General features: G+C 43.3%; 5 protein-coding genes across 5 annotated transcripts; 1 reads left to right on the top strand and 4 right to left on the bottom strand.

Annotated features, from left to right (window-relative positions):
• Window positions 1-9,074: 9,074 nt before the first annotated feature.
• LOC123417875 (early nodulin-like protein 1) lies at window positions 9,075-10,098 on the bottom strand. Its single transcript, XM_045106930.1, has 2 exons — window positions 9,801-10,098; window positions 9,075-9,670 (listed from the first exon to the last, which is right to left on the bottom strand). The coding sequence occupies exons 1-2, from the start codon at window positions 9,994-9,996 to the stop codon at window positions 9,258-9,260; spliced, it is 609 nt and encodes a 202-aa protein (XP_044962865.1). The 5' UTR covers window positions 9,997-10,098; the 3' UTR covers window positions 9,075-9,257.
• Window positions 10,099-18,255: 8,157 nt separating this feature from the next.
• Window positions 18,256-24,181, top strand: LOC123448875. The gene is made up of 5 exons (XM_045125909.1): window positions 18,256-18,439; window positions 18,527-18,798; window positions 18,920-19,183; window positions 20,437-20,652; window positions 22,351-24,181. The coding sequence occupies exons 1-5, from the start codon at window positions 18,358-18,360 to the stop codon at window positions 23,980-23,982; spliced, it is 2,466 nt and encodes an 821-aa protein (XP_044981844.1). The 5' UTR covers window positions 18,256-18,357; the 3' UTR covers window positions 23,983-24,181.
• Window positions 24,182-24,455: 274 nt separating this feature from the next.
• LOC123448883 (50S ribosomal protein L20-like) lies at window positions 24,456-26,608 on the bottom strand. Its single transcript, XM_045125921.1, has 3 exons — window positions 26,447-26,608; window positions 25,031-25,249; window positions 24,456-24,864 (listed from the first exon to the last, which is right to left on the bottom strand). Exons 2-3 carry the CDS (start codon window positions 25,214-25,216, stop codon window positions 24,682-24,684), a joined length of 369 nt encoding a protein of 122 aa, XP_044981856.1. The 5' UTR covers window positions 25,217-25,249; window positions 26,447-26,608; the 3' UTR covers window positions 24,456-24,681.
• Window positions 26,609-49,617: 23,009 nt separating this feature from the next.
• On the bottom strand, window positions 49,618-54,594 carry LOC123417859 (26S proteasome non-ATPase regulatory subunit 1 homolog A-like). Its single transcript, XM_045106929.1, has 13 exons — window positions 54,452-54,594; window positions 53,804-53,867; window positions 53,609-53,714; window positions 53,402-53,513; window positions 53,151-53,319; window positions 52,860-52,994; window positions 52,567-52,775; window positions 52,342-52,477; window positions 52,012-52,260; window positions 51,705-51,925; window positions 51,362-51,620; window positions 50,397-51,167; window positions 49,618-50,096 (listed from the first exon to the last, which is right to left on the bottom strand). Exons 1-13 carry the CDS (start codon window positions 54,553-54,555, stop codon window positions 49,830-49,832), a joined length of 2,802 nt encoding a protein of 933 aa, XP_044962864.1. The 5' UTR covers window positions 54,556-54,594; the 3' UTR covers window positions 49,618-49,829.
• Window positions 54,595-66,141: 11,547 nt separating this feature from the next.
• Window positions 66,142-68,674, bottom strand: LOC123448865 (malate dehydrogenase, chloroplastic-like). Its single transcript, XM_045125897.1, has 2 exons — window positions 68,433-68,674; window positions 66,142-67,639 (listed from the first exon to the last, which is right to left on the bottom strand). The coding sequence occupies exon 2, from the start codon at window positions 67,631-67,633 to the stop codon at window positions 66,434-66,436; it is 1,200 nt and encodes a 399-aa protein (XP_044981832.1). The 5' UTR covers window positions 67,634-67,639; window positions 68,433-68,674; the 3' UTR covers window positions 66,142-66,433.
• Between the last annotated feature and the right edge of the window lie 2,477 nt (window positions 68,675-71,151).

Here is a 71,151-nt window from a genome sequence, read left to right as displayed (position 1 = left end):
GAACATTTGCGTGACTTGACTATGATATCGTCCATGTATGCCTCCACATTTCGACCGATCTGGTCAAGGAGGCATTTTTGGATCATGCGCATAAAAGTTGCTCCTGCATTCTTCAAACTGAATGGCATAGTGATGTAACAGAAACACCCGAATGGGGTGATGAAGGTTGTTTTTAATTCATCCGGACTATACAGATGGATCTGATGATAGCCCGAATAGGCATCAAGGAAGGATAAACGCTCGCAACCCGCAGTCGAATCAACAATTTGATCAATGCGGGGGAGCGGGAAGTGATCTTTCGGACAGACCTTATTGAGATGCTTGAAATCGATGCACATACGGAGAGACTTGTCCTTCTTAGGCACCATGGCAACATTAGCGAGCCACTCGGAGTGGTATACCTCGCGAATGAAGTTGGCTGCCAAAAGTTTAGCCACCTCCTCTCCGATTGCCTTCCTCTTGTGCGCGGCGGACCGACGCAGGCGTTCTCGGACGGGCCGAGCAGCAGGATCCACATGTAGTCGGTGCTCAGCCAACTCCCTGGGTACACCTGGCATGTCAGCAGGCTTCCATGCAAAAATGTCCAAGTTCTCACGGAGGAATTGGATGAGCTCGGCTTCCTATTTTGGATCAAGGGTGGTGGAGATGTTTGTCGGGGCAGCGGCATCGTCCGTCGGGTGGATGCTGACTTTCTTCGTGTCTCCCGCCGACTGGAATGCGGACTCGGAAGCTGGCTTCTTTGAACGCATCAGGTCAGCGGGGTCGGCGGTCTTCTTGTACTCATCCAGCACGAGAATAACCATCTGCTGATCGGCAATCCTCGACCCCTGCTGCAGACACTCCTCGGCCCGCTGCCGATTGCCTGTGACCGTAATCACACCTTTGGGGCCTGGCATCTTGAGCTTCAAATAGACGTAACATGGACGGGCCATGAAACGCGCATATGCCGGGCGGCCCAGAATCGCATGGTATGCACTCTGGAAGTCCACCACATCGAATGTCAGCTTCTCCTTGCGGAAGTTCTTGTCAGAGCCGAAGACGACATCCAACACGATCTGTCCGAGTGATTTGGCCTTTCTTCCTGGGACGACTCCGTGGAACTGCATACTGCTCTCGCTAAGTTTGGACATCGGAATGCCCATTCCCTTGAGAGTATCGGCGTACATGATGTTCAAGCTGCTGCCGCCGTCCATGAGGACTTTGCGCAGCCTGACTCCTTCCACCACCGGGTCGACGACCAGAGCTTGCCTCCCTGGGGTGGGTACGTGTGCTGGGTGGTCTGACTGATCAAAGGTGATCGCAGTTTGTGACCACTTGAGGAATGTGGGAGTGGATGGGGTTGCCATGTTCACCTCCCTTTTGACCAGCTTCAGTCGACTTTTGCTTTCCACATCAGCAAAAATCATCAGCGTTGCATGGACTTGGGGGAACGGATCCTCCTTGTCCTCATCATCCTGCTTGGTGTCCTTCTCACTCGGCTTCCCTTCGCCGAATCCTTGGATCAGGAGGCGACACTGCCGAGTGGTATGCTTCGGGAATATGACATTGCCTTCTTCATCCATCTTCGTGTGGATTGGACACGGTTGATCCAGGATGGAATTTCCTGACTGCCTCTTCTTGGGTTCGAATCCCCGTCATTAGCCCCCGAATGGATCAGGGTCCGAGTGGTGAAGGTGCCAATGTAAATCTTGTAGCAGCAGACCAAACTTGAACGTGCTTCAGGGCCTTACAGAACTATGCGTCGATTGAAGTATCCATCATTCGCCCTGATAGATTCTGCTAAGTAGTATGTTTGAGTGAACTTGAGAATTGAAGTAGATCCAAGTGACCAACATGATCTTGAGACTCTAACTGATTGTTGGTAGTCGGTTGGAGTCTGTTGAATCTGTTAAACTTGAATGTTGTTGCTGGACCTGACCAAGCAGAATGTTTCTTTTTTGTATTTCTCTTCTAGTGGGGGCACGCTAAGTGCACCCACTGGGTGTAGTCCCCGAGCCTCTGTCGGACTAGATGAGTCTGGCAGAGGGTTTAAGTCATCCAATGCTCGTCATGTTGAATGTTTGTTGTATCTGCATTATATGATTTCTGGATCAAAGTCAAGTCTCCGAGTGTATTTTTTAACTTAGGCGATACGGGGTCGCAGCTAAGTTCCCGAGTGTGGAGCGTGTCTGTACTCGGAGTAGTTTTAACTTAGGCGATACAGAGTCGCAGCTAAGCCCCCGAGTGTGGAGCATGTCCGCACTCGGAGTAGTTTTTAACTTAGGCGATACAGAGTCGCAGCTAAGCCCCCGAGTGTGGAGCGTGTCCATACTCGGAGTTGTTTTAACTTAGGCAATACAGAGTCGCAGCTAAGTTCCCGAGTGTGGAGCCTGTCCGTACTCGGAATAGTTTTTAACTTAGGCGATACGGAGTCGCAGCTAAGCCCCCGAGTGTGGAGCCTGTCCGTACTCGGAATAGTTTTGAACTTAGGTGATACGGAGTCGCAGCTAAGTTCCCGAGTGTGGAGCCTGTCCGTACTCGGAATAGTTTTTAACTTAGGCGATACGGAGTCGCAGCTAAGTTCCCGAGTGTGGAGTGTGTCCGTACTCAGAGTAATTTTAACTTAGGCGACACAGAGTCACAGCTAAATTCCTGAGTGTGGAGCGTATCCGTACTCGTAGTAGTTTTAACTTAGGCGATACGGAGTCGCAGCTAAGTTCCCGAGTGTGGAGCGTGTCCGTACTCGGAGTAATTTTAACTTAGGCGACACGGAGTCACAGCTAAGTTCCCGAGTGTGGAGCGTGTCCGTACTCGTAGTAGTTTTAACTTAGGCGATACAGAGTCGCAGCTAAGTCCCCGAGTGTGGAGCATGTCCGTACTCGGAGTAATTTTAACTCAGGCGACACGGAGTCACAGCTAAGTCCCCGAGTGTGGAGCATGTCCGTACTCGGAGTAATTTTAACTTAGGCGACACGGAGTCACAACTAAGTTCCCGAGTGTGGAGCGTGTCCGTACTCGGAGTAATTTTAACTTAGGCGACACGGAGTCACAACTAAGTTCCCGAGTGTGGAGCGTGTCCGTACTCGTAGTAGTTTTAACTTAGGCGATACGGAGTCGCAGTTAAGTTCCCGAGTGTGGAGTGTGTCCGTACTCGGAGTAATTTTAACTTAGGCGACACGGAGTCACAGCTAAGTTCCCGAGTGTGGAGCGTGTCCGTACTCGTAGTAGTTTTAACTTAGGCGATACGGAGTCGCAGCTAAGTTCCCGAGTGTGGAGCGTGTCCGTACTCGAAGTAGTTTTAACTTAGGCGATACTGAATCGCAGCTAAGCCGAGCGGTGGCACGCGGGGCGTCCGAGTGATGAAGACGTGCCACACGGAATGGCGATGCGTGGGGCATCCGAGTGAGGTAGACGAGTCTCGCCGGGTAGCGATGTGCGGAACTGCCGAGTGATGACGATGCAGAGTGACGGCGCGCGGGACAGCCAAGTGTCCAAGACGTGCCTCATAGCTGAGCAACAGCGGCGCGGGGCTACCGAGTCGAACATGTTGATGAAGTCATGGACATCCGAACGAGTAGTGAAGATGACGTGTCGGCGACCGAGTGCTTGCGGACTGTCCGAGTAGATGTCACATGATGTAGATGTGTGTTTTAACTGAGTGTCTCCATGCCGAAGTTGGCCCAAGTGAAAATTCGCCATGTGAATTGTCCGAGTGAATGTAGAAGTCCCAGTCCATCTGAATCGGTCGCTGAACCAAAGAACCGCTCCATCTGCCCAACAATCGTCGCCGATGGGGGAACGCCATCGTGCTGCTTATTGAAAGAGCCACTGCATGTGGGGGCATGTACAGCATGTCGCAGAGGCTACCGTCGAGCAGTTGGATGGGCAAAAGAGATGTTGTGTGTCTGGAGGGAGAAGTCGTCGAGTGCGTCATGCTCGACAATACACCCCGATGGAAGGAGTAGCAGCCTTCGTTGCTCCGGGGTCCCGGGTCGCCAGCTAGTTTGAAGGACTCCACTTGGTTGATGGAGAAGACGTTACTATGCGTTGATGGAGGAGTTACTCACGTCTGACACACGATCTGGATGCAAGAGATATGAATTAGCGGTAATTAAGCAAGAGTTAAGATAGGTCTTGCATGCTACGGGCATTTCCATTTTCCACGACGCATTCACTGCATGATGTTTATTGCTGCGCCGTGTGTCTTGCTGGACTCAATCTTGTGGCCATCGAACTCGCTGGGGACGAGCCATCGAAGACACCGGAGAACAGCTCGGGAGCTTGGTGTGGACGTTGTCGACGTCGCGGTCGGCCTGCGGCTGCCGGAGCAGCGTGTCGACGGACATGATGGCGCCGTCGTGCATTAACAGCTCGAGGTCGAGCTGCGGACGCCGGAGCAGCATGCTGGCGGACACGACGACACCGGTGGGCTCGACGGATAAATCGAGGGCGTGCTCGGCTGCCGGAGCAGCTCGTCGACGGACGTGACGACGCCGTCGGCCACTAACAGCTCGAGGTCGGGCTGCGATCGCCGGAGAAACATGCCGGCGGACACGACGACACCGGCGGGCTCAACGGATAGCTCGAGGGTGTGCTCGAGGCTGTGAACCTGACTATGGCATTCCGGTCGGGTTGTGGTCGCCGGAGCCGTGTGCGTGGGCTGCAGCCTACCCTCGGCATGTACGCGTCGACGGATATGCACCTTCAACGTCGAGGACGCCGCAACGCAGCTGACCGGATGAAGAGGCCGTCGTGCATGAGGGTTTGACGACAGCGTCGCGACCGGAGACGACCACAGGCGGTCGGCGTCAACGCCGATGCGTGGAAGTGTGGCGTCGGCGCTGCAGAAGAAGTCGGAGATGACGGGCGGACCACGCCGATGCTCTTACATGAGTAAAGATCAACTCATTGTTAGATAATTTAATGTAAAAAGACAAGATGAGAAGGGGAACTCCCTGATACTTAGCATTTTATTCATCCGTAGATTGTGTGATGGCCGGGACTCCCATAGTCTAATATTCGATGAAGATTGTTTGATCTCCGGGAGATCATCCCAGAACAGCTTGGGTTAGTCAAGATTGAAGAAAATACCATTTTCATCATGGCTCGATAGACGCGATGCCCCAAGGTGGGCGCCAACTGTCGTGGGTATAAGTCTGACAGTAGATGTATGGGGTACGAAAGGATGGGCAGAGCCTTAGCTACGGCGAGGATGTATGAGTTCAGGCCCCTCTACGGTGGAGGTAAAAGCCCTACGTCTCAGTGCTCTTGGGAGCTTAGTGTCGAGTGGATTATAGGATTACAGCAAGTGCCAACCCTTGCACCAGTGGGGAAGGGCGGCTTATATAGAGGGCGCTGCCCTTCATAATGGCCCGGTGGACAAGGGTGGAATTGTGGCGAATAAATGCCTACGTTACAGGTAACGTAAGCCTTAAATGCTAATAATGGTGTATGAAAACGTATGACCGTTGCCCTCCTGGGAGGTTACGATGTACGGAGTGGATTCCAGTCGGTACGTTAAATATGCTCCGAGTGTTCGTCGCCCACTGGATGATGCGGGAGTCCTTAGTTCAGTCGGAACTGTCTAAGGGCCTTGTCCTCTATGAAGGGTAGTCCTTGGGTAGGACCTATAGGGCAGGCCTATGACCCTACCCTCGGACTATAACCCCATCAATGGCCTTGATCAAGGACTTTGAGGAGGGGAGACTTGATATATATAAGCTGAATTTTGCCATTATTGTCCTCATCCCCAAAGAAGCTGATGCCAAGGATATGAAAAAATTCAGACCTATTAGTCTTGGCAATTGTGCAGTTAAGATCATTACTAAAGCTATGACTTCTAGATTATCCCCCATTGGGGATAGATTTATTTCCCCTAACCAAACTGCCTTTATCAAAGGGAGATATATTTTGGAGAGTGTGGTGTTGGCTCATGAGATTATACATGAAGTCAAACGATCCAAAACTCAGGGGCTTGTGCTCAAATTAGACTATGAAAAAGGTTATGATAGAGTTAGTTGGGATTTCTTATTTGAAATGTTAGAATCAAGGGGTTTCGGAGCTAAATGGATCTCATGGATTAAGAGTGTACTGATTAAGAGTACCTTTAGTGTGCGTATTAATGATGTAACTGGCCCATATTTTGTGGGAGGAAAAGGGCTTAAGCAAGGAGACCCGCTCTCTCCCATCCTTTTTAATTTAGTAGCTGATGTTTTTACTAAAATGCTGGCTAAAGCAGCTGATCAGAATCTGATTTCTGGGCTTTTGCCGCATGTGATTAAGGGGGGGGGGGTATTACTAGCTTACAATATGCTGATGATACCCTCCTTTTCCTTGAAAATTCTTGTGAGAAAGCAAAATTTTTTAAGTGGATCTTATCTTACTTTGAGAACCTTTCTGGTATGAAAATCAATTTTCATAAGAGTGACCTGCTTACTATTAACATAGGGGAGGAAAAAACAAAGCTCTTTGCCCAGATTTTTAGTTGCAAAGTTGGATCTTTCCCTATTAAATACCTGGGAGTGCCTCTGCATTATAACAAGTTATCTAGGGAGGATCTCCAACCTATCATTGATAGGATCATTAGATGCATCTCTGGATGGTTAGGCAAGCATCTCACATACAAAGGAAAATTGATTCTTCTGTGTGCTTGCATTATCAGCATAACTGCCTACTTAATGGCTGTGATTAAATTCCCAAAATGGGCCATTGAGGCCATTAATACTCAGATGGCTCATTTTTGTTTGGGGGGGGGGGTGTGGGAGACCAGCACATGTATCATCTTGCTAGCTGGGGTTTGATTACTAGGAAGAAAGCTTTTGGGGGGCTTGGGGGTGCCTAACCTTAAAGAGTTTAATATGGCTCTTCTGGCTTCTTGGGGGAAAAGATTTTTTGACAATCAAACCAAGGACTGGAAAGATATTATTTCCTTCAAATATAATACTGATTCTCCTAATATCTTGTGGTCCAAACCTGAAAATGGTTCTTCCTTTTGGAAGGGTGTAACTTGGGCACTTAATGCCTCCAAGACATTCTATAGGTGGAAGATTGGTAATGGTAGAAAAGTTAAATTCTGGACTGATATTTGGGTTTGGGAATGTTCCCTGGTGGTTCAGTTTTGGGACCTATTTCACATTTGCAACCAACCTGATTGTACCATCTCTCAGGTGTGGGATGGAAATGAACTTACAATGTCTTTTAGAAGATGTGTTGATAGTAGAGGACTGGATAGGTGGAATCTACTGATTGAGACTATTAAAAAAATCCCCATTTCCAATTCCCCTGATACTCCCATTTGGATGTTGGAACCAAAAGGAGTGTATTCTGTTAAATCCTTTTATAATGCTATTAACTATGGTGGGGTTGATCACAGGGTTGGGGACAAGCTGTGGAAAGTTCTGTGCCCCCAAAATATCCATGTTTTCCTATGGCTTTGTATGAACAACAAAGTTCTGACCAGAGACAACTTAGCTAAAAGGAGAAATGTGGAAGACCCGTCTTGATTGTTCTGTTCTGAGTTGGAATCAGTTCAACATCTTTTCTTTGATTGTACTGTAGCTAATTGTATTTGGAAGTTATTTGAGGAGGTGTTTCACATTACAATTTCCTGCTTTCATGATATTTATGCCTTGTGGCTGGTGTGCAAAAAGAAACCTATACATAATATGGTTGTGGCTGCCTCCTTATGGAGTATTTGGCGTTTGAGAAATGAATTTTTCTTCTAGGGTCGAACGTGGAAAAGTTTGGACTGCGTGCTCGTGAAGCTAAGGCTCTTCCTACGACAATGGGCTGTTCTCTGCGACGTCACTCAAGAGGAGGTGCTGCGTCAATTCATCTCTGAGCTGGATAAAAAGAGAGGGGAATTGCTGCGTATTGCTTGGTGAAGAACTGTGATAGAAAAACTATGTTTGGAGTTATGTTTTGTCTTAGCTGTAAAAGCTGATGGAGGTTTATGTTTTTTAGGCCTTGTTTTGGGTCTGTTTTTACTTTTCTCGCTGGGTTTGTAAAAGATATTTGCTGGCTGTGTGCTTCATTAATAACATGGAACAGGGGAACCCCTTTCTTTCAAAAAAGCAGAACAACTTTTGTGTAGAAAAAGTTATTGGAATTGGAGCAGGATTTCCCCCCCCCCCCCTTTCATAATGCCCTCGATTTCATTGAGGGGACATCCCTCAACTCTGATGCAAAGCTTCATTTATTTAGAACAACCGTGGGAGATTAAATTTGGAGATTAATTAATGTCAAAAATAATATTTTTGGGGTGATTAAAATTGCTAACTGGATGCAAGCTGAGTGTGTGTGTTCCAGCCTGCCGTCCCTTTTCTCTCCACTCATTTATGCTGCTGCTGCCAGTGTCTTTGCCTCGGTGTGTGGTAGCCAGCGCTCGTATCAGTTGACAGTAGTAGACTACAGGTGCAGCCAAAATAACAGGTGGAGCTACAAGTCTGTAGAGTTGGAGTTGGCAGTGTACCGGACGAACATGCCCATTACTCTTCGTAGTGAAATCTTTTAAAAGACTTATACTCCCTCCGTCCTAAAATATAAGATCTTTTAGAAATTTCACTAGGAGATTACATACGAAACAAAATGAGTGAATCTATATTCTAAAATATGTCTATGTACATCCGTATATACTCCATTCGTTTCAAAATATAAAACCTTTTAGGGATTTCACTAGAAGACTACATACGGAGCAAAATAAGTGAAACTATACTTTAAAATATGTCTATGTACATCCGTATATAGTTTGTAGTGTAATCTCTAAAATGTCTTATATTTAGAAACGGAGGGAGTATTTTATAGTACAATTTCTAAAAGGTCTTATATTTAAGAACGGATGAAGTATTTAGGAACGGAGGGAGTAATATTTTGACCACTTCCCCGGACGTTCGCAAAATAAAGTTGGTCATAAGTTGGCTGTCTATGATCGTAGCACCCCCTCGCATCGCAGTGCATTCGGGGTTAGACTTCGTAATGAGAAATTATTTACACCGCAAAATAAGGATCCGTGTCACCGGAAAGAAACTATCAGATCCGTATCACGAAAAGTCGAAAATAAACAGCACACCCAAGTTAAGAAATCTTGAAACCTCATATCAGATCCAATCAAATCCATTGCCATTTATGCTCGATGATTTTTCGCCGGAAAGAAACTATCTTCTTCTTCTACAGACAGAAGAAGCACATCTGTCTGTCCTCTAATCTTAATAACGTCCAAATGAACTAGAGCCTAATCAAAGAATCCACCCTAAGCTCCTAAAACAACGACAGGAACCTGCTCAGAACCCAACGACGAGCAGAGCTCCGAGGAGAGCGCCGAGGACGACGGAGCCGCCGCCGGACGCCGTCCTCCACGCGGCGCCGGTGGTCGGAGCCGGCGCGGGCGCGTGGGCGGGCGCCTCCACGAGCCCCTCGGAGGAGGACGATGGGGAGTGAGCGGGTGCCGGCGCGGCAGGCGGCACGACCCGGCGTCCGTGGTTCTCGGACATGACGAGGACGATGACGCGCTCGCCCTTCTGGCAATTGCCGGGCGCGCCGCTGATGAAGTGGCGGAAGCGCTCGCCCTTGGGCGGCAGCGGCACGGTGGCGGCGCTGGCCTTGTAGGTGGCGATGGGGCTGGCCGTGTTGCACCGGTCGTAGTCGGCCCGGGTCACCTCCAGCACCGAGTCCGCCGCCGCGTCGAACTTGAACACTGCGTTCGATCGGATCCGAGAGAAGAGAGACCATCGTCGTCATCAGTCATCAGGGTTCAACAGCGAAAACGGATCAAGGAGCAAGATAACGAATCAGGCGATGAAAAAAAGGATCTGCGGTTTCGTTACCGAGGTTGTCGCCGACGTGGAAGCGGGTTTTCTGCGCCCACTCGTTGAGCGCCTCGTGCTGCGCCGGGGGCGGCACCTTCCACGCGCCGTTGGCCCCGCCGCCAACGACGTGGTCCCTCGCCTCGGAGCCGGCCGCGAGGGCGAGGACGAGGACGGCGACGAGGGAGCAGGGGAGGACGAGCGGCCTGGACGCCATCGGAGGAGGCCGGGATGGGTGGATCGACGGCGGTCTGAGGTGGCGAGCTGGAGGGAGGAGGCAGGTGGTGTGGTGATGGTGGGTGTGGGGAGGAAGGGTACGGCGGAGGGGCGGGGCTTATGTAGGCGGCGGGGGTCAAAGTAGCCGTTGGATTCGAACGTTCGGGAGGGCCGCGGCGGGCGGTCAGGTCAGTTCAGTTCAGGTCTAGGCAGCAGCTGCGTTTTGGAGTGTACCGTTGGCCTCCCCCTCGCCTCGTCCCGAGAAAGAGTCGACGGGAAGGAAGGAAGCAAGCAACGGATGCACCCCTGAGCCGGCACGCGCCGTGGGGCCCACGCGCGTTCCGTTCAGGGCCCAAACGCTAGCACCAGCGACCACTCGCTTTTCAAAAATTTGGATAAAAAACTGGCTTTTCAAAAGCCTGTTTTTTTAAATAATTCGTTTTTTATTTGATTCAACAAAATAATGTGTGAATTTGAATTTTCAAAGCCGATTGCATATAGTTTGTGTTGGCGAGCCGGTTAGAGGCCAACCGGTTTCGACGGAGCAGATTAGAAGCCAATCGGTTTTGACGAAGCCGATTGGTCGCTCGGACTCAAGCATGGCCTGTTGTAGGTTTTAGCTAAGCCAATCAGCACGAGTTAGTTTCGTCGTAATCAATTAGTTTCTGTCGGCTTTGGGGAACTCGACAGCTCCATGAACCATGCGTCAATCATATTTTAAACTGTAATTTTAACCCGCTACCCTTTCTCTCTATCTGTTCCCGCCAATCCTTTCCCTCCATTCTCCCCCCCCCCCCCACTCTTTTCCGCCATCTTCTTTCCCTCCATCTTCATTCTATAAGAATGAATGAAGAGGCATAATGTGTGTTTTGAAGAATTAGTTAGTAATCAATTAGTTAATTTTTGTGGTTTTTTTTTAAAATATAAGAATTATTAGAGCGAAGACCTACCAGAGGGGGGCCACCTGTTGGTGCCAAGCCAACAGGGCGTGCCCACCCCCGTGAACGCACCCTGATGGCTTGGGGCCACCTCGTGTCTCCTCCAACCCTAATTCCAGCCCTATAAATTCACAATTACGGAGAGAAAAATAGGAGATAAGTTTTCATCACGTTTTATGAGTTGGAGCTGCCGCCGCCTCCTGTTCTTCCTCGGGAGGGCTGATCTGAAGTTTGTTTGGGGCTCTAGAGAGGGGGATTCGTCGCATCGTCATCATCAACCCTTCTTCATCAACACCATCATGATGCTCACCAACGGGAGTGAGTGATTCCTTTGTAGGCTTGCTGGACGATGGTGGGATTGGATGAGATTGATCATGTAATCGAGTTGTTTTGATTTGACTTGATCCCTAGTATCCACTATGTTCTGAGATTGATGTTGCTATGACTTTGCTATGCTTAATGCTTGTCACTAGGGCCCGAGTATCGTGATTTCAGATCCGAACCTATTATGTTTTCATGAATATGAGAGTGTTTTGGATCCTCCGCCTCCTTCCCCACCTCCATAAGCCGCAGGCCTTCGGCGCGCTCCGCCAGCAGGTGTTGCGACCTCCAGTGCTCGAGGTAGGCTTGCTCCTGCTGCGGTGTCGCGCCCAGCCAGATGGGCGGCACCGTGACGAACTCCTGGACGATGCCGGTCCATTGGTAGACCTCCCGCGGCTCCATGGGCTCGTGCTTCGGCGGAGGTGGCACGACGCATTCGCCGGCGTCCGACAGCGCGATGGCCTCCGCGAGCTGCTGTTGGTACACCGCCTCCTCGTCGGCCCTACGTCGCGCTTCCTCCTCGCTGTCGCGGAGGACAGCTGCGAGCGACGCCTGGTAGGCGGCCTCAGCCTCTTGGTCCTCGTCGCTTACGACGGGAGGGGGCGGCGGAGGGCCTCCTGGCTGCACTTCGCGCACGCCACGATGGCGATGCGCCTCGTGCTCCACTGCGAACCACACCTCCCAGTTAGGGGAGTCGGCCGCGTACGCAGGGTCTCGCCGCTGCTCCGTCGTCAACAGACGCCGACGGCAGCTCACCTCCTCCGCATGCACCCGCGCCGACCGCGGCACGACCAGCACCGGAATCCTCTCGAGATCTAGATGTCAGTCGTGTGGCAGCGTGACATCGGGGTAAGGGAGGGACACACAGTGCTCCTAGTGCCACCGCGCTTGGTGCACCGGGACACTCACGCGCTGGCGAGGCCGGTGGGAAGACGGTGGCGGGGAGATGGCGCGGGGGTAGAGCGGGCCCTTGCCCTTGTTTGGGAAGCCGCCGACCATGGTGTGCTAGGGTTTTGGTCGCCGAGGAGGTGGTTGGATGTGGACGGGCGGGGTTCTGGAAGCAGATGGCGGAACCCACCACGCGCTCGGATTAAAAAAGGCCGGCCGCGGTCGCTGACGCATGTGCCTGAGGATGGCGGCCGCCATAAATAATGTTGACCGCGATGGTTGGGGCGTACATCGAGGGGCCCGCGCGTGTCCGCTTTCTGTCTACGCCGACGCATTTCAGTCCCTAATTTGGGCCGGAAATGGGTCGACGCGGACGCTAAGCGGACGCGTTTTGGCAATGGATCGGCGCGTTGGGCCATCATTTTTGTCCGCACCGACCCAAACGGATGACGGCAGACGAAATGGGTCACCCATTGGAGTTTCTCTAATAGTTACAGTACTTAAAAGATGTGTGACTGAAATATTAAAAAGATTTGTTCAAAAAATATTGAAAAAAATAATATTTCTTTATGGAAAAGATATTTGGGGCTCACCTCTAGACTACCTAATCATCAATATATTCATCGAGTCTGGATGTTTTCATGCCGTTGATGAGAGAAAGAGGAGGAACCGAGGAAAGGATGAAGAGTTGAGAGAATACGACAACAATGCATCCTGTTCGAAATGGGTCTCGAGGAGTGGTAGTGTCCTATTTTGCCCTGAATGCCAGCTAGGGAGAGAGAGAAGCATGTGGTCATGGCTACGCCGATCATGTCCTCCTTCCGTGCATCACCTTCATTCCCGTGGCTACGCCCCTTCGTCATACCATCTCACCCGCAACTCCACATGTCCTAATCCTTATCATGTTCGACCTTTAATGATAGTGTCAAGGGAAGTAACCGTGTTGGCATAGTCGGTGTGCTCCTACTGCTGGCGATAGTACATCAACAAAAAAGTATCAAGCATTGTAAATTCTTTACCATCTAACGGGTCGTTTTATCTTTGAAGTGGTCAAGTAATAAATATGAATTTATGATAAGACGAGAAAGAATATATTAGGTTGAGAAATAAAGTTCAGTATTTCACCATGATAGATAAACTGTATGTAAACCCTGAAATTTATTTCATACATATTGCAACGTATGTTATTTTTTGCTAAAACGTCAACTTTTATTAAAAAATAATAAAATTCCCACGTTTAACCATGTTATAAATGTTTATTAAAATAAATATAAAAACTGATGCACAATGAGACATGAAGTAGGTTATGTTCATTTTTTTGGGTGCATCGCACAGGTATTTGTATTAGTAGAAATAGCAAAAGGGCCCGTGCGTTGCAACGGGAAAAAAAATACCACACGCTTTTAATCTTTTTATAATCATTTTAATTTATTAAAATAATAAGCTAACTAACTAATGTAGTCAGTCCTATCCTATTTTGTTGAAAAATCAACTCGTCCATTACTAATTCCACCATGATGAGAAATTGAACGGGACAAGCAAAACAAAACAAAGAGACTACGTGAATTGATCAATGGACTGTTATCTTATTTCACTCATGGGGTGGAGAATGTGGGATCATATGACAAACTGAAGATGATGTTCCATTCTCTGTCTCTACAACAATATAATATTACATTCAATACATTCATTCATCAGCAAACAAATCCCCACAAAACAAAATTTCTTGCCGGTGCTTGGCACACGGTTGGAGGCATGGGGAGGGGATCTCACCAGATGATGAGTTTCTGCCGGAGGAGGGGATACGATGAGGGGAGCAAGGGTTAGGCGCCTCTATCTGACCATAAGGAGTCGCCGTTGCCGCGCCATAACTTTGGAGTTCCCCGTGTCAGCCATGGAGGCGCCTCCACTTGCAAGTACTTCGCTTCGCCGCGCCTTATTCGCGTGCCGCTGCCGTTCTGCATCGAGCACACGCATCATCCCCAGTCATTGTAATTGTCGCATTGATTTGATCCAGAAGCTGTGCTCGAGCGCCGAAATGGGGGAAACAAGCGGGCAGAGGTACGACCGCGGAGGTGGGTGGGTTGAGATCGACAACAGTGGTGGTTGAGGTCGGTCGCGGCGGCGAGTGGTGTGGCAGCGGCCTGGGCACAGGCCAGGGCAGCAAGCTGGCAGAGGTACGACCGCGGAGGTGGGTGGGTTGAGATCGACAACAGTGGTGGTTGAGGTCGATCGTGGTGGCGAGTGGTGTGGCAGCGGCCTGGGCACAGGCCAGGGTGGACCAGGATCGACGTGATGCGCTCGAGCGCCGCAACAGGGGCAGTGAGTGGGGAGAGGTACGGCCGCGGAGGCGGGTTGGTTGAGATCGACAGCGTCGGCGAGTGGTGTGGCGGCGGCCTGGGCACAGACCAGGGTGGCCCAGGATCGACGGGAGGAGGCGATGCGTACGGGTATAATTTTTGCAGCGAGTCGTTTTTCTTTTTGCGTTGCAGATAAATGATGGAGCGCGGGTTGAATATTGCGGTGGGTTTTCCGAGGTAAGCAATAGCCGTTTTATTATTAGGTGTAGATTAGGTATATATAGGTATAGATAAAAATTAGGCACATGGGAAGGGAGGATCGTGAAGGGTACCACCGGAACGACGTACTAACTCCCTAATTAGGAATTGAGATTTCCATCTTTGATTGGATAAAAACCAATGGGTTGCCGAATTTTTTTGGTTGTAGAAAAAGTAAAAATAAAAATCGGGTCCGTGGGGGAGGGGCGTTCGGTGGGACGGGGGTTCGTGAGGAGTCCTACGGAAACAACCTACAGACTCCTTAATTAGGAGTTGGGATTTCCTCCTCTTTTTTTTTTTTTTTTTGAAGTTGGGATTTCCTCCTTTGATTTGATAAACCAATGGATTGCTGATTTTTCTGGCTGTAAAAAAACTGTAGAAATAAAAATCGGATCCGTGGGGGAGGTGTGTTCGGTGGGAGGCGGGATCGTGAGGAGTCCTACCGAAACAACGTACGGATTCCTAAATTAGGGGTTGAGATTTCCTCCTTTGATTGGATAAAAATCAGTAGGCTGCCGATTTTTTTGGTTGTAAAGAAATATAGAAATAAAAATGAGGCCCGTGGGGAGGGGAGATCGTGAGGAGTCCTATCGGAAGGACGTACCGACTCACTGATTAGAGATGGTAATAATCAATCAATCAATGTAAGACCCTGTATGAAACCACTTAGATTATATAATTCAGTACAATCTACTAACAAAATGGCCTGTGCGTTGCCACGGAAGATAAAAACATAATCTCCAATGATGATGACCACATTATGTTCATATATCATCGCTTGATTTTAAAATTTTGTGCACAAATGCAAGAAAATGTTTCTTCTTTTAAATTTATTCACAAGTTGAAGCAATCTTTACATTGTCAAAAAATATATATCATGGTTGTCAAAAATCTTGGTAACTCAAAGACTTATTCTGAATTTTAATGTTTTTTAAAAAACATACAATAATAATTTGATCCATCCAACAATTAATTCTTCAAAATTCACACAGGTATATTGTCACAAAGACTTAGAAGTATTAATGTTTAACTACATACATTAGATCTTTCGTGAAGAATTTTAAAAATATGGAAACAATTTTAAAATCGAGAACATTTTTTACAATTTACAAACATTTACTAAAATCGTGAATATTTTTTATATTTCGAATGGGTTTAAATATATATTTTTGAATTGGCGACCAGTTCAAGAAAAGACGAACATATTTTTTTTGTTGAAGGATTTTATTTTAAATTCACAAACATTTTTTGAAACGCATGAAGCTTTTTTTGAATAAACAAATATTTTTGTAATTCTAAATTATTTAAATTAGAAATAAACAAAAATGGAACGGAAAATTTTGAATAAAAAAAATAAACTATCAAAACAGGCATTAGCTATTTTTAAAATTTTAGGACATTTTTTTAATGCATTAATATATTTTGAATAAGAAAGCATTTTGTTAAATGTCTTTAATAATTTTTAAACATGGAATTTTATTTGAAATCATGGACTTTTTTTATTGTACAAATATTTTATTGTATATGCGATAATTTTTTACAAAACTCCGAGCAGTTTTTGAAGTCACAAACATTTTATTTTTTAAAATATGTTGATTTATAATTTCCAGTTTATTAAATTTTTAAAGATTATTTGAAGTTCTAAATTATTGAAAATAAAAAAATTAAAACAGAACTGAAAATAAATAAATAAACGGAACTAAAAGCAGGCGCCTGTGCATGGGCCGGCCCATACGGTGTGCTGGATATTCTGCCAGCGTGCAGAGCGTAATATAGGAGGTTTTTACATGGGCCGGCCCAGTTCAAGATTTTTTTGCTTTCTGAAACGTTTTCTATTACTTACCGGTGGCATGGTGGGTAATAAATGCAAAATTTAAGGGTAATCTCCATGACGGACGACCAGAAACCGAATTTGCTTTATTACTAAGGAGAGATTCTATCTTCAAATAAGACAGATTATGATGTAGATTATAAATATTAAATGGACAAATTATTAAAAACTTACAATCTACTCTACCCAGCTAAAATCATCCATTACCCTTGTAAAATTGAAGATAATTACATTTGTACCACCGTCACCCTCCTCTTTGTAAAAAAAACAAAGGGCAGACATGTCATTATGCAATGTAAAATCCGGATTACAGTTTATATAATCTAGGTTCCAAACATGCCCACCTAGATTATTTTTATAAACCAGATTATATAATCTATCTTCATAATCCAGATTATCATAGTCTATTGTGGTTCCAAAAGGGCCTAAACTGCTCTGTAACCCTAATTCGAAGGGCAACACTCTGCGCCGACGCGTCGGCCCAATTGTTGGGCCGGTCGAGCTCCAGCCGTCAGATTTGGTCCCCCGAGCCGTCAGATCCCGTCGTCCCCAACCTCCTATCTTCAATCTCTCGCACGGGAAAGGGGAGAGGCCCGCCTCGCACGGGCCGACGCCCCAGCTCTCGCCGACCGCCTCGCCTCCTCACCGCTGGTCACCCTCACCGTCGGTCGCCGCACTCACCTATGTCGCCTTCGTGCGTTTCTAACCTCCGTTGATGCAACAACGTGCTCTCATGGTTGCAACCCTTGTAAAAAAACAATAAGGTTGCAACAAAACAGAACGACGGATGTAGCAAATTTGTATAATGGTTACAACATTTTTTCCATCATGGTTGTAACTCGTCCATGTCAACGTTTGTAGCAAAAAACAATACGGTTGCAACAAAACAAAATAACGGATGTAGTAAATTTGTATAATGGTTGTAGCATTTTCCCATCATGGTTACAGCTCGCCATGCCAACGCTTGTAGCAAAGAACAAAACGGTTTGTAACAAAACAAAATTACGGATGTAGCAAATTTATATAATGGTTGTAGCATTTTTCATCATGGTTGCAGCTCACCATGCCAACACTTGTAGCAAAATTTCCGTTAACGCTTGAAGTTTTTTTTTTTCATGCCGTTTGAAGCTTTTTGCACACCGCTTGTAGCTGTTTTTTAATAGATGCATACGCATAGATTCGTCCATGGCAGGAGGCAGTCATGGCATCTCCCGTGGCTCGGCCCGAGCACCGGCGATGGTGGTTTTGCAGCAGCGCCAGCGAAGGGTACGAGGGCGTGCGACGGCCTACGGGTGAGGGGGTGGGGGCGACGGTGGCCTGCGCAAAGAGGACGCCAGCGAAGGTACGAGGGCGTGCGGCGACGCCTGCGCGGGGGAGGGGGCGACGGCGGCCTGCGTAGGGGGAACACACGCGACGACGACGCCTGCGCGGGGGGAGGGGACGACGACGGCGTGCGTAGGGGGAACACACGCGACGACGACGCCTGCGCGGGGGGAGGGGACGACGACGGCGTGCGCAGAGGGAACACGCGCGATTCGCTTAGTTCGGACGAACGCGGTGCATCCGACCGAAACGGTTCGACCAACGCACCGTGTATAAATGTTTTTCTAATTCGAAAGAGAGAGAGAAAACACTACTCCTATGTTTTTCCATCTTTGAGTAGGGATCTTGGATTTTACCGTAATCCTATCCAACATTGTTAGAGCATTTATAGTCCAGGACATACGTTTCTCCGGAGCAGGCGCAGCGGCACACACATCCAGGACCGACCGAAGCCTTCCGGTCCAAGGAAAACCCCCCAGAACCCCAGATCACGAGGCCTCGCCATGGAGTTCCACTTCCGCGCCGGCGACGAGCGCTGTCCGTCGACGGGGACCGCGGCCACGTCGGCCAACTCCGAGACCGCTGGTGAGCTCTCCTCCCCGATGCTCTCCTGATCGGTTCTTCGTCTCTCTCTTCCCCGCTGATCATCCTGTTGCCTTGGTGCATGCGAAGCCACGCGTGTGCACGACGGTCCCGTCGGCGGCGACGGCGCGGGGTACCACGGGGAGAGCTCGGCGCCGCCGCCGTCCGATCCGGACGAGCTGCGCCGCCGTGAGGCCAAGGAGATGATAAGGGAGCGGATGCTGCGGGAGGACGCGGAGGCGGCCAAGGCCATGGCGCTCGAGGCCGAGGTCCGCCGTGAGGTCATGGAGGAGCGCGCCAGTTTGCTCGCGGGGCTGGCCGGCGGGTCGGAAACGCTCAAGACGGCGCCGATCTGTCACGAGGTTCGCTGCTCGGATCAGGATTCAACCTTTTGAATCTGGATAATTTCGCCACACGCTCTAGGCCTCCGGCTCCTTCCTTTTTACCCCCTGGCTATTCCAATATATGTGTGTTTTTCTTCAGTCGTCTGTGCAGGCCGGATCGAAACTAGACGCATCTGCGGCCGTGCCAGCCAAGCGGAAAAACCCTGATGCTGTTGTTGCATCCGCTGTTTTTGCGGCCACAAGCAGCAAGAAGCAGAAGCCCGACCTGACATGCACGGTGTGCAACATGACGGCAACCAGTGCTCTTGCCCTGCAAGAGCACCTCAGAGGGAAGAGCCACCTGAAGAAGGCCGCTAAACACCTGCAACCATTACCTGGAACAGGCCACCCAGAGGAGGATGCGGTAATACAACATATATACACATTTGAGTTTTATCTACTCCCTCTGTTCCAAAACAAGTATCGTTGATCTAGTATAAGATTTGTACTAATTTAGTACTAAAACTGCGACGCTTATATTGGGACGAAGGAGTACAACATATATACACATCTCAGTTTTATCTACTCTCAATTCTGTACTGAAGTTACAAAATGCAAAACATATGTTTCACTGCGAATTTGCGATGTCCATATCTAATTGGGGAACTAATTAACTTGGAATCTACGTTCTTTGGGTGCAACAAATTAGATAGAACGATCAAAATTGTATTTGAAAACGAGAATTGAGACCTACTTTTTGAATTGTTAAGCGTTATATATAGATGATGTTAAAAGCATCGTAGTATCTTGCTATTACATAAGTTATATGGATCTCCGAATCAAACTGACCTGAATTGTGTTTTGACTTGTACTAGCCTTGCATCTTTTATTCAAGTATATATGAGTTCGTCTTTGTTTTGAATACATGAACACGTATGCTGTCTGGGCTCGAGTCCATAGCCCAGGCTACTACAATTCTTTTTTGCTGACACCATGCCCTACTGATAATGTCGTTATATTCAGTATTCACTAGTATTTTTGAATTATCTACATTTAACAGCCCAGCTAGCTAGAGTGGCTTGGTTAGGTGTGACTTGTAACACCAGTAAATCACACATTTTGAGGATCATAAATAGGTCTCAACTGCTTCTGGATTTTTAGCTCCTGGGTGTCCACTGGGATCTGGCACATCTGTCGAACAATGAACATACATAGCTTCTCTGCATGTGAGCACAGCTTTTGATTCTTAACAACAGTGGGATGCCTGGCACACCTGTCGAACAATGAACAGTGAAGCTATGACCTACTCGCGTACATAAAGACAAGGCTATTAGCTCGTCAAATCGCCTGATAAAGCACATATTGCCGCTGCAAACACCCTGCAGCTTGACAGACAACCAACCGCACGAATCTCAGGACACGCAGATAAAGGGGCGTCCGGACCCCCCCGGTGCTACCACACCTTTTCGAAAAATTATATATCTGGAGAGATATGTATATATATATCTTGTTACCAAATACCAATAACTTTGTACTAACCTTCTACAAGTTTTCTTTCCTTTCAATAGTAGAAATAGATCCATTGATGGTGTATATATGTTGTTGATAGTTTTTGTCATTTGCGAGAGATAAGATTACTTGTGTCAAAGAATTGACCAGAGTTTGTGTTTGATGCAGTTCAGCTTGAAGGTAGATGGGTCGGCAGCCTTACCGGCCAAGGGGAAAAACCCTGGTGGCGGTGTCACATCGATGGCTTTCGTTGAAAAAAGTTGTGACAACTTGAGTTTGAACTGCACGGTCTGCGGCATCACAGCAACCTGCCAGAAGAACATGCAAGATCACCTCAAAGGAAAAATTCATATGAGGAAGACTGCATTGCATAAGCCGGATGGGGTAAGGAATATGGTTTGGACTTTGCCAACCCTACCCAAGTTCAACAAAACAATTTATGTGTTTTACTGCAGCGTGGTTAACTATAATATTCATAATTTCCTATGAGGCTAGTTGAATCAGTTGTTCTTTCCAACTCATTTATTGACCACAATACTGCCTCCTTACAAATATGTAACACCCCCTCAAATTTTGAGCCTAACTTTGACTACAAATTTGACTACTCCCTTCGTTCCTAAATACAAATCTTTTTAGAGATTTTAGTATGGACTACATATGAATGTATATAGACATATTTTAGAATATAGATTCACTCATTTTGCTTCGTATGTAGTTTATAATAGAATCTCTAAAAAGACTTATGTTTAGGAACTGAGGGAGTAACAAAATATGAGTTGTATGCCACAAAAAATATATCACTGTTTTATTAGCTGAAAGCAGTTTTTGAACGCTATTGTTTTTGTGGCATATAACTGACAGTTTTTAGTCAAATTTATTGTTAAAGTTAGGCTCAAAGTTGGAGAGGGTCTTATATGCTTGAAAGTAGGTATTATTCTGATCCTATAAGTGTAAAGTGCTCGTTCTTTTGCAAACCCAGTAATAATACATGGCCAAAGTGTATCATGATTTCTGGAACATAAAGAGGTATCAAAGGCTATTAAACCATGATTGCTGATAAACAAATTTTACATGTCCTTACAAATGAATTTGGTGCTAGTTTCTAGTCTAGTACGGAGTAAAATGTTTGCATTCTTCCATTATCTTTGAACATTAAGAGGTGCGAGAAGCACGGGAGCTTGCGAGAAGGGATTTTCTAAACCTAGGAACATATGAACCCTATAGCCTTCTATGGCTAAAAAAGTATGGCATAGATTTGATAAAATACGAAATAAATCATACTAATAGAGGATGTATACAAGTATATGCGTCTAAAATTTATAAAACATAAATATGACCTGTAACTTACACCGTTCTTGTTCATTTTATCATTTTTCTATATACATCTCATACAGTCATATTTAAGTTTTAAAGTTTACACGCCCATACTTGTACGCATCCCTAATTGCATGATTTGAGTCATATTTTGCTGAAACTTATACACATATTTTTAGGGCGTATAATGTTGAGATGTACTCCCTCCATTACATAATTCTAGTTGTGGTTTTAGTTCAAAAACATAGATTCGTTGTCAATGCCACTTCAAAAACTTGGTATTTCAGGAAATTCCACTATAAATATTGCAGCCAGGGATGTGCCACTAGTGTCTTTCTAAGTTTTGTGCAGTGCCATCTCAGTCCCTTTCCTGTCAATCTCTCTTTCCCTGACCATGTGATGTTTCGGTTTCGCACTGTCCCTTCGAATGGTTCGAATCGATCAACCTTGGTACGTTTTACCCGCCATTATATTTTCACATCTTGTCATTTTTCAAGACGTGATCGGGAAAAACCAGCCAAGGTTGATTGATTAGAACGGTTTGAAAAGAGAGAGCAAAACATGAAGCATCACATGGTCAGAGAAGGAGAGAGTGACAGAAAAGGGACTGAGATGGCACTAGCACAAAGCTATGCAAAACATTAGGGGCATATGTCTGAAACTTTGAATACATCATTTTTGTTTCGAAATGGGATTTTGCCTCTGCTCTTCAGGTCTCCGTAACCTAAGCGAATGTTCGCTTAGTCGGGTTTGTGTTTTTTCACGCAGGTCTGCTCGAAACCAAATGCATCAGGAGCCTTGCTACCAGCCAAGCGGAAGAGCTCCGATGTTGTCCCTGCCGCATCCACTCTTTCAGCAGAGCCAAGCAGCAAGAATCAGAAGCAAGACTTGACCTGCACCGTGAATCAAATGAAGATGGTGCCCTCGCCTGCGCCCGGAGAAGCGGAGGAAGAGGCAGAGGTGGAAGGCGGCTACACGCCGATGAAGTTCAAGATGGTGACCAACTCCGGGATATCGTGCGAGGTGGTGCAGCTGAACGGGTCCGTCTTCTGCGAGGTGTGCAAGGTGAAGACCCCCGACCGTGTCACCATGATGTGCCACCTCGAGGGAAGCAAGCACATCTCCAAGCAGGCCAAGCAGAAGCAGTGCGAGGCCGTGGAACCACCGGCGGCCGTCGCTGCTGGTGGCTATGGGCCAGGATCAGAAGTGGTGCCCATGGAGACGAATGGCGTTGACGGCAGCAGCCTGCTGTGCGAGCTCTGCAACGTGAAGGTGCCGTCGGAGAGAGTCATGCAGTCTCACCTGTCCGGCAGGAAGCACACCAACAAGGCGAAGGCGGCCGCGGTTGGCGTCGGTGCATATGGCAACGGGTCAGGATCAGAAACTGTGTCCATGGAGGCCAATGGCGTGCGCCGGCTGGACGACGGCTTCCTGCTGTGTGAGCTCTGCAACGTGAAGGCCCCGTCCGAGTGTGTCATGCGGGATCACCTGTCTGGCAGGAAGCACACCAACAAACAGAAGGCCACCGCTGACGCTGGTGCAGGACAGGAGGTGAAGAAGGCTGCTGCTGCCGCCACCAGCTCATCCAAGGAAGCCGCCTCCATCGTCAACTCATCCAAGGGAGCCACCTCCATCGACGTCAACGGCAGCGATGACAACGTTAAGAAACCAGCAGCGGGGGAGATGGAGGTAGTTGTGTCATCGGCAAAGCCTCGAGTGGATGGTGCCGCCCGTGTCTCCTCCGTGGCGCCCATGGAAGTAAATGAACAAGCAGAGGCCGGAGACGGCACTGCCAAAGCTGATGAACAAGAGAAGGCTGATTCCGAGGAAGAGGGAGCCGTCGAGATGGACGGAGGCGCGGCGGTGACAATCGGCAGCTCATCTAAGGAAGCCGCCTCCATCGTCGTCAACGGCAGCGATGACTCCGTGAAGAAACCAGCAACGGGAGAGACGGAGGTAGTTGCGTCATCGGCAACGCCTCAAGTGGATGTCACCGCCCCGGTCTGCGCCCCTGACGCCGGAGACGGCACTGCCAAAGCTGATGAACAAGAGAAAGCCGATGCCGAGGAAGAGGAAGCCGTGGAGATGGACGGAGGCGCGGCCGTGACCGGCGAGGAGTATATCATCCAGGTGCAGGGCAAGCTGTTTGTCACGCTGCGCCAGGCGGACGGCAGCCTCTCGTGCGGGCTGTGCGGCGTGCACGGCTGCGACAAGGGCGGCATGATGGATCACCTCTACACCAGGGACCACTGGCGCAGAGCCCGTCTCGCCGAGGAGAAGAAGCCTGGATGCCCGCCTCTTTGTGGTACTGTGCCAGAGGAGGAGCCGGCATCGAATGAGGTGAAGAAAGACGGCGACGGCGTCCCAGTCACCGGCGGCGAGGCTCATGTCGACAACTGATATCAGCCGCGCGTGACTATGCATGGAATGGCGGTCTGTGCTGAACTTTGTAGTAATTTAGATACATGATGATGTGTGTGTGGACCGTACGATTGTTCGAGTCCTTGTGTGGGTGTGCCAGAGAACTTAAAACTACCTGAGCATTTCCTGCCAGTACAACTTGTTTTATACTTCATTCAGTACAATTTCCTTCCAACTATTTTCTGCCAGTATCTTTTGTAGTAGTATTTACTAACTTGTTATCAAATCAGACATGCTAGCAACCGATGTCTGGAGAAGATCACTCCCAGCCTTACCCATTTACTCATATCTACATATAACATGATAACAGCAGTTTGAACTCAAGAATCATAGCTTCTGGCTGCTGAAAGATCCCCAGGAGAAGCAGTTCAAAGCAGCAGGGTTACAAATCCACAGGCAGTGGGTATTCAAGGATGACATGACTTAATGACTTCAGATAAAAACAAGGAATATTTTCTTCCCAAAATGACCAGATCTTTCTTTATTGACGGTAAACAGAGCGCATTATCCAGAAAAAGAAGCGCACCAAGTACAGTACATGCACCCTCTGTTCAACAGGCCAACAGACCGAATAACATGGACTAAACCGTGATGTGATACATACCCACATCACATGAGCTCATCACAAGGCTTTGGTAGGTTTCAACCAGCAAACTGAATTGTCAAGGGAGGGATTGTCTATAGAATGCTTGCTAGTCCTTCCTTCTTGGCAGCCGGCCTGTTCCCAGGGAACGCAGTGCGGGATACATCAACGAGGGCCTTGAAGCTGTACGGTTCATGCATCGACAGCTCCGAGAGTACCTTCCTGTTGAGTTGGACATTCTCCTTCATCAGTCCATGCATGAAGTTGCCATAGTTCACCTGGACAGTCGATTCAGAATATATATCAAACACATGTGCAGAACTAGAAACCCGACAACTTGTACTTTGTTATCCTAATATATTATGCTTGGTTTCTTCAGGAAAAAAAATCAGAATGCAACAAACTCATTTCCTTGTCAAACCTCGTGTGTAAATAGATACATACCCCATGGAGTCGTGTACCAGCATTGATGCGCTCGATCCAGAGAGATCGCATGTCCCTTTTCTTGTTGCGCCGATCCCTGTAAGAATATTGCAATGCTTTTTCTACACGCTCCCTGGCAATTCTTATGCAGTTTTTAGCCCTTCCTCGGAATCCCTTGGCTAACTTAAAAATCTTCCCCTTGTTCATCTTTGAGCTCTTGGTTTAGACAGTACTTCCACCCTATATTCACAACATCAAAGTAAGAAAATGGAGCAAATTATGAATTACTATGATGAGATAGAAGTTCAGAGTACACGCAAATGTTTCAGACATTTATTCCCCGAGAAGGGAATGCGTATGAATAAAACATACTTAAGGACAGTTATTTTCAGCCTAGACTTCTCCAGGAACAAAGTTTAAGCTTCTCTACCCACAGGAGCTGCAGCACAGAGAAGCCCTGAGAAATCGTGTTGTCGGTTCTTCTGTCCCTTAGCTTATTTTCTGATGAAAAGTCCACAGGCTGTAATTGTGCGATTTTTAACTTATATTGTGCAATTTCTTACTTTGTTTATCATAGATGTTATGAGCATCATAAAATAAATATTATAACAAAAATAAGATGTCATTCGTACTTGAGAACAAGTCAAATAGAAAGAGGTTGTGAAGTTACAAGGTTTTTTTTTTCCAAGAAAAGCAGTCACAATAAAAACTAATCATCAAGGTACGACAATAGAGTGACGAACTGTCAACTGTGCCCGCGGTCCTTTTAGAGTGACTCCACCTATTGTTGAATCACTTACACTCATAATTTCACTTTGTGCGCTCACTGAACTTGCTTATCAAATTTAACATACCCAAGTAAGTTGAAACATCTGGTGGGACGGTTATTTACATGAACTTGTCCGATACAGTATCAGGAAAAACAATATGGGTCATAGGATCCAAAGTTACTTTCCCCGATTTCCCATTCTCATCTATTATGTGACAAAATAAATGTTGAAAGTGGATATTGTTTTGGGGTCAACAGAAAGTGTTCTCTGTTTTTGGAACATATAACCAACGACAGTAATTGTCGCGATAAAAAAAATGCTTACAAACAAATATATGTGCTCATTTGTTTAGTGTCTGCTGTATTCCAACCGGCAGTTTCCACTTAGAATTATACGCCAGATTAAAAACTACGTGGAAAACTATGGCAAACGCAAGCAGCAGCAGGTGTTGCAAATGCATGGTCCGCTTGCGAATTCGAATCCTGCCATCAACAAAGAACCATTCCCAACCAACCCCGCACTAGGCAAGGGGCGTCAAGGGATTCGGACGGTCAAGCACGCGGATTCAGTAGCAGGAGCCGGCCTCGCCGCGCGCGGTGGAATCAATCACACACACCTCGCACGCGCGAGCGGGAGATTGTACATGTGTGTGCAAGCACATACGTACCTAGAATCAGGGAAGAAGAGCTGGTGCGGAGACGGGTCGCGGCGGAGCGGCTCGGGGAAGAGGGAGGCGACGGAGACCGGCGGCGGGCGGCGGAGTGGGAGCTCGGGCGCGTGAGAGGAGAAACCTAGAGCTGCGTTTTCTGTGGATCGGCGAGCACGGGTGTGGGCCGAATCGTTTTCTTGGGTGCCAATCCTACAAGACGTCAATACCACCCACGCGGCTCAACAGGGCCGGCCCGTTTAGCCGCCACGCTTGTACATCACTCGCCTGACAGTACATTCAAGGGAACGGGAGTCCCTAGTCAGCGCCTTCCGCACCCATCAGGAGAAGGGGCGCTCACTACAGCTCGAAATGGGCCGGCCCACGACGGGGAACTGCAGAAAATGCGCGAAAATTTTTTTGTTCGCGCAGAGAATCGACCTAGCGACCTGCACTACGTTAAATGTTTTCGGTAACCAATAGGCATGCCGCCACATATGAATTAATGCATCGTTAAATTTCTATTAACTATCTTCACCGCTCATACATGATTTTCATTAAAAAAAGAAACTTCTCAGATTTCGTAAAAAAAAGTTCATAAACATGCAAAAAAAAACTTACCCTATTCAAGAAAAGTTCTTTGGTTTTGAAAAACAAAATTAGAAAAAAAAGTTCTCAAAAAAAAATTAAATCATCAAAATATTTGAAAAAAAGTTCATCAACTATTTAAAAAGTTCACAGATCTAGAAAAAGTTCATCAATTTTGGTAAAAGTTCACAGATCTGCAGAAAGTTCACATAATTTTAGAAAGAAGTTCATCGAATTTGATTTTTTCATAAACATTGAAAAGAGTTCACCAGATTTGAAAAACAAATTAATCAAATTTGATTTTTTCACAAACGTTGAGCAAAGTTCATTAATTTTTAAAAAAGTTCACGGAACTGGAAAAAGTTCACCTAATATTAGAAAGAAGTTCATCCGATTTGAAAAAATTCATCGAATTTGATTTTTTTCATACACTTTGAAAAGAGTTCACGAGATTTAAAAAAAGTTAATCAAATTTGATTTTTTCATAAACATTGAGAAAAGTTCATCAATTTTGAAAAAAGTTCATCAAATTGAAAAAGTCCATCGAGTTTGAGAAACATATAATTAAATTTTAAAAATAGATCACCATTTCATAAAAAGAGTACAAATATTTTGCAAACAAAATTTAATCAAATTAAAAAAATCCTCTATTTCAAAAATGTTCATGCCATTTAGGATAGTAAAAAAGTGATGAGGAAAGAAACGAGTAAGAACGAAAACAGTAACACGCAGAAAACGAAAAAAGAGAAGAAAAAAGTAAAAGTAAAAAAGGAAAAAGGAGACGGAAGTCATAAAAAAATTTGAAAGTTAATTTTGAGTAGAAACTTCTCCTTGGTGTGGTGGTTAGACGAAGGAAACTCGACTAACCAGGTTGTTGGTTCGAATCCCTGCGAATGTTTATTTGTTTTTTTACCTATTAATAAAGCAAATATCGAATCCCTGCGAATGTTTATTTGTTTTTTTACCAATTAATAAAGCAAATATAGCTTCTGTCGCCCGTTATAAAAAATACCCCTAAAGTTTACGTGAATTACCCCTTTTGCCACCGGTAAGGGAAAACACTGATTGGTTTTTTCAACTCTGATTCAGCTCTTTTATTTAATTCAAGATACGCGGTCCCGCTATTTCATCAGAAGTATATGATTAGCTCAACTGGTTCGGCGCTCTAGGTTCCACCCGAGAAACCACGGTTTGAACCCTCTTTCTCCCACCTTTTCTCATTCGGTACCGCATGGCTGCCCGATTGGGATGGCCTAGCCAGCCTTCAGCACTTTTTTTTTCTTCTTTTTTCAGTTCTTCTATGTGTTTTTTATTTTTTCTCTTTTGGCATAAACTTTGCAAAAATTTTAATCTTGGATTAACGAAATGTCAAACTTATAAACAAAAAAGTTTTCATATATACAAAATAATGTACAGTGCGTAGAGATCATAAATAATATACTTCTCTTTTATTTTGAAAATATTGATCATGTATTTAAGAAACTTTAAATGTGCATAGAAAATGTTTTCGATGTATAAGAAAAACATATACAAAAATAAACATGTGTATGGAACAAAGTAGACATAAAAATATATAACTTTTCGAAAATGTTAATCGTGTATTTGGATAATGTCAAACATGTATATAAAAAATATTCATGATGCATACAAAATATGTAGACTGTATAAAAAAAGTAGACATCAAAACTAAATATGTGTTTAAAAATGAAAGAGAGAGAGGGATCTTAAAATGTGATGCCATTTGGAACTAAAAGACATGGACCTATTAAGGTCTTTTATTGTGTTAAGAGCGTGTGTTATTTTCTCTCCCGTTGCAACGCACGGGCTCTTTTGCTAATTTATATAAATATATACAGTAAAGGACCGCACAGCGCTGGGCGCTGCAGGAGCCAGTGTATGAAAATATAAAGTAACGGGCCGGCGCCTGCAGCGCTAAATAGGAAAAGCCCAAGGGAACTCCTACCTGCCGCTCTCCCACGCACAGGGCGACCCCTGACTGGGCCGACCCAGTAAGCACGCGAAACTGTCGCTTCTTCTTTTTTCTGCTTTTTTCTTTTTTAGAACGTTTTTCTTCCCATTATTGTTTTTTACTTTTTTATAAAAACAAACAAACGTTGACATTTCTGATTTTATGGAAATCCCGAACATTTTATGAAAATCTAAAACATTTTTTGAAAATCCAGAACATTTTTTGGTAAAAAAGCAGAAACAGAATTTGAAGAATATTTTCTGAAAACCCAGTGAATTTCTCAAAAAACGAGAACATTTTTCGAAATCCCGGACATTTTTCGAAAATCAAAAACATTTTTTTGTAACCCAAAACATTTTTTAGAAAAAAAAACAGAAATAGAATTTGAAGAATATTTTTTGAAAACCCAGTAGAGTTTTTGAAAATCGGGAATATTTTCCTAATAAACAAAAGCATTTTCCGAAGTTGAGGAACTATTTTTAAAAATTCAGAACATTTTTTCAATTTCTAGAACATTTTTCTTAAATACATAACCTTTTCTAAACATAAAAAAAATAGAATTTGAAGAACAATTTCGGAAAATCCTAAACATATTTTGAAATTCCAAAACATTATGGAAAAATACAAAAATATTTTTCGAATTTGAAGAACAAATTTTGAAAATCCCGAACATTTTTTGAAAATCGAAAACATTTATTCTGTAAGTGGTCGCTGTAAAGAAAAAGAAAATAAAAATAGAAAAGGAGAACTTGGATTTTGTACAAGCTTATATTTTGCAACAGTAATTTTTCATCGGACAGTTTCAGACTTTTCACATTTATTCTGTAAGTGGTCGCTGTTTTTTGCACGTCACAATAGCATGATGTGCATTTTCCAAAGCATCTCCACATCCTACTCCTCGTACTGAAGAGAGAGAGAGAGAGAGAGAGAGCATTCCCCTCTTTCAACCTCCCCTCCCAAAGCTCCACTTCTCTCGCTCGAGTGTCCACTTAACCCGGCCGCAGAACGAACCGATTTCATTGGGTCTTCTCCTCATTAGCGGGGCTCCACTTTACTACGTCAAGTTTTAATGTTATTTTGTATCCCCCCCCCTCCCAAATTACTTCTCTTAGATTTGCTTAGATACATAACAAAATATATCTTCAACACTAAGATGAGGTGGGCAGGGGGCATTCGCCCCCCTCCCCCCTCTCCTCTTTTCTGATTTGCATTCAAGCAGATAAGGGGGTGTTTGTTTCCAGGAACTTTTTGGTGTAGGCACTAAAAAAAGTCTCTTTTAGTCTCATGTGAAACAAACATGAGGGACTTTTAGGGGCTAAAATGGGGTATTTGGGACTAAAGGAAGAAGTCCCTATGGGAGTGTCTTTTTGGGACTTTTTTGGCACATTTTCCAACAGTGTCACTACTTTTAACATGTCATTTAATAACTTCTAGTATATTACTAGGGATAACATTGTCTTTTTGCATGCCATCTAATGACCTTTAGTCCCTGTTTAATCCATGAAAACAAACGGATAGGGACTAGGGACTTTTTAGTTGAGACTAAAAAAAGTCATTGGACTTCTGAAACAAACATGGCCTAAGAGAAGCTTGTGGGGACCAACCCTACGACACGAGGCTGAAGTCGACAAAGCGCCATGAGACGGCATAGCAGTTGCCGATGACAAGCGCCATGAGAGTTGCTCTTCACCATGTTGTGTTTATTTATGATTGAGTACATGTATCTTATACTTATTATTTGCATAATATATTCACTAGAAAATGTGTCCGTGTGTTGCAACCAAAAAAAACAAAATCTTGCACGCTCCTAGCTAGCTACCCATTTAATTTTGTTGCCATTTTTCCTTTTCATCAGCATCGCTTATGATGCTCATATTGTCTATCGTACTTTTCATCATCGCTAATGATCAATTCCAAGACGATATACTTTTCATTATACTTTGGCACAACACAGGTGCATCGCTATAGGGTAAACGACTTTTGACAAGGATTGTCGTAATGTGGTTAGTGTTCATCAAATACGTATGCCTGATGGTCACCGTGCTCTAATCTAAAGGCGACACCTACAATTTATGTAGAGGAGACCACCATGGTAAGATTAAATATGTTGTATAATGCAGAACCTTGCATTTTTTGAAGTTCCGTGAACATTTTTTAAATTTCGTATACATTTTCTTCGAATTCAAGGATATGTTTTGAATACATGATCAATTTTAAAATCATGAATGTTTTATATTTTCTGAATATTTTTTTTGAAATTGTGAAATTGTGAATTCTTTTACAATACTGGAACAGTTCTATAAAATTATCAACATTTTTTGAGTCCGTGAACATTTTATGATTTCCTGAACCTTTTTTGAATTACGACACATTTCATAATTTCATGAACCTTTTTCCCAAAAATCCAAAATTTTAAAATTTAAATTTTGAAAAATTCTGAATTAATTTAAAGAAGAAAAACAAAATGAAATAAGAAATGTTGTATATTCTTCAGAATATATTTGCCAAAATTGTGAATTCTTTTTTAATATGCAAACATTTTTTTGAAAACCATCGACATCTTTGAATCCATGAATATTTTATGATTTCCTGATCCTTTTTTTGAGTTCCTAGACATTTTATGATTTCATGAACATTTTTTCTATGTTTTGAATACAGATCATGAATGTTTTATATTTTATGAATATATTTATTTAAATTGTGAATTATTTTGTAATATGCAAATTGGTTTTGAAAATCATCAACATTTTTGAATCCATGAACATTTTATGATTTCCCGAACCTTTTCTTGAACTCCCAAACATTTTATGATTTCATTAACATTTTCTCTCAAAACTTGAAAGTTTTTAATTTTGGAATTTTGGAAATTTCATATTAATTTGAAAATTTAAAAAACAAATTGAAATAATAAATCAGGAATGTGTGATGAAAAAGATGCAGGTTCCAGGTATCGAACTTGGGTCTTCTCTATGGAGGAACCGTGCGTGGCACTACGCCACGCACGCCGTGGTGCTTTTTTAGGGTCTTCATCATGATTCCGGCGTAGCTCTCAACTTACCAGTCCTCTCCTTAATTTCATTAATAGATATTTAGATAGATTTAATAGACTCATTAAAATCATGCTTAGGTGGCAGCACATTGCTTTTAAGAGTTTCTACATCAAGAGCAATTTTATTCATGTTTTTAGCCAAAGTATCAACAACATGCAATTTTTCTTCTACCATAGTATTGAAATCTTTTTGTGAATTAATAAATTGTTTAATTGTGTTATCAAGATCATAGGGTATCCTATTAGCATTTGTAGAAGAATTTCCATTGTTATTAGAGGAATTACCGGGATACGATGTGGCATTGAAATTTCCTCTATAAGCATTGTTGTTGAAATTATTTCGTGAGATGAAGTTCACACCAATAGCATCATTATTTTGCTCAATCAAGCTAGAAAAAGGCATATCATTGGGCTCAACGTGAGTATTTATACTAGCAATCATATTCATAAGAGCATCCAGTTTTTCGCTCAAAGTAGCAATTTCGTCAACAGAATTTACCTTCTTACCAGTTGGAGCTCTTTCGGTAATGCCATTGAGAATAATTTGTCATAATATTGTCCAGAAGTTTGGTGGGCTCTCCTAAGGTCACATCCATGAAGGTACCACGTGCAGTAGAATCTAGAAGATTTCTAGATACAAAGTTTAGTCCAGCATATAAATTTTGGATAATCATCCACAAGTATAAACCATGAGTTGGGTAATTTCTTATCATTAATTTCAATCTCTCCCATGCTTGTGCAACATGCTCATGATTTTGCTGTTTAAAATTCATTATTTGATTTCTAAGGGAGATGATCTTAGCAGGAGGAAAATACTTGGTAATGAAAGCATCTTTAGACGTATCCCATGTTCCAATACTATTACGAGGTAAAGATGAACACCAACCTTTAGCTTTATCTCTTAGCGAAAATGGAAATAATTTTAATTTCACAATATCATCATCCATATCCTTTTTCTTTTACATATCACATAGTTCAGCAAAGGTATTAAGATGAGCAACGGGATCCTCATTAGGACTTCCTGAAAATTGATCTTTCATCACAAGATTCAGCAAAGCAACATTAATATCAAAATCCTCCGCACTAGTGGCGGGTGGTATAGGAGTACTAATAAAATCATTATTATTAATATTTGAGAAGTCACACAATTTAATAGTATCTTGAGACATGGCGACCGAACAAGCAAAGCAACAAGCAAGACAAGTTAACTAGCAAGCGACGAAGTAAACTAGCAACAAACAAGGGTAAATATTTTTGTATTTTTAACTTTTATGTGAAAAAATAAATATAACAGCAAATAAAAAGAAGAACAAGTGAATGAAAATTTATGAGAAGCTACTTGATAGTTGGTGATGGTATTCCCTCGCAACAACGTCAGAAATCCTTCCTAATGACTGTGAACTGCGTTGGGTTTTCCGTGAAGAGGAACAGGTTATCGCGGCACAATGTGGGTAAGTATTTCCCTCAGTTATGAAACAAAGGTTTATCGAACCAATAGGAATACCAATCCTCAACCGTCTTCAGCGACTGCACACAAAGAAACAAACAACTTGCACCCAACGCAGGCAAGAGGGTTGTCAATCCCCTTGATCTCGTTATTTGCAAGCAAATGAGGTGTGTAGATAATTGTTGATAATTGTAAATTACGAAAATAAAATAAAACACAAATAATGACAGCAAGGTAATAGTAGCGCTTGTAAATATATAAGTGAATAGACCCGGGGACCATAGTGTTCCCTAGTTGCATCTCTCATGGCAAAGGCATATGATGGGTAAACAAATTACTGTTGGGCAATTGATAGAACAACGAATAATTATGTGATTTTCACGGCAATTATCATGTGTATATAGGCATCACGTCCATAAGCAAATAGGCCGACTCCTGCCTGCACCTATTACTATTACTCCACTTCAAGAGCGCTTCTATGCTTGCCTCTCTACATATTAAGTAAAAACAGAGTAATGCTTGGAGAACAATGACATGATGTAGACAAAGTAAACTCAGTTAATATGAATAAACCCCATCATTTTATCCTTGGTATCAGCAACACAAAGACGCATCTTGTCCCCTTCTGTCACTGGATATAGAAATTCGCCACGTTGAACATACTACAACGCACCACTCCCACTGAAGAAATATTAATCTAGCTGGCCAAACTATCTCAATAGATTGGAGAGCATTACGAAGCTATGATGATCATGCAATTAAGAATCATAATAACCATAGGTGACTCAAATACTTTACATGAATAATCTGAACATAAACCCACAATTCATCGTATCCCAACAAACACACCATACATAGTGATTACATCGGATAGATCAAAAGCAAAGATGCGATGAACAAGGTATTGAAGATCATAAGAGAGAGAGATTGCCATCTAGGTACTGCCAACGGACCCGTAGGTCTGTGGTGAACTACTCACACATCATGGTGAGGGCAGCAAGTTTGATGTAAAGGCCCTCCGTGATTGATCTCCCCTCCGGCAGATCGCCGGAACAGAGGTTTAGATGGCCTCCCGTCGGAACAGAGACTTGCACATCCAGGGGGGCCGCAAGCCATCAGGGCGCGACCAAGCCCTGGGTCGCGCCCTGTCGGCTTGTGCCTCCCTCATGAGGCCTCTCATCCACTTCCGATGCTTGCAAGTCTTCATATAGTCTAGAAAAAATCATATTAAACTTTCGTGGCATTTGGACTTCGTTTGGTAGGATAAACCTGCAAAGCAAAAAACACGCAGAAAACAAGAACTGACAATGGGCACTGGGTCAATAGGTTTGTGCTCAAACATATTATAAATTGGTATGTAAATGCCCAAAAAGGTATCCTATAATGATATCAGCATGGAACAATAAAAAATTATAGATACATTGGAGACCATACTTTTTAAGGCATCCAGGCATTTTAAGGCGTTGGGGGCGCCTCAACGCCTAGGCGCTTAAAGCGCGAGGCGAGGCGGCGCCTTAGTTCATTTTATGAACAGATGATGATGAATAAAATGACTAGAGCACTAGACATAAATAGTCATGATACGTTCAATTTTCTGGTTGTTGAGCCCACATTTTTTCCATCTTTCTTCCCATTTCTTTCTTCCACAATAGAAATCTGCATAAATATGGAACATACATGGTTAAAACTTGACTTAAGTACTTAACACTTTAACATACCACCATTGGTAACGAAAACAGAGAGTAAATGGGAGTCTGGGAGTACAAGTGCAATAGGAAAAAGGTCTAGCTCTCCACAACCACAAGTCCACAACACAAAATAAATTAGGTTCACAAATTAGAACATAAAATAGGTTCCAAATAGGCAAACACAATGAACTCATAAGCAAGGCTGTCCACTCTCAATGCTCAGCTCAATAGCCATCATCGAACTCATCCATGGTATCATTTGTGTTGTCTTCACCATCTTGGTCAGCACTAGTTGGATCTTCTTCATCATCTGTCACATCAACATCATCTTGAGGAAAGTCTGAATCATCATCCTCTCCATTGGGGATACTAGAGTGTTGTTCTTGGTCATCGTCTTCACCATCTTCATTATGAAATGGTTGTGATGGAGTAGACCTTTTGCGCTGCCTCTCGTACTGGATATTGGCATTTGAGTGCCTCCTTTCCATGGTTGCAGCTCTAGGAAAATTGTGACCTCGCAGCGACGAACTTGCACCAACAGCCTCATCAACAAGCTCCCATGAAATGTCATTGGGACACTGCTGCCTCTTGAGCTTGCGTTGGTTTTTCCCTTGAAGAGGAAAGGGTGATGCAGCACAGGAGCAGTAAGTATTTCCCTCAGTTTGAGAACCAAGGTATCAATCCAGTAGGAGAATCGCGCCAAGTCCAGAGTACCTACGCAAACACAAAAGAGCTTGCACCCAATGCTATAAAGGGGTTGTCAATCCCTTCAAGATTGATTGCAAAGTGAGATCTGAAGGCGGAAAGTGCAATGAAGTAAAAGTGTAAGGTTGAAAATATGGTGTGAAGTAGACCCGGGGGCCATAGTGTTCACTAGAGGTTTCTATCAAAATAGTAAATAATACAGTGGGTGAACAAATTACTGTCGATCAATTGATAGAACCGCGCAAATTCATGACGATATCTAAGGCATTGATCATACATATAGGCATCACGTCCAAGACAAGTAGACCGATACTTTCTGCATCTACTACTATTACTCCACACATCGACCGCTATCCAACATGCATCTAGTGTATTGAGTTCATGACGAACAGAGTAACGCCTTAAGCAAGATGACATGATGTAGAGGGATAAACTCAAACCAATGATGAAAACTCCATCTTTTTACCCTTGATGGCAACAACATGATGCGTGCCTCGCTGCCCCTTCTGTCACTGGGAGAGGTCACCGCACGGTATGAACCCAAAACCAAGCACTTCTCCCATTGCAAGAATCATAGATCAAGTTGGCCAAGCAAAACCCACAACTCGAATAGAATTACAAGGATATGAAATCATGCATATAAGAGATCAGAAGAAACTCAAATAAGATTCATAGATAATCTGATCATGAAACCCACAATTCATCGGATCTCGACAAACACACTGCAAAAGAAGATTACATCGGATAGATCTCCATGAAGATCATGGAGAACTTTGTATTGAAGATCCAAGAGAGAGAAGAAGCCATCTAGCTACTAGCTATGGACCCGAAGGTCTACGGTGAACTACTCACGCATCATCGGAGAGGTCATGGTGTTGATGACGAAGCCCTCCGTATCCGAATCCCCCCTCCGGCAGGGCACCAGAACGTACCCCAGATGGGATCTTGCGGAGACAGAAGCTTGCGGTGGCGGAAAAGTATTTTCGTGGATCTCTGGCGCAGTTTTGGAATTTTTCTGAATTTGTAGGCGGAAGAGGTAGGGCAGACGAGCCACACGGGGCCAACAAGCCTGCTAGGCGCGGCCCCCCTGGCCGCACCTAGGGGGCTTGTGGGGTCCCCTGGTGGCCCCTGCCTTGGTTCTCAAGTCTCGTGCATATCTTCTGTTTCGGAAAAAATCTTTTCGGAAGTTTTATTCCGTTTGGACACCGTTTAAAATCCTCCTCTGAAAAGGGTCAAAAACACGGAAAAAACAGGAACTGGCACTTGGCACTGAGTTAATAAGTTAGTCCCCAAAAAGATATAAAAGGCATACAAAACATCCAAAGTTTGACAAGATAATAGCATGGAACCATCAAAAATTATAGATACTTTGGAGACGTATCAAGCATCCCCAAGCTTAACTCCTGCCCGTCCTCGAGTAGGGAAGTGATAAAGACTGAATTTTGGATGTGGAATGCTACCTAGCATAGTTGTCCGTTGCAACTTATTTCACGTGATATGAATGTTCAGATCCGTAAGATTCGAAACAATAGTTTGCTATTGACATTAAAACAATAATACTTCAAGCAAACTAGCAAGGTAATCATGAACTTTCAAAATAACAAGGCCAAGGAAAGTTATCCCTACAAAATCATATAGTCTAGCTATGCTCCATCATCCTCACACAACTAATGTAAATCATGCACAACACCGGTATTGGCCAAGTAATTGTTTTCGCACTCTTACTTTCTCAAACCTTATATAACTATCACGCAATACATGAGCGTGAGCCATGGATATAGCACTATAGGTGGAATAGAGTGTGGTGGTGGTTGTGAGACAAAAAGCAGGAGATTGTCACATTGACTTGGCGTATCAAAGGGCTATGGAGATGCCCATTAATAGATATCAATGTGAATGAGTAGGGATTGTCATACAAGGGATGCACTAGAGCTATAAGTATGTGAAAGCTCAAAAGGAGAACTAGTGGGTGTGCATCCAACTTGCTTGCTCACGAAGACCTAGGGCAATTTTGAGGAAGCCCATCATTGGAATATACAAGCCAAGTTATAAAATAAAGATTCCCACTAGTATATGGTTGTGACAAAACAAGAGGCTCTCAATCATGAAGAACATGGTGCTATTATGAAGCACAAGTGTGGAAAAAGATAGTAGCATTGTCCCTTCTCTCTTTTCTCTTTTTTTTATTTGGGATCTTTGGCCTATTTTTCTCTTTTTTTATGTGGGCAACTTTGGCCTCTTTTTTTTATTTCCTCACATGAGACAATGCTATAATAATGATGATCATCACACTTTTATTTACTCACAGCTCAAAGCTTAGAACGATAATGACTCTATAGTAAATGCCTCCGGTAGTGTACCGGGATGTGCAACGATCTAGCTTGGCGTATGACGTTGAAACATCTCGCTAGCTATCTTACGATCATGCAATGGAAATATGAGAGTGACTGCACAAGTCATGAGATGGAATGGTGGGAGTTGCATGGCAATATATCTCGGAATGGTTATGAAAATGCCATAGTAGGTAGGTATGGTGGCTGTTTTGAGGAAGTCATATGGTGGGTTTGTGCACCGGCGAAAATTGCGCTGCACTAGAGAGGCTAGCAATGGTGGAAGGTGAAAGTGGATCTATACCGTGGGCTCACATTAGTCATGAAGAACTCACATACTTGTTGTGAAAGTTTTTATTAGTAATCAAAACAAAGTGCTAAACGCATACTCCTAGGGAAAGGGTTGGTAGGTGTTAACCATCGCGCGATCCCGACCGCAACGCAAAGGATGACAATCAATAGATCAATTATGCTCTGACTTCCTAACATAGCGGTTCACCATACGTGCATGTTACGAGAATCACTAACTTCAACGCAAGTATTTCTAGATTCACAACACCCTACTAACATAACTCCTAATATTACCAAATCCACGTCTCAAAACTAATTGAGAGGAATCAAACTTCTCTTTCTACTCAATGCTCATGAAGATGGAAGTTTTTGTATCCTCTTTGGGTACCTATCATCTTTGGGACTATTTTCATAGCACAAACCAACTACCAAGTCATGCACCGCCGTGCTCTAAAAGATCTAAGTGAACCACATAGAGCAAAATTATCTAGCTCAAAAGATACAAGTGAAGCACGATGAGCATTCTAGCAAATTCACGATGAGTGCATGTCTCTCTAAAAAAGTGTGCAGCAAGGATGATTGTGACACAACAAAAAGAAAAGACTCCTATGATACAAGACGCTCCAAGCAAAACACATATCATGTGGTGAATAAAAATATAGCTCCAAGTAATGTTACCGATGGATTGAAGACGAAAGAGGGGATGCCTTCCCGTGGCATCCCCAAGCTTAGGCTTTTTGGTGTCCTTGAATTTGGATTGGGATGCCTTGGGCATCCCCAAGCTTGAGCTCTTTCCACTCTTTATCCCTTTGTCCATGAGAACATCACCCAAAACTTGAAAACTTCACAACACAAAACTTAAACAGAAACTCGTGATATCATTAGCACAAGAGAACAAACTACCACCTCTTTAGGTACTGTAGCAATCTTGATTTCTATTTATATTGGTGTTAGATTACTGTATTCTCACTTTTCCATGTCTAGTACCCCCCAATACTATCCATAGTTTCATCAAAACAAACAACCAACTCAACAAAAACAGAATCTATCTAAAACAGACCAGTCTGTATACTTCGTATACTTCTGGTACCTCACAAATTCTGAAAATTTACGACAGCCTGGGAAAAAGGCATATCAACCATCAGAAAAAAGAGTCAACTCAAAATCTCTTTCTGAATAAAAATGAAAAACAATTCCGCGAGCGAAAAGTTTCTGTCTTTTTCCAGCAGGATCAAACAACCATCACCAAAACTAGTCATAAAGGTTTTGCTTGGCTCAAACACAAAAAGGAACACAAAAAACACAATCATAACAGAATTATGATGGTGTGGACGCAATAAAACAGAAAGAAAAAGACAAATTCATTGGGTTGCCTCCCAACAAGCGCTATTGTTTAACGCCCTTAGCTAGGCATAATGATTTCAATGATGCTCACATAAAATACAATAATTGAAGCACAACGAGAGCATCATAAAGCATGTGAAAATCATATCTAAGTCTAACATACTTCCTATGCATAGGCATTTTATAGGAGAATAAATTGGCAAGACAACCAATAGTTACCAAATGCAAGGAAGAAGAAAGAGACAATAGCAATCTTAACATAACGAGAGGTAATTTGGTAACATGAAAGTTTCTGCCACAATATTTTCCTCTCTCATAGCAATTACATGTGGGATCATAATCAAATTCAACAATATAGCTATCACAAAGGATATTATTTTCATGATCCACATGCATGCAAAGTTGACGCTCTTCAAAAATAGCGGGATTATCATCAACTAAAGTCATGACTTCTCCAAACCCACTTTCAATATTATTGAAAATATTAAATTCATCATGAGGCTTAAACAAATTTTCAAGATCATAAGAAAAATTATCACCCCAATCACGATCATTGCAACAAGTAGTGGACATAGCAAAACTAGCATCCCCAAGCTTAGGGTTTTGCATATTTTTAGCATGATTGTCATTAATAGAATTTATAATGAAATCATTGCAATCATGCTTTTCATTCAAGGAGCCCTCGTGAATCATGTCATACATTTTTTCATCACGATTTTCAGATTCACGCATCTCAAGCAAAACTCCATAGAGAAAGTCAAGTGCACTCAACTCACTAGCAATTGGTTCCACATAAGTGGATCTCTTAAAGAGATTAGCAAGTGGGTGAGGATCCATATCACTAGATTTTCAGCAAGCGAAGATGCAAGCATATTGAAGGCACATAGCACACAAGCAAACAGAAAGCAAGCGAAAGAAAAGGGCAAACGAAAAAGGCAAACGGAAAAGGCAAATATTTTTGTAAATTTTTGTTCTCCAAAAGTGGGGGATAGAAAAACGAGAGGCAAAAAAGTAAATTCAAGAGATGAGTTTGCGACACTTACTTGGATGAGTTCTTGACTTGATTCTCCCCGGCAACGGCACGAGAAATCCTTCTGCTACCTCTTGAACTTGCGTTGGTTTTTCCCTTGAAGAGGAAAGGTGATGCAGCACAGGAGCAGTAAGTATTTCCCTCAGTTTGAGAACCAAGGTATCGATCCAGAAGGAGGGTCTCGTCAAGTCCAGAGTACCTGCGCAAACACAAACAAGCTTGCACCCAACGCTTCAAAGGGGTTGTCAATCCCTTCAAGATTGTTTGCAAAGTGAGATCTGAAGGCAGAAAGTGCAACGAAGTAAAAAGTGTAAGGCTGAAAATATGGTGTGGAGTAGACCTTGGGGGCCATAGTGTTCACTAGAGGCTTCTCTCAAAATAGCAAGTAATACGTGGGTGAACAAATTACCGTCGAGCAATTGATAGAACCACGCAAAGTCATGACGATATCTAAGGCAATGATCATACATATAGGCACCACGTCCGAGACAAGTAGACCGATACTTTCTGCATCTACTACTATTACTCCACACATCGACCGCTATCTAGCATGCATCTAGTGTATTGAGTTCATGACGAACAGAGTAACGCTTTAAGCAAGATGACATGATGTAGAGGGATAATCTCAAACCAATGATGAAAACCCCATCTTTTTACCCTTGATGGCAACAACACGATGCGTGCCTCGCTACCCCTTTTGTCACTGGGTGAGGTCACCGCACGGTATGAACCCAAAACCAAGCACTTCTCCCATTGCAAGAATTATAGATCTAGTTGGCCAGACAAAACCCACAACTCGAAGAGAATTACAAGGATATGAAATCATGCATAAGAGAGATGAGAAGAAACTCAAATAAGATTCATAGATAATATGATCATAAATCCATAATTCATCGGATCTCGACAAACACACCGCAAAAGAAGATTACATCGGATAGATCTCCATGAAGATCATGGAGAACTTTGTATTGAAGATCCAAGAGAGATAAGAAGGCATCTAGTTACTAGCTATGGACCCGTAGGTCTATGGTGAACTACTTACGCATCATCGGAGAGGTCATGGTGTTGATGAAGAAGCCCTCCGTGTCCGAATCCCCCCTCCAGCAGGGCACCAGAACGTGCCCCGGATGGGATCTTGCGGAGGCAGAAGCTTGCGGCGACAGAAAAGTACTTTCGATGATCTCCTGATTTTTTTGGGAATTTTTGAGAATATATAGGCGCAACCCCTAGGTCAGGGGACGCTCAGAGGGCCTACAAGCCTGGATGGCGTGACCTCCCCCTGGCCGCGGGGTGGGGGCTTGTGGGGCCCCTGGGGCTCCCCTCCCTTGGCTCCCAAGCTCTGTGATCTTCTTCCGTTCTAGAAAAAATCTTTTCGGGGATTTTCTTCCATTTGGACTCCGTTTCAAAATCTCCTCTGAAAGGGGTCAAAAACATGGAAAAACAGGAACTGACACCTGGCACTGAGTTAATAAGTTAGTCCCAAAAAATAAATAAAAGGCATGCAAAACATCCAAAGTTTGACAAGATAATAGCATGAAGCCATCAAAAATTATAGATACGTTGGAGACGTATCAAGCATCCCCAAGCTTAACTCCTGCTCGTCCTCGAGTAGGGAAGTGATAAAGAATGAATTTTTGATGTGGAATGCTACCTAGCATAGTTGTCCTTTGCAACTTCTTTCACGTGACATGAATGTTCAGATCCGTAAGATTCAAAGCAATAGTTTGCTATTGACATGAAAACAATAATACTTTAAGCAAACTAGCAAAGTAATCATGAACTTTCAAAATAACAAGGCGAAAGAAAGTTATCCCTACAAAATCATATAGTCTGGCTATGCTCCATCATCCTCACACAACTAATGTAAATCATGCACAACCCCAGAATTGGTCAAGTAATTGTTTTCGCACTCTTACTTTCTCAAACTTTTTATAACTATCACGCAATATATGAGCGCGAGCCATGAATATAGCACTATAGGTGGAATAGAGTGTGGTGATGGTTGTGAGACAAAAAGGAGGAGATGGTCACACTAACTCGGCGTATCAATAGGCTATGAAGATGCCCATTAATAGATATCAATGTGAATGAGTAGGTATTGCCATACAAAGGATGCACTAGAGTTATAAGTATGTGAAAGCTCAAAAGGAAAACTAGTGGGTGTGCATCCAACTTGCTTGCTCACGAAGACCTATGGCAATTTTGAGGAAGCTCATCATTGGAATATACAAGCCAAGTTATAAAATGAAGATTCCCACTAGCATATAGTAGTGACAAAGCAAGAAGCTCTCAATCATGAAGAACATGATGCTAATATGAAGCACAAGTGTGGAAAAAGATAGTAGCATTGTCCCTTCTCTCTTTTTCTCTCCCCTTTTGTTCATTTGGGCTCTTAGGCCTCTTTTTTCCGTTCTTTTCTTTTCTTTTTTTGTTTTTGGGCTCTTTGGGCTCTTTTTTTTATTTCCTCACATGGGACAATGCTCTAATAATGATGATCATCACACTTTTATTTACTCACAGCCTACGCGCCCGCGTGCCAGGGACCGCCAGCGCACCTCTGGACGCCGCCGCCCTACGTCGACCTCGTCAGCGACGGCGACGACGACGACACCGGCGACCAGTGAAGACGGCGACGGTGACGGCAGCGACGGGCTACTTTTTTTTATGTTAATTATGTTAAAAACTGGGTCGTTTTGTGACCGTGAAAACTGAGCATTTATTAAGGTTAATCTTATTATGTTTTAAGTTTTTAAACCGTGTTTATTTATTTTTAATTGAGTTTTTATTTCTTTTTTAAATCAAGTCCAACACGGACATGATTTGGGGTGCGACCGCGCGGTGGGCGCATGCATGACTCAACGGACAGAGGAGGACATGGGCGGCCATTGCCGTCCCAAACGGACAAAATCTGGCCAAACCGAACGTCCGTTTGGGGTCGTGCGATGGAGTTGGCCTTATAGTTGCAATGCTTTGACTTAACTAGAAATGTATTTGTAAACTTGGCAGGTAAAAATAAATATTGACACTTGCTTCTACACATCTCCATCTTTGTTTTCTATATAACATAAAACATATTATATTTGTTCTTGAAAAATATAACATATTTAGTAATGATAATAGAACTCATCTGAAATATATGTAAGCATGCAGTATATTTCATCATATTCGAAACAAACATGGTTCCATCGTACCTACAAGAAGAAAAGGAAAGAAAACAAGTAAACAAGGAAAAACATTCTTTATAAAGAATAATGAATTATGAGAATGGTTTACCCTAAAAAGAAGCAACAAGAAACTAATTTTAAATATATTGTACAATTATATCTAAAATTAACAAATCATAAAGACTTATATCAAAGTCCTCTCTTTTATGTGGGAATTAGAATAGACTGCAAACTTGCACAAAAAACATACTGAAGAAAATTTGACTACAAAAAAATCAAGTAAGCATCAATGAACAAACACATACACTAGAATAAAACAGAAACTTTGCCTTACAACCACCAAACAGAAGACCACCATGTACTTGATCTTGGATTGAAATATAACATAAACTGACTCGATACCAAACAAGACACAAGACAAAAATAAATAAAATAAAGGTTTCTATTGCAAAATATGATGTTTTCAAAGAAGGATCTAATTAGTGGCATTGATATTACCCTTAAAGTATGAAGAAAATAAGAAAAGTAAAAATAATATAAGTAAGAATAAAATATTGGCATTAATATTCCATTGATATGAAAGAAAATGAAAAACACTTTAAAACCTTGCACACGAGTTTTTACTGAAATTGCACTTTTGTAATATGCAAATAATAAGTATATAATACTGTAATTTTTGCACTCTAGTATAATTTACACGCATATTGTATAGTACTTGCGTGTATACTTACACGCTCAATTGAAAAGTGATGTTTTGTAAGTAACGGTGAATTAGCGAAATTGGTATCATCCTTTAAAAAAAATAAAATGGGAGAACATTGCACGTAATTTACACATAAATTAGCTTTTTATAATATGCAAGAATAAGCATATAATAGTTAACTATTTGCAAAAAAAAAAAGAAGTTTTCTAAAAATAAATCAATAAGTGGGATTGGAGCTATCCTTAAAGAAGAAAGAAAGTAAAATAAAAAGTAAAACGAAATTAAAATAATGGACTATTCTAAGAAAGAATGAACGAGTGGAATTGATATTACCCTTAAAGAAGAACAAATGAAATAAAATAAATAAAACAAAATCGAAACGATGAGGTTTTGAAAGGAAGAATGAATTTCATTCATATTGCCCTTAAAGAAGGAATAACATAAAAAAACTAGAAACAAACCAAAACGGTGAAATTTTCTAACAAAAAATAAATTAGTGGTATTGGTATTAGGGCAACACTACGCGTCAACCGGCGAATCTTTTAAAAAGATCCGCCACCTCGCAAGCCGTTGAATCTGGCATATATCGCATTAACGCGTGCTTTTCTACTTATGCAACAAAAGTCTTGTTGTGGAACCCTCTGTAACACAAATCTTGTTGCGGAAACATTTGCAACGGAGATTGCATTGTAGATTTTATTTTTTCTACAAAGATCATGTTGCAGAAACATCTATAGATTTTTTGCAATAGGGAGTATGTTACAGCAATATCTACAGATTTTTTTGCAACTGATGTCATGTTACAAAAAAAATTATTCAACAAAGATCATGTTGCATGAGCTGTTGTTGTTGCGGCACCGCCGTACCGGTGGTTGCGGCTAAGCTCGAGGAGGTGACGAGCGCTACTGTGAACCACAACAGGACGAACACGACATCAACGTCAGACACGAGCAAGGTTAGGGACGTTAGAGGTGCGGAGACAGCCAAGGCAGCGCAGCGGTGATCTGGCCGACGCGGATCCGGTAGGAGACGGCTTGGCGCTAGGTCTTCGGGCGGTCGGTGGAGAGGTGACCGATGGCTGAGGAGATGGAGGAGGAGAAAAGGCAGGGTCGACCAGGCGGAGAGGAAGGAGAAAGCGGAGGAGAGAAGGGAGGACTGACAACGGAGGAAAGCTTGCTCGTCACGATGTCGGCTCGTCCGGTGGCACACGTGCCCGGTGGCAGCCGGAATCCAGATCTTGAAAGAAACTACTTGTTGCGGGGACGAAGATTGCAACTATGGATTAGTTGCAAACTTAGGCTGTAAAAAGAGGATGCTCCGAAGCTGTCCGATTAAAGAAAGACCCAATGGCCAGAGAGGTGATCGGTGCGCACAGACGGATCCGTCAGGTGACCAGAAGCTTTTCCCTGGTATTATACCCTTAAAGAATAAAATGAAAACTGAAACAAAATCGAAATTGCAAACATATTACACATGAAGAGAAAGATGCTTAGAAAAAACACATAAAACAAAAGGAAAAAGTTCCAGGCGCTTGTCAAATAGCAAACTCCTAAAAATGACAAATTTCAAGCTATGGATATATGATTCATGACATCTTGTTACCAGAAATTAAAAAAACAAATTCTAAGCAAAATTTATTCTATGAAAGAATGGATTATGGGAATTTACATAACCTATAAGAGAAAAAATATAATTTAAAATGAATGATAACAAAAATTTGCGAACAAAATGCATAGAACTTGCACTTGTCCATAACATACAAGAACAATCACATAAGAGCATCCCTAGTAGTACCCTCAAACTGTCAAATCAGTTTAAGGGTTGAGAATTGGTATTTTTTGGTACTTTTAAGGGTTGAAAAACAGGGGCAAAACTAGAATCCTCAAACCCAACCCTTATAAGGGTTGAATTTGAGGGTTCTAGTCTTTGCCGCAACCCCAACCCTTAAAACTGTCATTTGACATATCACAATCATCACTAGAAAAACACAATCAACCTTGAAACAAACTAGGAAATGAAAATCATTGATGCATGGTTTAATAGTTTACATCACAAAATCATCATCTTCCCCCTCTCATCGGCACCATCACCAAAAAGTTGCACCACAGCACCATCTCCTAGACCACTTCCACGTCCATCAAGCACCTCCATTGTCGCCGGTGGTGGAGTCCTCCAGACCGCCATCGCCACCACCACTCATCGGAGTGTCACATCTAAGAGTAGAGGACGCACCACGGAATATCCTCTTCCTCTCTGTGATGTCCTCCTTGTACTCCTTCCACCACATCAATTGGTCTTCATCCATGTCCTTCTTGGACATCATCATGTGCTCCTTCTCTTCCACCATGAGTTATTTCCATGCCTTTGCTTCTTTGACCTTGATCATCCTCTCCTCCAAGTCGGCCTTGCGCTTGGCTTCTTCACGCCTTGCTTCAACTTGTGCAAGCTTCACCTCTTTCTTCTTCTCGTTGATAAGAAGCTTTGTCTCCAATGTCTTCATTGTCAATGCCTCCCTTGACTTCATCATATGTTCCATCTTCTCCCTTATGCTTGACGCCTCTCCTTCCATCTTCTTCCTTAGCTTATCCTTCTTGGTTCCCTCGGGCTTGCACTCGTTCCTTTCCTCCTCATCACTATCATCCATCCTAAGCATTGCCGACTTCTTGGATGTGGTCTCTTGATCCCTCAACTTCCACTTGTCATAAGTTTAAAGAATTTTCCAAACATGCTTAAATGGGAATGCTTTGTCCTTGGAAGCGGCCATTTCCTTGTACCTCAAGTCGGCAATTGCCTCTTACAAGCCCACCAATAGCATAGTAAACACACATAACAATAGCATAGAAAATCAAAATAAATGTGAAAAACACATATGTACTCACATAGTCACTCTCCACGGTTCCACTAGGCGGTGCATCCTTCACTTGGTCCATTGCCGCACTCCAACGAGCACAATGGGGCTTCATCAACTCCCACCGGCCTTGAAGCGACTGGTAACTACGAGCGCCGTACCCACCGGTCTTCGGCTTGATCTTGCAATAGACGTCCTCTATGCGTTGCGTTTACCGGTTTGATCGGTACCGGTGCTTGCATCCATTCCCACATGTGCCCAAGCACGAACCAAGAGAATATCTTCGTCCTTGCTATAGTTTGTCGAGCGCACGGTGGGTTTTCCAACGGCGGCGAACGCCTCCTCCTCTATCTCGGTCACGTCCTCCTCATCTTGCCCTTCCTCCTCCTCATCACCCTCTTCCTCCAAGTCATCACCAAACCCAAAGGGTTCGAGAGGAGGAGCCCCCATGTTCACCTCTGCGTCTTCGATAAGCCCCATGAATGACGTCGGCGGGGCGGGCATTCCGTCGAGCACCTCGTGCACGACGGGCGGAGAGGTAGCGGTCGGGGCGGGCGCGGGCGCCGGCTTCTTCCGGGAGGTAGTCTTCTTCACCTTCGGCCCCGATGCCCCCTTCGACCCAAGGGAGGGCTTCTTCTTCCGGCCCTTGGTGGCGGGCGGCTTCGGTGGGGCGAGGGAGGAGGCGGGCGGGGCTAGGGAGGTGGCGGGCGGGACGACGGAGGCGGCGGCCGGGGCGGGCTGGGGGTGGACGACGTGCTGGCCAGCACGCCGCCTCTTGGCGCCGACGTGGGTGGCGGCCACCACCGACGCCACCTGCGCCTAGCTCGAGACGGCCGACTGCTGGGCCGGCGCGGGCGTCGCCGAGGCCGAGGCCGGGGGTGGGGCGACAGGCGAAGGGAGGGAGGAGGCGGCCGGGGCCTCCATGGCGTGCGGCGGCCGACGACAGCGAGGAGGCAGGCGGCGGGAGGCAGGGAAAATTCCCTCCCGCGCGTCGACCAGTAGGAGTGCGGGCTGAGGATGGGTTCCCCTCTCCAATCCTCACTTTTAGAGATTGGGAGGGCAACCCGGGGTCCAATCCTTCAAAACATTTAGGAGTTTAGGGGTTTAGGGGTTCTATTCTTTGCCCTTTTTTCGTTTCAACCCGTAAAAAACGGTTAATTTTGAGGATTTAAGGATTTAAGGGCACTACTAGTGATGCTCTAATAGTGTAACTTGCATATTATGGACCCATGCACCAGTGACAATGAAAGATAATTGTTCCATAATGTACTCAGCGTTCAAACAATGATGAATTCGAACGCACGTTACCACCTCTGGCTAATTAACCTTTTATTTATAGATAACCTCCAGCTAGTTAACAATCAAGCCTTTCATCCAGGGCTGATATGGGAAGAGCTTTTGCACATAATTTACCAATGAAATATGACTCCGAGACTTTTATTTTGAAAGAAGAAATAACAATCAACGACTTGAGGAGATACAACTTCATCAAAGTGAATGAGCAGGTTGCATTAAGCATTGACATCTCAGAACTCAGATCATAACATCAAGTTAGAGATTATACCAGGAAACTATGGACGTGGAGTTTCTACACCCAGTAGCAAATGCTCATAGTGTGAACAGTAAAATCAAAAATTATTCGTAAAATTTTTTTGTGACGTACTTCACAAATGTTTGTCGTGCATGCAAAATTTCATCACAAAATCACATTGGTGAAAGGCATGGTTAAAAAAAAGAAATCGATGCTATGAAAATGTTACTTACAAAATCATTTTGGAGCTCTAATTTTGTTTTTTTGGCATGACTTTCACCAATGTGATTTCGTGATCAAATTTTTGCATGCACAATAAACATTTATGAAAGGTCACACAATAAATTCAGAAATTTCTGAATTTTTTTTATTTTACTGTTCATCAGGAGCACTTGCTCCTGGGGGTAGAAAGGTACTTTCAGGAAACTATGTACAGCTAAATCAGGCAGATGTGATCTCTTCAGTGATATCCTCAAGAGCCAGCCCGAACACCCTCAAAAATTACGATCACAGTAAAAAAAAAGATTTAAGTTGCCAACCGATCGATTCTCATTCGAGCTAAATTCTCACCTTCTGATGATTATACAGTTTCTGACAAACAACAAATTCCCGCAAAATACATACAGGGAAAAAGAAATAAGAAACGTATATACAGGCGATTCTCTCTCCTATCATGAATCAGGACGTATATTCAAAAGGTTGGGGCGGCTGGGGCTCCTAGTCGACGGCCATGGCAGAGGCACCCGACACCGGCTGCCCCGTTGCGGGGGCATCGGTGAGCACAACAAGCTCCTCGGCCTCGCTGGGCTGCGTGTCTCGGAGGAGTATGAACCCGCCGCAGGGGGCGGGCCTCACGGGGACATATCGGCTGCCCTCGATGAACTTGATGAACTTCTCCTGCAGGGGGACGACGCGGGCTGGGTTTGCCAGGATCTGGAAGGCTGGTTCTGGCTCTGGGGCCTTCTTCTCTGCATTGCTGTCCACCTGGGAACAAAGATTGAGAGGGACGGATCAATCCAAATGAGTCTGACACTGGGGTGGGTTCATTACTGAGCAGCACAGGGCTCCATGTTAACAGCTAAGGGCTAAGGGCTAGCTATGCTCAACTGTGCTGTGATGTGAGTTAGAAGAAGCAGATACAGTAACCAGCATGCTTGTGATGCAGTAAAGTGACTAGCATATATGATTTAATTAATTATGGCCTGAACCTACCAAAGTTTGTAAAATTCTTGGGTGATTGGAAAAAGGTGAAGCCAAGCAGATAGAGTGCGGTTTTATTCTTACCTGCATTGCGTCAGCTGCCTTGCCAGAAGTAGAACCAGAAGCATCTTCCGTCGACTTCTCCTGGTTAGCAGCTTTGCTTTCTGCTTCTGGTGCTGTCTTTTCCTGGTTAGCAGCAGCTTTGCTTTCTGCATCCTTCTTCGCCCTAGATTTTGCCTTGGCATAGGTTGACAAAATGGCCGTGGGCAGCTCAACAGCTGAAGTTGTAGCCTGCTCAGTTTTCGGTTCCGGATACTCAAAGAGGGACGGCTTAGCATGCGACAGAAATTCGAACTTCGGCACTTCCAGATTTGCGTTGAGACCAATGATGGCTGTTGGCGAGAAGGCCAGGCTGATGAAGTATAGGAGAGGATACCAGTACCAGAACTGGGTGAAAACAGCAAGGCCAATCACAGCAGTGAGCTTGTCATGCTTGTTCCTCGAGAGAAGTTTGATTGTGACGTTCCTGCCACCGGCATCTAGAATACCACAAGCAAGTATGGCGCCCATTTTGCTCATGGTGTCCTCGTGCTTGTCAAGAATGATCTTTTCCAACTGACGCCTAAATGTTCCAACACGGGAATCAAAGGACTCATTGGTCTGGATCATGACCATTGCCATAGCAATTAGAGCCCCCTGGCGTACGAAGTCAACAACGTCCGATGTGAGAGGCTCCAACAAGGAAATGGCATCACTTAACCCTGTGCCTGCACAGGATATCCCAACAGCTAGAGCTGCACCATAACGAACATGTGGGTTGTACGATTGAGAGAGCAGGGACACAATTCTTGGAGTCTGCATGATCAGAACGGAAGATGTAAGTTGTGGATCAAAGCTATTGATGATTGTTTACTTTATACGTGTCAAAAAAATGATTGTTTCTTTTAGCAATTTTTTATATTATATGGCAAAGAGATGCAGCAGCATAAATGCATAATGACCAGACGGTCTATGTCGTTCCTTGGAATAAAATTGAATAGAGGGCAGACCTGCTCAGGTTCGTTATATAGAACAAATCCAAGACCCATAACTGCAGTCCTACGAACATCATCACTGACATCCGATACAGCAAAATGCAGCAGCTGATGGATAGCTTTGTTATTTGCAGTTCCCCTGTACGCTAGAGCCAATGCATACATGCCACCATAACGTAGTATGGGATCTTGATCTCTAATCATTTGTTCGATCAAGGTGTCAGCTTCCTCCTCCCTGCCATACATTGTCAATGCGATGCCAAGTGCCAAACCCCTGCAGAGAGAAAGAGAAAGATGTCAGAAACATGAGCTAGACGCATCTTCAGAAATACCGCAGCAATTATTAAACAGAACTGACCTGATAATCTTTTCATGCTGTGTATCATGTGCATAAGCAAGCATCTCACCGGCCTTCTCACTGGCTGTCCCAACCATGACCAAACCCATGCCAATACCAGCTGCTTCACCAGCTACTGCACTGTCTGTGTAAAGGACATTCTTTATGTCCTCAAACACTTCCTCATCTGCTGTCCCCAGAGATGCAAGCCCAAGTCCCAAACAGGCACCATGCTGGATGACCTGTATAATATGATTTTTAATTTTTGATTAAGAAAAGTCACAATATGATTAGCATTACGCGAGAAGGACAAGGAGCAAAATGTCACCTCTGCACTGGTGTTGCGAAGGCTTTCACGGAGGAATTGTTTGATTCCTTCGCCATGGTTGGCATGAATCAAACCTAAAGCATAGAGGGCACCACCTTCTGAATATGGACTGCCACCACCAACTGCACCATTTTGAGGTAGATACGGGGCCATCAAAGCCCGACCTTGCTGGAGGTGGCCTCTATGAATGACACCTAGTCCAGCTGTTGCACTAAATTTAGCCCAATTGGTAGCCCTGCTTAACCATTCCTGCACGACAATACCAAAATGAGGCATTACAGAGGCAAAAGAAAAATGCATGACAACAAAACAACCAGATTTTTTGGTTACCAGATTCTCTCTTAAAAAGGTATCTACAGTTGTTCCCGCATGCATGATCGCATTGGAACAAATAGTTGCACTATGGCAAACATTGCTACTCGTTTCCACAGCCTGCTTTATTGTCTTCAGAATTAGAAGATCAGACCTACCAGATAAACAAAACCCATCAAGGTGATGTCAGATACAAAAGTTGCAAAAGACCAGGGTTCAACGTTTAGGACATAATAAGTTTACCTGTTGTGGCTATGCAAAAAATGCAGCGTAAGCTGAATAGACTTGTCCCCTGACAGTATCCATTTAAGTTTTGCAAGCCTATCAGCATGCACTGCCTCATTTGGATCAACTGTCTGTGAGTCCAGGCGGTTCTTCACATTCAGAAGGAAGGCCTGATTTTCATTTTCCACCAGATCAAAAGCAATTTGGTATGCAAGGAGAGCATCATCCTGCATAATGAACACAATATCTGAAGTAAGCAACAGAGACCACAATGTAAGTAGTGTGGTGGACAGAGTAAAGAACAAGCATACCTTGCTTCCAGAAAGTAGTGTGTCCAATATATTCGCAACAGTTTCAGGCTCGCCCAGAAACATAAGGCACTGGCAGATGCTCAGATAATCTGGATGCGCCAAAGTCTGGTATATTTTAACAAGATAGCGAAGAACCTGGCAATGAAATGAATTATTAGGTCAACACACATAAAGAATGCTAATTTTTGCTTACTCTAAACTAACACTACTTGCTTTTAAATTAGTATAAACCAACCATACCGTCAAATAATTTTGAACATAAAAAACTTAGGATACATAACATGCCCCTACCTCACAGCGATATTCACGGTGACTAACATATTGATGAGAAAGATTGATGCAATATGAAAGAGCCCCATGAATATTATCACACCGAACAATTACTTCCTCTAGCTTATCCAGTCTCCTGCATTCAAGAGCCATACCCATGGCCTGTTGGTATTTCCCATCAAGAATACACCTGCAGCAAAGAGTAACATTAGCTGAATACTCCATCTGATAAATAAGAGGATATGTGCAAACGGTAGGATATATTATCATACCTCTCCAGCATCCTCTCCACTATGGTCTCTAGTCTAGGATCCACATTCTCTTCTTCCTCCATAGCTTTAGAAGCTCTTGCCTTGAAACTCACGTATTCATCTAATGCTTCGGCTGAAAGAAAAGAGCCACCAATTCAACACAATGAGCAAAAGAAATTCATGTGAAATAACATCCAGAACGATTGAGAAGATAAGAAAACTCCTCACCTAAAAGAGCACGAGCATAATCTGAATCCTCGGAAACGTCAAAGAGAGGTCCAGCACCAAGTGCATATGACAGTGCATCATTTAACTCTCCCAGGTAGTAAAACACCTACATGATACGCAGCAGTCATCAATATAAGCAATAAAAAAATATGATCGACGCTACTAGAAAAGGTACAAAATAACATGAGATCCTACCTTAGAAACAACTAATGCAGCTAGCTGTCTCTGGTCAAACTCGTCGTCTTCATACAAGCTCTCACTGCAGGCAAATAGATATGATGGAAACACATTATTGACTTGCTTCTTTAAAGATACAGACAAGAAATTTATAATCTAAACTGAAGTACTAACAAACATTAGATTGACTTCCCAAAACATGTCATCCTAAACTAATGCAAGTAACAGTTCGATAGTCACTCTGTCCAACATCTTTCTTAGCACAGGGCAGGCATTATAAGTTTATAACTGATTATATAAGTATAAGCGAGCGAATCAAACTCCTAAAACAACTTGTACAAAACTGAAAGTTCAAATATTTGTGAATTCACACCTCACTCCTACAAGTGTCAGTTATATCCAAGGGCGGACACAAAAGCTGAATTTTTTACTGTTGCTACCGAATACAATCACACAATTTACTAGAATGGTTTTGTAAATTCGCTTCAGACCCTCACGGAGAGCACAGTCGCGCACTCGGACGGAACGAGGCCATCCAGACGAATCGCGCGACAGCAACAGCATCTGGCGAACCGGCGAACCAGATCGGAACACTAAAAGACGCCGGCCGAGAGGCGGCGGCACCTAGGTATCGCAGGAAGGATGCAAGAGGGGGGTCTCACTCACATAGCGGGGATGCTGGTGGAGATCTCCGGGTAGAAGAGGTGGACGACGGAGTTGAGGCTGGCGAGCGCGTGCAGCTTGAGCTCCTCCGCCGGCTCGTGGAGCATGGCGAGGATCCCGCCGGCCGAGCTCACCGTCGCCGTCGCCGTCGCCGCCATGGCCGCGTCGGCGAAGAGGTCCGGGTGCGCGTGCGCGACGGTTTGTGGTTCGGTGCGGTGCGGGCGTCGCCGTGAGTTGGGTTGCAGACGATGAGCACGCGAGACGGAGTACGCCGGCGAATATATGGGACTCAGGCGGCGCGATGAGTCGGCGGACTAGGATATGGAGTCGACGCTTCGTACGGGCCGGCCCACTTAGAACATCTCTAGCAATCCCGTAAGGAAAATCCTATACCACGCACTTTGAGTCAAACTGACGAGGTTTCGCATAGGACTCTCGAGCGAGCGACGTGATATGAGCCGGCCCTTTAATTGCTACAATCCTGTTTTTGAGAACGTTTCAAGCCCTTTTTAAGGATTTGGAAAACTTCTAGAAAGTTCTTGAACTGGATTTCTTCTGTCCTGTTTTTCATTTTTTCATTTTTTTCTTTTTTACCTTTTCTGTTATTTCCTTTCCTTTTTTATTTCTTGGTTCTTTTTTCTTTACATATTTTCCTTTCTCAACTTTAATTTTCAAAAAGCAAATCGCATTTTAAAAAATTGCTCTTTTCTAAAGAAAATGCTGCCGTTTTCAAATTTTGTTCAGAAATTCCATAAGAACACAATTTCAAAATTTATTAACTTAGCTTCAGAAAAATGTTAAGTAATTCATCAAAATAGTTCACAAAATTGTTTTTCAAAATGTTAGCATTTTACAAAATTGGTTCATTTCTAAACAACATTTATTCACAAATTTTAAAAATATACATTTTTCTAAATTTTATCCGGAAGTTTCAAAATATGTTCGTTTTCCCAACTTTTATTCTGGAAGTTCAAAAATGTTCCCATTTCCAAAACACATGATCATTATTTGCAAAAAATGTTCCTGTTTTACGAAAAATGCTTTTGTTTTTTAATATTTTGTTCACAAATTGAAAACATGTTCATAAATTCCAAAACTTGTTCGAATTTTGTTCATCAATTCTAAAAATGTTCGTAATTTGAAAATGTTTGGTAATTCTAAAAAATGTTCCAAGTTCAATAATATTTGAAAATGTTAACAAAATTCAACAAAAAAACCATGTTTCCAAAAAAAATTCTAAAAGTGTTCCCACTTTCAACTTTTCTTGAAAAATAAGCGTGAACATCTGTCGAAAATTCAACAAATGTTGCAGAATTCCAAAAACTGTCCTAGCTTTAGAAATTTATTAACAAATTGGAAAAATGTTCATGTTTTCAAAATTTGTTTGCAAATTCTAAAATAATTCATGTTTTTGTAAAATTCGTTCACCATTTCGAAAACGTTCCAATTTTTTCGAAAATGTTTGTGACATTTTAGATTTTTTTTATAATTTTAAATAATGTACTCATTTAATATTTTGTAATTTCAAAATGTTCACAATTTTTGTTAAATGCGTTTGTAATTTTTAACATGATTTGGGCCTACAGAGATTTTCTTAGCCACCGGTTTTGGGAACTTTCTTGGAGGTTTCCTGAATCAGTTTTTTTTTATTTTCTTACAGTTTTTTTTTGTTTCTTTTGTCATTTTCTGTTTCTCTTTCTTCTTTCTTTTCTCTTTTATTTTTTTATTCCTTCTTCTTCCTTTTCTTCAAGGTTGTTTTATCTTTTTAAAACTAAGTTCATGTTTGAAAATTGTTCTGAAAATTCGAAAATGATCTTGCTCTTAAAATAAGGTTTTAAAATTCAAATAGTTGTCGTTTTTTAAAACTATTCATGACTTCAAAAAATGTTTGAGATTTTGAAAAATGTTCAGGATTTCGAAAAAATGTTCTTGTTTTTTATAAAACTTATTGGTTTCGTTTTCATTTTTTTCGTTTCCTTTTTCCCTTTTGTCCTTTTCCAATTCCTTTTATTTAACAGTTTCAATTTTTTGTTCTGAATTTAAAAAAATGTTCTCGTTTTCAAAATTTTGTTCCCAATTTGTATTTAAATGTTTGTGCTTCAAAAAATAGTCACGAACTGCAAAAATTGTTCTTGTTTTCAAAATGTACTCATATTTTCAAAAAAAATGAAGAAAGAGGGGGATGCTCATGTGTATCTGTACTATAAAAAACACGAGAGGGCAGATCCAACTCACCATCTCAGCCATCTAATCACATCATCAACGATCTAGATACGCTGTTAACGAAACTAATCCTCGCTAACGAAACCCCATCGCTAATAACGAAACCTGACCCCCGTGACACCCCCTCCCCCGATGTTATCGATTGGGAACCGCTCCCACGCCCCGTCGCTCGCTCCTACGCCCCCGCCGCTCGGCCCCGCCGCCCGCCGGTGCCGGTGCCGACGCTCGCCCCCCCCCCCCCCCCCGCCGGTGGGGCCTTTGGCATGCTGGAGCGGTTCAGATGCGAGCAGGGGCTCGTGCGATGGCACGATGCTCCTCCGCGCGCCGTTCATGCTCTTGGACGCGGGGAGGGATGCGGTTCTCGCAGAGGGGAATGTTGTGTCCTGTTCTCTGGCCGTCCACGCGTGGAGCTCGCCCCCCAAATCCAACGGGTTGGCCGTTTGTCGGCGGCGCCTCACCATGACGCACACGACGGTCGGTGGGCCCACCACGGCCGGGTGGGCGACGTCGGTTGCGTCCCTCTCGTCAACAAGCTCTGCCACTCTGGCCATATCCTAGGTATGCCGCCCCGATTGTCTCTCAGGTGCCACCCCTTGAGCAGAGGTTCGCCGTCGATAAATAAGGACGGCTGTGCATCCTGGCGTCTCAACTCTCAAGGTGCGGCTAATTCATCTCCCCGCTAGCTCCCCCTCCGTTGTGACCTTCAGGGGCTCAAGATCCGGGTTCCCCTGCCCCACGATGCCCGCGTCGACCACATCCAGGCCAGCCCCGCCTCCCTGCCTCTTTCCATCTCTCTCTGTGTTATCTTTAGATGGCCCGGCTGGGTGGTGTCCCGAAGGCAGCTCCCCGCCCATGCCCTCTGTCGGCTCAAGATCTGGGCCCCTCTACTCCTCCACGCCCCACATAGAGAGCTAAATCCAGCAAAACCGCCCCGCAGCGCTGCCGTTCCCTATCTACTTACATCTTCCCGAGATGGTCCGGCTGTGCGATGCCCCGACGACCAATCGTGTGTTGTCTGCAGAAGTCGGCTCCTCCACCCAGGCCGTCGTCTGCAAGGCCGGTGACGACACCCTTTGTCTGAACCGATCGTGATAATCAAGCGAGGTACACACATACATGTTCTCCCCTGCCGCCTCCTCACTGATTTAATTCGAAATTCAATTGTGAGATATTGATAAGCACCATCCTTGGTTTTGTTCACATGTCTTGAATTACTTTTGATTCTTTTGGTAACATCAAACTAGGTTGCACAGAAGTAACCGGCTTTGACCTTTGTGAGGAATGCTACAGCAGCACTTCAAAACTCCCGCTGTTTTCATCATCGAGATACAACTCGCCACAGGATGGAACTCGATAATACAAAACTATATGATGCATTCCTGAGATTCCAAGGGATACTTGTGGAAGGCCTATAATAGCTGAGTTTGGAAGAAGCATTTATTGGTCCTGGCATTATGGTGGAGATAGTGGCTGATGATAATGAAATACTGGACAATGACAAGGATAATTAGTCCCTATAGAAATTCTAGCAAAGCTGATTCTGGGAGCGGACCTTGAATATTGCGGGTTGGGATTAAGTTAATGTGGTGTGCTAACATGGTGCACCGCTGGAGATGTATTTAGTATTGGCTTCCTGGACTTAGCGCTTGGAAAGTTTGTTGACACATATCTATGACAATAGAAGTAATAATTATCTAACAACAGGAAGAAGTATTTAGTGTTTGCTTCTACTTTTCAATAAAAAGTTTCTTGTTTTCTTTGTGCTTCTACTAACTATGATGTGTGCATGTTGTTTCTACTAACTATGATGTTCTCGCATTCAACCTTTTTCTCATTTGTGATCAATTGAACATTTGCTCTATACTAAGCATACTAGATATAAGATGCCAATAATTAGTTCTTGCAATCTAATTTTCCGAATGGTTCCCCTTATGTTTCAGGTGAATGATAGAGCATCTTTGTTTCAAAACTCATGAATATGTCCCTCATAGTAGGAAGAATGTAATATTGCTTAGCATGTCCCATTCAAGTACAACATCCAAGATGGCCATACAATGTAAAATGGCTTTGACATTAATTTAAGAGTACATTTTTCCCTTCTCAAGAAAATACTACATTGAAGATACAATCAATATTAATAGTGATACATGCGTCATTTTAAGTAGTAATTCTGCTCAAAGTTTACACATGATGAGATTTTAACTCTGAAGTGGAGAGCCCCTCCATGCATCATCGAATGAATCCTGCCAACCCTCAGTCCTGCAACTCTTCCTTTCTTACACCACTCTCATGGTTATTAGTTTCCTTTCTTTCACCACTCCCATGGGTATTAGTTGAGATGGAATTTGGAATGTGCAATTGATAGTTCTTTCTTCAGGAATATACTGAATGGAGATCTTGAGTTGCAGTGAATAGACATCGTTTGTCTACAAAATCAAAGTTTATGATTCATGAAGAAATCATGGTCTTCCTTCCTCCTTTTTGAGCTCAGTTGACCCGTATCCATGTACAATTACCTCTCTTTCTTTGTTATTATGCTATCTCTCTAGGTATTAGAAGAGATACTTTGGCTAAATGTGTCATTTTAGATAAAACTTCATTACTTTGTACTGATCATAGATCAGTGATCCATCTATTTATCGGTCATGTGTTTGTAATTGTTGTACTGTGAGATTTAATTGTTTGTAATTGTCGTATTGTGAGATTTAATAGTTTGTAATTATCGTATTGTGAGATTTAGTAGCTGGTAGTAAATAGCTTTATACTGTCAAATCTTCTCTGACCATGCGGCAAGACATGGAGACCCAGTTGGGTACCGTATGGCTCATTTTTCGCGCAAACATGTAGTATAATTTCAGCCTAGCTGTTTAACCTTTTTATTTTGTTTTTTTTTCTTAACTCTTGATTATGCACTGCTAGCTACTGCAATCAAAAAATGTTTTTAGACACAAGCAAGGGGCTTAAGCTGTACTCATTGACGACATTTAGACCATTTGGGCATCCAGGGGTTAGTCTGAACGATGCAGATTTAGTAAAAGATAAGATGCTAATTGATTGTGGAGAAGAGCAAGATTGTGTGCTTGGTAAGTTCTTTATATTCCCTTTCTTCCTCATGTATTAATGAATTCCAAAATTATAATATGTGTTTAAAACCAGCACCTAAAACCGTTATGTGTTTGTAATTCCGGTGTGTCTAGGGCACATCTAGAATTCTAGATGTGACATAGTTATTGCACATCTAAATGACTAAATCAAGCATAAAAAGGAAAATAAAAACGAAAAGAAAATACCCCCACGGATCTCCACGTAAGATCAATGATACAGTACTTAGATATGCAATACTTATCTCATATCTAGATGTGTTTTAGCAAAACCGTTGTAATTTCTATTCCCTACAAAATTTTATTGTGTTTTTTTCGAAAAGGAAGATAAGCCCCGACCTCTGCAACCTACGATGCAAAATTTTATTGTGGTGTCTTAGGAACCTCCTATTCCATAACTAATGGCAAATATTTGGATACTACTAAATATTATAGAATGGGCAATGCAAATCCATCCTAAATTGAATAGCTTGCTATACATAAATAATGAAGTTTTTATGTTTTTTCTATTTTCTAGGCGACTGGTGTCAGGTTCTGAGGGCTGAGAAGAGGGATGTCGGAAACATCTACGTGTTCGACATCATGGGCGTATTTGAAGTTGTACACCAAGGAGAACATATATGTCCTACATCAAGATGGAGTGCGTAGTGCTCGATCAGTTGGACCAGTCAGGTAGAGTCATGGTCTTCATGCCCAATCACTGTTTTTTCAGTAATCAAACTTCCAAATGTCTTACAAAAGAATAAGGTCTTGCAAAATAATTAAAATGGTATGCCTGGTGGATTTACTCGATGAGCATTATGATGCGGCTGGCTACAATGTTTCATGAGAGGTTAAGACGTAAAATGACCCATAAGCACGTGTCAATTAGTGGATGGGCTGCTAGGGCGATCGGATTTTATAGTTTTGTGGCAACAAGGCACATGACTCCAACATAAGCTCGGCTGCTCCTTTCCAGTCAAACACAATAATAGTTTGATAGCATAGTTTTTGAAAAACCAAAGTATTCCAAAACCATAGTATTCTTGCATACGGGCAACCAATACTCTGGTTTTTATAAACTGTAGTTTTTCTCAGTTTTCTCAATTCCACCTAAGCGTTTGGCTGATGTTGTTTTGCTGCAGTTTTTAGTGATAACTAATGTATATCATGTGCTAACTCAGCAACACCTAAAAAGCAACATGACCGGATTAATCACATGTAGCTACATCGCCATGCAGCAAGTCAGCCTTCTTTGCACGAGTGTGCTCCAACAACAAATCCTTTAGTTCATTGAAAATATAGCATATAGAGAATTCATCGGAGACGTGCATAAAACAATTAGCAATCAATGAATTTAGTTTGCATAGATGGGGACATCAATAGACTGAGTTTTGTTCAGTTTTTAAAAAAAGTGCTCGGGACCTCTTTTTAAAATACTACAGAAAACTGCAATCTGAGAGATATCACAGTATTTTAAACTACCATATTTCTTTGAACCAAACACTTCAAAGTATTTAATACCAAGATTTTTTTCAGAAACTACAGTATTCCTATAAAAACTCCAGAAATACTTTGCCCCCAAACTCACCCTAAGGTGCGGGCGAAGGGCGCACGATGGTGGTGTCGACATGTATTATTCCCTTCTTAATATATTTATACACGCACATTTCTCCTGCATGTTTTTGGAAAAGAAGGAAGTGAGTTCTTGCTACATTTGAGCTGTGTACTTATAATTTGCCGCCCAGCTCAAATGGTTGTCCTGATGGAGTTTTGAAGATGTGTCTCATATCTTAACCTAATAATAAAGAGGCCATTGTTTCTGTCGGAATATCCGCCACGCCAGTTTTACATAAAAACCCTTCTGTTTTTGGGAAATCAACCCGCAGTCCTCACTTTACAAAATCATCCCTTCTTGCCTTATCCACACACGCTCGCTCCGGTGGCTAGAGGTGGTTTGCGCGAAGAGCAGAGAAGTTGGCGGCGGAGGAGATCCTCCCGGCAGCGGTCGGGCGTGGGGCCGCAATTAGGCAGGGCAGCGCTGGGAGGTCGTTCCGCCGGCCACACACGCTCGCTCCGGTGGCCAGAAGCTCTGCTGCATCGCTTCTTTCAGACAATGGCCAAGCAAAGAAGAAGGAGAAGGCTCGGGCTACTGCGCATGTATGTACACACCTCCACTGCCTTTCAGGGGGAGAAAGAAGAGGAGGAGGAAGAGGTCAAGACGATCAGCGGCATAATCAACTCGGCCCCGTCGGTGGATGACGATGAGGACGACATGTTCTCGGAGATCGAGAGCCTCCTGGGCGGGGAGATCGACATCCCGATACCGGGCGACAGCTTTGAGCGGTCCACGTACAACGCGGACATGGCCAACAACGCAGCCAAGATGGAGCGGCTGCGCGACCTGGTGAGGGAGCTAGAGGAGCGGGAGGTGAAGCTCGAGGGCGAGCTGCTCGAGTACTACGGCCTCAAGGAACAGGAGACCGACGTGTCTGAGCTGCAGAAGCAGCTCAAGATCAAGACGGTGGAGGTCGACATGCTCAACATCACCATCAGCTCTCTGCAGGCCGAGAGGAAGAAGCTGCAGGAGGACGTGGCCCGCGGCGCAGCCGCCAAGGAGCTCGACGCATATATGACGCATATATAGGAAGCAGGAAGTACCGGTGTTAGTACTTAATAGTCCCTTGAAATGCTAATGTTAATATTGATTTTCAGAATGAAGATCCAGCATGCGAAGACGGGAAGAATGCCGACTTGGCAGGGATCTCGGAAGAATTGAAGGAAAACAATAACAGATCTTCTCTTAACTCTAGCGGCTTGAAGGATGAGAAGAGGCAAAAGAATAGAAGTAGAGGAAAAGAGAACAGTAGTCATGTTCATAACACAAGCACTTCACAGCATCTTTCTTTGCCAACTAGCACTAGTACCTCCGGTTTGACGTCGATGGTTACTGAGAACCACACAGAAGCTCCTACATGCACGGGTTTGAGGCTAAAGAAAAATCCAGATGAGGTATCTCTGACAAACTCATTCACAGTAGTTAATGCAGAGATCACAGATGGGGGAAATTTGAATGTAGACAGTACCATTCAAAAGAACCGTGATGAAGTTCTGCCTGGTTCACTTAAAGAGAAAGAAACTGAGAATGTTGCAACATCCTTGGGTTCATGCGTGCTTGACTCCAGCCAACTGGCAAGCAGGAATGTGTCTCTGATGCCACTTCAAACAGTTATAGTTGATGCAGATGTGAAGACCAACTGCTTACATTCATCAACTGAAGAAAAAGTTTATCAGAGTGCAGTTAGTGAAGATGTTACCATACCTTTTGGTCTTGTTTCCCAGCCTAACATCTCAGAAGAGTGCAAGAATTTTGGGTCTGGTAACCATACGAGAGAAGCAATTCTTCGTACGTCATTTAATAGTGCTGGAATAGAAAAGGTCTTACCTTCTGAAAATCAAAAGAACCAGTCGTATCCATTCAATGAAGGTGCGAACTTCTTTCGGACAGGAAACACAGACCCTAACTTCAGGGCAGATGTTCATCACCGTAGGAACATCTATGGATCAGGAGGCATGGGGAATTCAGAGTATGAATTTCAGAGGAACAACCTTCAGTTTGTCATCTGATCCCACATTCTCTACCCCATGAGTGAAATAAGATAACAGTCCATTGATCAATTCACGTAGCCTCTTTTGTTTTGCTTTGCTTGTCCCGCTCAATTTCTTATCATGATGGAATTAACAATGAACGGGTTGATTTCTCAACAAAATAGGATAGGACCGACTACATTATTTAGTTAGCTTATTATTTTAATAAATCAAAATGATTATAAAAAGATTAGAAACGTTTGGTATTTTTTTTTCTTCCGTTGCAACGCACGGGCCCTTTTGCTAGTAACGATTAAAGTTAGTTGTTGGATGGGTGTCTTTCTACAATAACAGGCCCGGGTATTACTGTCATTGCATTAAATTTTCTTTTAAAATTTAGTATTTTTTGTACTGTCCTAGATGTGACACCATCAAGATTGATTATTCTAGCATTTCTTCTTTTATGAAGACATACATATGTTTTGCTTATATAATTTTGACGCACTTACTGATGCCAAATGGTAGCAAGTTTGCACAAGTGAGTTTAGATTAATAGTTGTTAGGTTGCCACCTGATATATTAAAGTCCATGTTGATACCTATTGATAAATTTATAATGAGTTCGTTGAAGATAATCCTATCAATAACCCCTACAGCAGCTGCATTAGAGAGTAATCTGATTTTCATGTTTCTTGTTTGCTACGTATTTGTCCCTTTAACCCTATCTACATTTGATTAAACAATTTCTCACTGAACATTAAGGAATATTTGCACATTTAAGATTGTGGTTGCATCTCCGTGAAGAATTGCCAGTTTCATTTAACATATTATCTTGGAAAGGTTCTTTATGTGATAGGTTTGGCATGCTATTAAATTAAAATAATGGGTCTTGATATTGAGTCGTTCAATTTACTTAATTGATGATTTATTTTTCACGAATTTCATTAGTCGAGACGTGCATCAAAGATTATATATGCTGTTAGCATCTTGTTACAAAGTTCATTTATGGGATATGATTAAGTAACTGATTTGAGACATGCAAATATGCATCTACTCTTGCAGTCTATTATCCTTCTATGAAAAAAATTCTATGATAAATATTACGCTCCAACAGGTTAACATGCTAAATATCTTTCTTTATTACTTCGTGATATAAGGAATGGACATCTTAACTGCTGGTAATTATGGGGAATATCGTGACATGTATGGCAATAGGGAAGGATACATTTAAAGCTTTGCAGATGGTATGCCTGGATGATAGTAAGGAGGATAGCTGGCTCTACATTGTGTAAATTGTTGTGTATCCTTGAAAGTAGGAAGTATGCATTCCATGCCCTTAATGCATGGATGAACAAGTTAGAAGGAAAACACATTGTATTTTTCGTGATTTATGGTGTATCGAAGTCCTCAACTTCATACAATTATTCTAATGTAGTTTTGTTGGTGATTTTGTTGTTCTCACACTTTGTTTGACTCTTTATATTGTTTGAAATAGACTGATATATTTGATGTTTACATTTTTAGCACTTATTGGTAAGTTTTTTTTACTCTTGATCGGTCTCAATCTCTCCATTGTTTGATTACTTTCCTTTGGACCTCTTGACCATCTTAAATTACATAATATATGAGATAATGTGCATATGATATGGTGAACAACTATTGTGATCATTTATATGTTATCAAAATTTGGATTTTTGAGAGTTCATATATGTGCATGAGCCTTGGATAGCGCGCGCTGGTAGGGGTTGTGTTTGATACTTATTCCTATGCCCATAATATCACGAGATAAATACACATTTTATTGTTTAAGAAAAGGATAAGTCATCAAGATTTAAACTCAACGAGTAAATGGATGCACTCCAAAATCATTCCACATGCATGATTGTAAATATCGTAGATTGAAACTGTGAGATTTAGGAATTCATTTTCTGAATTCTAATGATACGTGCAATTTTTTTAAATTCTAATAAGACGTGCATTGCACGTGCACGCTTACTAATAACAATAGGAACCCCAAATCGACCAACGCCCATAGGGACAACCGCAAACCTAAGGCCCACGAAAGGCAGACCACTTCAAACTTAGATCCCCAAATCGACCAACGCCACCCCTATCGCAACTAAAAATAAGTCAAATAATGGGGAACACGGTGGCGCAACAGAGGAAGGAGGCAGCACAATGACAATCCCACACGGAACCAAGGCGAGGGAGAGAACCATCCAATGCGAGGGATGAAGAAATGGATGACGTCGTGAGGGACACTTGGAGATTGATAATCGGGGCCAAATCGATACCCTGGGAGCTCCATTCCCAGGGAGCTTGCTGAATTAGAGATTTATCTTCTATTCAGTATACAACAATTACCTCCTGACATGAACGAACAATTTACAATTATTCAGACAATCGCACCCCTGGATCTGTAGAAAGGGCTTCATCTCAGGCAGCAGATGAGGTTACAACAAGCACCGATGAAGTTTGGTGGTTCGCAGACTCCATTTTGCTTGCTCGCATGATGGGTGCACCAGCAGCTCAGGACAAAACGGCCAAATTGTACCAAAACAGCATATGCACTTCCAGCAGCCCCTCTCACACTCAGAGACATTGTTCCCATCGAAAACAAGACTGGCAACATAATTTTGTATAGACACGCCAACCAATCACTATAACAAAATCAATTAAAACACATGGAAAACGACAGAGTATCCAAAGAAATGATGTTTCCATCAAGAGTATAGGAACCTGATGGTGACCACAACATAGTTCAGGTTCCCACATAAGAGGTTCCGGTTCGGGCAAGGGCAACTATCAAACAAATGCTTTTATTATTATTCCACGGTTTGTCAACTTCGGAAGCTACAAGAACAGCAGGTGTAATGTGTCAAACAAAATAAGGCCCCGGAACAGGGAGTCGATTCGGGGCTTCACGCCCTCATGCAATCTAGAATCATAAGAAACCGACCGACAACTGAGAAATATATCTGCTCCAGGGCATACTCCTTCCTACACGATGTCAACACTCTAGGCTGCAAAACTTAAGACGAGGACAATCATTTTGCCTTTATTCTCTTCATACGGAGTTATCGTTCTCCTTTACCTCAAACGGACGCGGTGGCTCCCTGCTGCTTGTGCACAAACTCGATGCCCTTCTCGATGCTGGCCTTCAGCTCAGGCTTCAATGCCTCGAGTGCCTTGGCCTCGTACTCGGTCACTCCCTCCAAGTCAGAAGAGATGATGGACTCGACACCATTCTTCCCAATCTTAACTCTGGACGCAAAGAATGGCAGCTCAGTTAGCTCAGACTGGACATACGTGCACTCGTAAACATCTGGGTCACCAGCCAATGCGCGGAGTGACGACTCGACAAATCTGGCAGCAGCATAGGCCATGGACAGTGTAGCAGATCCAGCACCGGCCTTCGCCTCCACCACCTCTGTCCCAGCATTCTGTATCCTCTTTGTCAGCTCTTCGGTTTCCTCATCCGTGAAGGTGACAGATGGCCTAGCCTTCGACAACAGAGGTAGGATTGTAATTCCAGCATGACCACCAACAACTGGGACATCAACGTCAATGAGCTTGAGGTCTTTCTTCTGAGCTACAAATGTGTTAGCCCTGACAACATCTAGGGTGGAAACTCCGAAAAGCTTCTTGGGGTTGTAGACACCCTTCTGTTTCAGAATCTCAGCAGCAATTGGCACTGTGGAGTTGACTGGGTTGCTGATAATATGGATAAAGGCCTCAGGGCAATTGTCTGCAACAGCCTCAATAAGCGACTTGACAATGCCTGCGTTGATGTTAAACAGGTCATCACGAGTCATGCCTGGCTTTCTTGGGACCCCGGCAGGGATGACAACGACATCCACACCTTTCAAGCAGTTGGCTAGTTCTGCAGGGCCGGTAAAGTCCATGACCTGAGAAGGTGTGTTGCAGTGGCTGAGATCAGCAGCGACTCCCTTGACATTTGCAATATCATACAGGCGCAGTTCTGAGACCAGAGGAGACATCTTGATTAACAGACCCAATGGTTGACCGATGCCTCCAGCAGCACCAAGTACTGCCACTTTGTAAGATGCCTCAGGTAGTATCTGAGCCGCAGACTTTGCCTTTGGCACGACCCTTGTGACACCAGACGCCCGAAGCGATGTGGTCTTGCCAAGGAATGAAGAGCCGAGTTCAAAGCCAATTGATGACGACGACGATGCCTTCAAGCCACCGAAGCTTGTGATGCCATGACTCCTTGGCCTTGAAACCAAAGCGGCCTGAGCACTGGCTGAAGTCATGGTAACAGCTGACGCCATGTCCAACTGCAGGAACAGAATTATATCAGATCTATATACAACGGTAACATGCAGAGTCTAATTACAAATTCAGTTTGAGTGTTGGAACCACACTAATAGCCTAATACAGTGGTAGCACGCAGATTCTCACCTAATCACAGAATCCATGGAGTAGGTGTAGGAACACTTGAAACAAATGGTAATGAGGATCAAACAAGGGTATTTGATTGTAAGTTATACTACTATGTATCTTCTTGCAAGCATCAACGGAGCAAGTGATGTCAAACTATTCCCACCCTCCATTCTGAACACCAAAGGAACAGCAGTAGTAATTATGAATTATTACTGTGATGGGACAGGAGTTCAAATTACACATAAAAAACTTGTGACGTTTATTCCCCGGCAGCGGAATGCAAACAAGTAGTAGTATACTACTGTAAAAACGTATCAGGAGATAAATTTCCCCTGGTTAGCATGATGCAGGATCTCGTCTTGTATTCAGAAGGCAGCAAGTTAAGCTTTTGGTAAACTGACATGATGCAGGCTGTGCGATTGCGATACGCAGAGAATCAGATCCCTGGATCTGTGCAAAGGGGGGGTTCATCTGTATCATGGCAGTGGACGGAAATCTTGCAGAGAGTATGAGCGCATTGGCGCATCTTGCAACAGCAATTAGTAACGGACCCGTGAGGCCATACAAAACGTCGGCACGAGCAGGGGCGGATCTAACCCTGCCCTGGTGGGATCGACTGATTTTCAACAAGAGAGAGGAACTTGCGGTGCGCTGGATGAGACGAAACAACCTAGTAGCTGCTCATACCTGGAAGGAAGGGAAGGAAGGAAGGAGACCGAATCAGTCGGCAGAGAACTCCTGGGACGGGGTGGAGACAGCGGCGCGGCAGGATGCCCCGGGGGCCGAGGATGAAGTAGGGGAGCGGCGCCGGCGATGCGTGGCCCGAGGGGGCGGGGTTGAGGGGGGCGCCGGCGGTAGGTGGGCGGCCCTTGGCTCCTCCTCACCTCAAGCCTCAACCTTTGCTCCGTTTCTTGGTTGGGGGCAGGTGGCTTTGGACTCTTGAGATGATGGATAAATAAATAAATAGCCGGGCTGCAGCGGCGGCGGCGCATGAGACCAGCTACTATACCAGCCTTGATTTTTCTAACCGCGCACGCTGGATGTAGCCTCGGAAACAACGGGCTGCCTCCGCCGTTGGCCGTCGCTCCTTTCCCTGTCCGTCGTTAGGTCGGTTGGGCAATACCAACTTGAACACGAGGATCTTGCAATCTGTTGTACCCTTTCCAAACATACATTCGAAAAATATCAACATCCTATCTATATAAATATGACTAAAGTTAACGACATGAAAATTAAATTGGTTAGAGTACGGTAAGAACTGACCTCTCTCTTCGTGTTTGGTCGAACAACAAGTTTACATCATGACTAGTACATATATATAGGATCTGTTTGAGACTGCTTCAATTAACCAAAATCAGCTCTACTTCATCAAATTCATTTCGAAGCGGTTTCATACAGAAGTTATAGCACCACCAAGAGAATGTTTGGCTTCCATCTAGCTCCAACTTCAAAAATATAAAATTTGTTGGAAAGAATCTAATTGATTGGTTGAGGGGAAAGAAATGAAGGGTATCCACTTACTGGTGGCAGTGGTGGATAATTTCCCCCCAACTCCAGATTCTAGAGTTTTTTGAAGCACCCTCTCACTAGCTTCATAAAAACTTTGAAGTTGTACTTTCAGATTATAGTTTTTTGCGGAGCGGCATATTGTGAAGCTACCCCGTTTGGCTTGTCTTTTCTGAAGCAGAGCTGAGTTTTAAGAAGCAGAGCAGTCCCAAACAGACTCATAGTCTACGCTACTACATATAATACATGTTATGCATATATACAATATAATATATATTACGATCCCTAGTATCTAATTACCGAAATTCCTTACCAATTACCGGTGATATTCTTCGATTTTAAATATGACCTTTTAAAGTAAGAATTCCGTCAATTCCTCATTAGTTGCTCGTATGCGATTCTTTGGTAAGAGTTCATTCCGCGTCTGTTCGATCTAATTAAAAAAGGGTCAATATATATGAATGAAACTCAAAGCAAAATAAAATTGTGAATATTATTTACGTACTTTAAGTTTTCCTAAAATTATGTCATTCTCACATGTTGTTGGACGAATGAACTCAGAAACGTAGTGTACGCATAAACTATTTCCATCTCCCTGCCTCAAACACTTTATAAGAATAGAGTTCAATCAAAATAATAATCAAGCATGATAATGGTATTAAAACTAGAATCAAAGAGATGCGCGGACCTACCTAGTACTACTTGCATTGAGTTGTTTCAATCACAGCTCTTCTTTCTATTCACCCTTGACCTTCGTGATGAACTTTTTCCAAACTCTGTCCGACAAAGAAAATGAATAAAGGAGTTATTATTTACTTGATATCAGGAAATGAACAAAAGTTGTCGATATAGTGCGATAATGGTTAAAATTACCTCTGGAGCATTTCACTCAGGTTCGCCCACATCTCTTTGTCTTTACGTTTCAAGTCCATGACAAGTATTGCTCCTGTGTCAACCTGAATGACTATCAAAATAAAGTGGAACCTATGTAAGCATAACTCATCAATTACATTTAACATCGAGTAAGTGAAACAGAATGTGTACAAAATAATAACACTCACTTGAAGTTGCAAGGAAATAGTATTTTCCTTCTATTTTGTTGTTCAATTAATGTCCTTAGCAAGTTATCCTCTCTGTCCTTAGTGTTTTTTGTATCGTATATTCATGTATTCTATTTGGGTTAATGAATCAAATGTCATAGATTTGTCCTCTTTTGCATTCGAGAATTTTCAATCTACATAATATAGCGAGAATAATTATACATGCAATGAACGAGCTGAGCTTGAGACTTAATTACAGGAATAATAATTACAGACAATAGCAACTGATGATAGATTTGTCGATGGTGTCTTGATTATATAACTGAAATAATTCATCAAACTCAATGTACATCTCCTCGTCTCCATTGAAGTAATGCTCATCTCTAATTTCCACCATGAGCCAGTTGCTCCCTTCCTTTGAGGCTTCCATGTACCACTCATGCAATCTTCGCATTTGTGTTGATAGAAGCCGTACCTCCTCAGGTCTCAGGAGAGGCTTCTCGTGTTGGTATATGTATGCTAAATCAGCCTTGGGGAACTCTACCTGCTGGCCTAAGTATTGAGCAAGAGTGAAACCAAGATCACGAGTCACTACATTCGGATCGATATCGGAAAACAACCTTAGTGGGGGCACGATTGTTTTTTCTGTTCTCCGAGCTGGGGACTTGTTCTCCCCCCTACACTACTACTTTTCGACCGCTGCACATGTTCTTTATATGACTCCATAATAGAGCGATCATAGTTTGTTGACAGCGAAGGCGGTGGTCGCGTAAGGTTTTCCAGCGCTTCACTTTTTTGGATCTATTTTCTCCTTTGGCTCAGACCGTTTCGGTGCAAGCTGATGTGTCACATCGGCATCC

Source organism: Hordeum vulgare, chromosome 1H (genome assembly GCF_904849725.1).
Source record: "Hordeum vulgare subsp. vulgare chromosome 1H, MorexV3_pseudomolecules_assembly, whole genome shotgun sequence".
NCBI classification, from domain to species: Eukaryota; Viridiplantae; Streptophyta; class Magnoliopsida; order Poales; family Poaceae; genus Hordeum; species Hordeum vulgare.
This window is presented reverse-complemented; position numbering and strand designations above follow the sequence as displayed.

What these genes read in the sequence shown, in the direction of transcription:
- LOC123417875 (XM_045106930.1), bottom strand. Translation starts at nt 9,996, where the DNA reads ATGGCGTCCAGGCCGCTCGTCCTCCCCTGCTCCCTCGTCGCCGTCCTC. An exon ending in CCACGTCGGCGACAACCTCG is followed by an intron (nt 9,671 to 9,800) that starts GTAACGAAACCG and finishes GATCGAACGCAG; the next exon opens with TGTTCAAGTTCGACGCGGCG.
- LOC123448875 (XM_045125909.1), top strand. Translation starts at nt 18,358, where the DNA reads ATGGAGTTCCACTTCCGCGCCGGCGACGAGCGCTGTCCGTCGACGGGG. An exon ending in GGCCAACTCCGAGACCGCTG is followed by an intron (nt 18,440 to 18,526) that starts GTGAGCTCTCCT and finishes GTGCATGCGAAG; the next exon opens with CCACGCGTGTGCACGACGGT. An exon ending in GCCACCCAGAGGAGGATGCG is followed by an intron (nt 19,184 to 20,436) that starts GTAATACAACAT and finishes TGTTTGATGCAG; the next exon opens with TTCAGCTTGAAGGTAGATGG.
- LOC123448883 (XM_045125921.1), bottom strand. Translation starts at nt 25,216, where the DNA reads ATGAACAAGGGGAAGATTTTTAAGTTAGCCAAGGGATTCCGAGGAAGG. An exon ending in CTGGTACACGACTCCATGGG is followed by an intron (nt 24,865 to 25,030) that starts GTATGTATCTAT and finishes TCGACTGTCCAG; the next exon opens with GTGAACTATGGCAACTTCAT.
- LOC123417859 (XM_045106929.1), bottom strand. Translation starts at nt 54,555, where the DNA reads ATGCTCCACGAGCCGGCGGAGGAGCTCAAGCTGCACGCGCTCGCCAGC. An exon ending in TTTTTGCATAGCCACAACAG is followed by an intron (nt 52,478 to 52,566) that starts GTAAACTTATTA and finishes TTTATCTGGTAG; the next exon opens with GTCTGATCTTCTAATTCTGA. An exon ending in CCTTTTTAAGAGAGAATCTG is followed by an intron (nt 52,261 to 52,341) that starts GTAACCAAAAAA and finishes ATTGTCGTGCAG; the next exon opens with GAATGGTTAAGCAGGGCTAC.
- LOC123448865 (XM_045125897.1), bottom strand. Translation starts at nt 67,633, where the DNA reads ATGGCGTCAGCTGTTACCATGACTTCAGCCAGTGCTCAGGCCGCTTTG.